This window comes from Euphorbia lathyris, chromosome 9 (assembly GCF_963576675.1).
Source record: "Euphorbia lathyris chromosome 9, ddEupLath1.1, whole genome shotgun sequence".
Taxonomy (NCBI): Eukaryota; Viridiplantae; Streptophyta; class Magnoliopsida; order Malpighiales; family Euphorbiaceae; genus Euphorbia; species Euphorbia lathyris.
In genome coordinates this window covers 24,559,136-24,631,224 of record NC_088918.1, presented here as the reverse complement: position 1 = coordinate 24,631,224, position 72,089 = coordinate 24,559,136, and the positions used below count along the sequence as shown (strand labels likewise).

Below are 72,089 nucleotides of genomic sequence, written 5' to 3'. Positions count from 1 at the left end.
AGCTACTTACCAGCGGATGATGAATAAAATATTCGAAGGAAGAAAATGTGACAACTTCTCAGTCTATGTGGATGACATGATCATTAAAAGCACCACCATAGAGAAATATGCAGAGGACATAAGGGAGGTCTTAGGAGTCCTTCGTCACCATAACATCAAGCTTAATCCTGAGAAGTGTACTTTCGGGGCAACTTATGGAAAATTCCTGGGATACATGATCAGCCAGAAGGGAGTAGGTCCCAATCCAGATAAAATCAAGGCGGTGCTGGACATGAATGCGCCACAAAATGTCAGAGAAGTGCAACGCCTTAACGGGCGGATCATAGCACTTGGTCGATTCATCTCATGTTCTTCTCGTAGATGCCAACCTTTTTATGAAGTAATCAAAAAGCAGAAAGGCTTCGAGTGGAATGAAGATTGCAAGCAGGCCTTCGAGGGGATCAAGCGCTTCCTATCAGAACCGCCTCTAATGAGCATACCTTTGGAAGGTGAGAACCTGTACATGTATGTTTCTGTTACAGATAAAGTGGTTTGCACAGTCATGATAAGGGAAGAAGATGGCCAACAGTATCTGATCTATTATGGAAGCAAAGTCTTAAAAGATGCTGAAACCCGGTATTCAAGATTGGACAAGATGGCCTTAGCAGTGGTAACCACTTCAATCCGCCTAAGACCTTCCAGGACCACACGGTGATCGTTCGCACCAACATACCTATGAGGAAGGTATTACAAAAGCCGGAAACTTCAAGGAGGCTAATGGAGTGGGCGATTCACCTGGGCGAGTTTGATGTCCGTTAAGAAGGCATATCCACCTTGAAGAGCCAAGTCTTGGCAGACTTTGTGAATGAATTCACCGAAGAAGGCATAAACCTTCCCAAGCTGAAAGTGGAAGAATGGACAATGTACACAGATGGTGCCTCTTCGGCAAAAGGTGCAGGAATCGGTGTTGTGATCAAGGGACCTCACTACATCAAGTTGCATTATGCTACGAAGTTAGAATTCCCTATAACGAACAACGCCGCAGAATATGAAGCCTTGATATTGGGACTACGCCTGCTGAAGGAGATCACACCAGAACGAGTTGTGATCGATAGCGATTCGAAGCCGATGGTCAATCAGGTGATAAAAAATTTTGATGTAAAAGATGAAACTCTGGTCAAGTATGTAGAGGAGGCCAAAAAGCTATTGAACCATCTAGAAACTAAAGAAACCAAGTGGGAGCTAATTCACGTGTTGCGAGGATCCAACACAAAAGCGGATCACTTGGCTAAACTGGCTTCGAGCAAGGATCAGTGGGCGGACCTTCAATGTCCATTCGAGGTAAGAGATAGGCCGACATTCGTCCCAAAAGTGGTAGCTCTTCTCTCATCTGCCATAGGGGATTGGAGATCACCGATCCAGCAGTATCTCTCACAGAGTCCTGTCATAATTGTCAGGTCCATGCGAATGAATCTCACACAGCTAAGCACCTGCAAAAGCCTATTTTAGAAGGACGACCTTTTGCTCTCTAGGGAATCGATATCGTCGGTCCATTTCCTCCAACCAAGAGACAAAGGAAATATGTTGTAGTAGCTGTGGACCACTTTACGAAGTGGGTAGAGGCCGAAGCCGTCTCCTCCATAAATGCAGAGCGGATGGTCGAGTTTGTCAGAGATAACATAGTCAGAAGATTCGGGATTCCCCACACAATTATCACCGACAACGGGACGCAGTTCAATTGTGGAGAGTTCAGAACATTCTGCGAAAGCCAAGACATTCAAAATAGGTTCGCCTCTATTTACTACCCCCAATCCAACGGAATGCCCGAGGTAACAAATCGAATGATTGTCAATGGCATAAAAAAGAGACTGGGTGAGCATAATAAAAAGTGGGCGGATCACCTAATGAATGTCCTATGGGCATACAAAACCACTCCTCGAACCGCAACAGGCGAATCACCGTTCGCCCTCACCTATGGCGTAGAAGCTGTGATCCCCATTGAGATCCAGGTCCCTAGTGACAGAGTCTTATTCTACTGTGAAGACAGAAACGACCAAAGGTTAAGGGAAAGTCTTGACCAATTGGAAACAAAAAGAGAGAAGGCGTATGTACGAATGGCTGCCTACAAACAGAGAATCGCAGCCTATCACGACAGACACGCCAAACTTGTGGATCTAAACCTAGGAGATTTAGTGCTCCGAAAGGCGGACAAAATTCAATCCTTGGAAGGAAAAGGAAAGTTGGGAGTCACCTGGACGGGGCCATACAAAATAGTCACCAAAATTGGACCTGCCATTTTCATGATCCAAGATATGGAGGGAAACACATTGCCAAGGACGTGGAATATTCAGAACCTCCGCAAGTATGTCACCAGAGAGTAAAATGTAACTAAGGTCTTGAGTACTCTTTTTCCTTTAGTAAGTTTTTATCCCATGTGGTTTTTCCTTATTAAAGGTTTTAACGAGGCTCATCCATAAGACCAATTCGTTGTAATAAGGCAAATCGCCATTTAATAAAGAGAAATGTTCGTCTTGCAAAATTCTTTCTTTGAGTACTTTTCTTGCAGTAATATAAATATTCCAGATCCAAAAAGGGGGAGGCAACAAACACATTCCTACAGTAGAATAATGCTATCATGGCATAACTACTTTCTCCTCAAAGATAGGAGAATAATCTCAACGGCGGATCAATTCACCTCAAAGACAGGAAATAATTGATCACTGTCAGAGATAGAGTTAAAACATTTCTCAGACATGAGATCTTTACACTCTCAAACACTCTTTCCAAAGAAGAGTTCCAAGTCCTAGTGGCAGATCGATTCACCTCAAAGATAGGAAGCAAATCGATCGCCTAAGGCAGCTTAACTTCCTCTAAAGGAATAAAAGCTTCAAGCCTTCAAAAAGGCTCATACTGTGGGGTATGGCTGGCCACCTACCTCGAACCAACAAAATAAATCCTAAAACCTATAAATTTACTTGCTGAAAGATATAAAGCGTAAAGTAAAGAGAATGGTTGAAAAAAGGATTAAAATAAATTGTACTTGAGTTACATTTAAACATTTAAAGGAGCGTCCTCCTTAGCATCTTTCTCTAAAGATGCGCCCTCTGGAGAAACCTCCTTCTCCGTAACAATAGTTCCTTCTTGAGGAACTGTACAATCAATTATCAGGTCATTGCTCTTGTCGCCCGCCCCCTGGGATGCTTCGCCGAGGTCATCTGATTCAAGATCAACAACAGGCTTGCTCTCCTCGGTTGATCCGCTCAGCTCCTTCCGAATCTGATCGCGGATGAAATCCTTAACGTTCGAAATTTTGCGATACTTAAGGCAATCCTCAACCTCAGGAACCACGTACTCCAGGTCCACAAAATTGATTTCAGGGTAAGAGAGCTTAACGTATGCCATAATCCATTCGATATAGTAATAAGCACGTTCTCCCGCCAGGATCTCCGCGTTCAACAAGGCAGCGTTATGATTTTTGGCATCCTCCTCCATCTCCTCCATCTTCTCCTTCAGGCTGCGGATCTCTGCGTCTTTGCTCTCGTTAAGGGCAATGGCGGAAGCATCATTTGTATTGGCGACGACAACCTCTTTCTCTAGCCTCTTTATAGTCGCTTTATCCGCCACCCCTTGCAGGAGATCCGCCTCCATGGCACGCATGTGCGTATACGCCTATCAAAACAAAGGATGATGTAAGAAACAAGTCCCCTCCTAGAGATCACTCTTTCATCCAAAAATGTGAGATAGAGAAAGCTCACCAAAAGGAGATCCCTCTTTCCCATTTTGGCATGGGCCGATCCGGAGAACTTGTTCTAGTTCTCCTGTACTTCACCAAGTTGACCGAGGGCCTCGTCAAGATCATTGATAACAGACGCATTCCTCAAGGACCCTTTATCACCATACTTGGCGAGCCAATACCCTCCTAAGTTAGGCTTCACCACCTATGTAAAGATTATAAGGCCCAAGTCAAGATCCATGATAAGAGTGAGAAACGTTAAATGAATGTACCTGCTCAAGCTCCGTCCTAGGTTTCTCGGCTCTTATGGCATCCGCCATTAACTTTCCTCCACCAGCAGGGACGGAGCTCTTACGGGGATCCACCACCTGAGTATCTTTTTGGGCCTCCAGCTCCTTCTGTTTTTTACGCATCTCTACAAGGGCGCGACTGGCCTCAGACAAACCCCTGACAAGGGAACAACGAAATAATCAAAGTTCAAGGAAGAAACAAAGTTACCTTCATCAAGTTGTGTAAACTTCACGTAAGTAATCACATCCCCCATACGGTGGACCAGAGGAATGTCATTCATCATGAATTCCAGAGCATCGGCGTACATCCAAGCATCCGTCTTAATGCTCTTTATGAGATCCGCCACCTTCTCATCACTATCAGTCAATATGCACAAATCCCCAGCCATGTGTTGGGGCTTGGCATTCCAATTCAATGGGAATCCGAGGGGCTCGTCCTCTTTCACCTTAACAAAGAAATTTTTTTCGTCCCAGAGATGGACGTTCGACATCTTACCACAGAAGGGCGAATAAGTTCGAAATTTGGCAAAGGTATAAAAGGACTCGGATTTACGCTTTGTAGGTTTGTGAAGAGATCGAAAGACACGAGGATTACAGACAACCCCCAGGTTCGACGCTAAGTAACAGTCGAAAGAAATATCCAACCAGCCATTTAGATGCAGCTGGCAGACGGTGATTCCAAAGAACTCCAGGATATCTGCCATCATCTTAGAAAGAGGAAGACGGAATCCTCTTTCCACATGACAGCTATATACGGATAAGTACCCTACAGGCGGACAGGCGGGTCGCTGATTAGCAGCCGCCAATTCGGTCTCATAGTCTTTAATCCACGGATAGCGATCCGCCAAATTTGCCAGATCCGCGACACCCATACGAGACGGAGTGGTCTCGGCATGAGGCATCTTTTTCCTAATCGGAGTCGAAGAGGAAGCCTCCATCCCAGAAAAACTCCTAGAATATATTGCCGGAGCATTTTGGGTCACAACGACGGAAAGGGTCTGAGCTCTAATTAAACGGGGACGACTCCTACTCTCCCTCACCGTGTTACTTAATTCTGACAAATCGCGACTAGAGGAACTCTCAGACGAACTTAAGTCCTCGGAAGAAGACCAGCTAAAAGAGGGCTCAGAGGGGGAAGTTAAATTAAAAAGTTCGATGGTTGATTCAGAACTCATAAAAAAACCCAGAAACACGAGAAATTTCACTTACATGGAAAATCGGAAGTTTTTGAAGCTTCTTGATGCCAGGAAAAGATCTGGAAAAAACTCGAACGAAATGGAAAGGAAATCGCAAATGAAGAGGAAAGAGAAGGAGAGAGGTTGAAGAAGGCTTCGCCACTGACCTCGAGCAGTGCGCCTGAGACACCTGTCGCACGATGAATGGCCTAGAACAGAGCAACAATAAATGCGATTCATCATGACGGTGTGCAAGAAAGAGCAAAAGCCCTAAAGGACTTTGAAGGAACTTAGGGGGGCTTCTGATAACATCGGGATATTATCCACGGGATCAAAGAGGATATTTACTAAAACGGCCGTGTATTTGGGCGGTCTGAGAAGCAATGGCGTATCGAGCAAGTCATCCGAGTGGCGGATCACCTAGACTCTGCCATATATGATCCGTAGTCAAACCTACGTGAGACCCGGCATCATGCCTTGATCCACCCGCCAGACGGTTGAGCCGATTCCTAATAAAGGCAATTAATGGACCGTTAATGAGCTAACAGCCACACTTAAAGGAGATCTGTAACCGCCATTAAAGAGGCATTAATGGAGACTTTCTGGTTACTGGGAGTTACAATCCCATGACTATAAATAGCTTGGATCACAAGCTATTGAGGTACACATTCACATTCTCACTTTAGACCATTCTCTTGTCAATACAGTTTATTCTTTATTCCTATACTAACTTTGGCATCAGAGCTTCCCCCCGTCGAACCCAATGACGCCCCCCGCAGGGAAGGAATCCGATCAGAAGTTCATCGCCAGTTACCAGATATATATATTATATATATATATATTATATATATATATATTATATATATATAATCAAAGAATTTTCAGAAATTGATATTTTAGGGTTATGCAGGAATTTTGTATTTTTCACAATTTTGCTTTTTATTGTGAAATTATGGTTTAAATGAAGCCATCGACTATGCTTCTATATGAATTTCAGATTTTACTTGATTATGTTGATTGAAGGCTTCATTTGGTTGATTTACATATGTATTTTTAAGGCTTAATTTGGTTGATTTACATATATATATACATATATATTTTTGGTTACAATGTATATATATATTGAATAAAATGAATTTGATGATTTCTTACGAATTGTTTTTGATTGAGAAATCTGTTGCGGTGATTGTTGTTATTATTTTGGATTGAAGTCCAAAGATGATTTTTATGAGTTGTGATATTTTGAAAGATAAAATGGTTTTGTCCATCTAGGATTGCCTGGGGTAGGAGTTGTAAGTTGTAAGACCATACCTAATGGCTGTATGGCCAGAGTGCACGGCTGGTAGTCCTAACGTTAGGCAAGGAACGAGATATGAATGAGATATCTCGATTATTGATATGATTAATGTTATGATAAGCTACACGGGTGGAATTCGAGGATGGATACACATACACAAATTTTATTTTATGAACTTAAGTTTTGAGAATGTTTTATAAGGTTTTGATGATTATATTATAAACTTAAGTTTTGAGTATATTTTATAAGGTTTTGATTAAATCCCTTTATAAATGTATATATGTAGCTATGTTAAGTAAAGTTGGTTTTTATAGTTGATAATTTCTTACTGAGATTTTTGTCTCACGTTTTTAAATGTTTTAATGTTTTTAGGTGAGAAAGTACAGGATATAGAGAAGGTTACCGACAGGAAGAAAAAATGGCGACCTAGGGTTTCTCTTGCGATGACCTAATCTCCACCTGCCAGCATCAGACCCTTGCACCGCCGGCCGACCGCCGACCGCGCGCCGCCGACCGTCGACCGCGCGTCGCCGGCCACCATCCGCCGCCGGCGACCTAGCTCTGCCGTCTTTTTTGTCGCCGTTCTCATCAGATTCACCATGGCTTCTTCTTCCACCGCTGCAACCGAATCAGATGTCGCAATCGCCCATTTATTTGATCGTAGGTCTTACAGCAAACTAAAAACTACAATCAGTAAGGATCCCTCAACTCCCGCACCATCCTTTGCGTCAATTGTAAAGAAATCAGTCACCACAACGGCGATTCCAGCGCCGTCGCAGCCTTTAATTTCAGAGGAAGGGGGTTTCAAGGCCATTAAAATCCCACAAGCCATTTATGAGGAACGAGTTAAAGCGTTTTAGCACTCAGTCATTGGGAGGATATCTCTGAATAAGGGAGATCGCCCTTGGAAACATGCCGAATTGAAGCAGCGTCTGAATCAGCTTTGGAAGAGAAATATGGATTGGAAGCTTATATCATTGGGTAAGGGTTTCTACCAGATTATTATGCCAGATAGGGATGCACTACATACTATTTGGGGCCTCGGTCCTATTTCACTCAAGCCTGGAATCATTCGGTTTTCACCTTGGACACCGGGATTCAATCTGGACTCACACAAATCCACCTCTGCGCAAGTTTGGGTATGTTTCTACAACTTGCCTTGGGAATTTTGGGACACTAGGATCATTGCGAGTATTGCACGTGTAGTAGGGGTGCCTATTCGTTTCGATCATAATACTGTTAATGGAGAGTTTGGCCACTACGCCAAGGTGTTGATAGATGTTGATTTGTCAAGGGATATTCAGTCGAAGCTCAGAGTGGATACAGATAATCAGAAGTTGTGGGTTTATTTAGAGTATGAAAAGCTCCCGGCTCTTTGTGGCACTTGTTCGTCCATTGGGCATACCATGGCTCAGTGTAGGCGTAACAACAGAGAAGTAAAACCTCAAATGCAAAGGCATATGAAGTCAAGTAAGAGTGGAGCGGCACCTACTACACATGAAAATCTGGATGTTCATTCGGAACCAAATGAAGCTCACGCTACTTCTGCCGCGGATGATGCGGAAAAAAACAAAGTAGCAGAAGACACTTTACAAATAATTCTTCATCCCGCCGCCAATCTGGAAACTCAGGGAAGTGAGGAGGGTTCCAAACGTTGGGGAGACTGCAGTGATGAGGAAGACCACCCAGCAGCAGAGACCGATACTCCTCGTACAGCTGAGCGAGTTGCTGAAGGTAACTTGACGGGTTCTTCAGAACGACCTCAGAATAAAGATATTTACATTCCAAATGTGGATACTGACTGGATAACAACTAGAAAGAAGGATAAGGCCAAGATGTCGGGTACTAATACATATTCTCGCTCTAAGGGGCGGAACAGGCCGATTATCAATTACACATGATTGTGTTGTATTGGAATTGCAGGGGAATTAATAACCCTGGGACTCAACGGGCATTGAAGCTCATTTGTCAAGTAAATCATTCCGTCTGATATTAGCTGCAGGGAGTTCCGTGATTTTATTAACAATAATGAGCTTATCGAAGTGGCTAATGCAGGCTTGCAGTACACTTGGTCAAACGGTCGGTTTGGCACTGAGCATGTTGAAAGTAGACTTGATAGGGCTCTTGTGTCTGAGGATTTTGTTGATTCCTGGAGTACTATCAGCTGTACGGCTCTCTCCCGCTACCAATCAGATCATAGTCCTTTGTTATTAGTTTGCAAAAATGGTATAGTAAGGCATTCCCGGTTTCGGTTCTTTTCCATGTGGACTACCCATATCTCGCTGCGGGAGTTGGTTCTTACGCACTGGCAAGGTACTCATGTATCTTTACCTCCATCACAACTTTTCTGCTACAAACTGAAATCTTTAAGGGCTAAGCTCCGGGTCTGGAACAGAGAAATCTTTGGCAGAGTTGAGAATAATATAGCAGCTGCAAATTTGCAGCTCTCGAGTGTACATCAAGTTATTTCTTCTCAGGGTCTGAATGAGGTAAACCGTGTGCATGAAGTGGAAGCAAAACAAGATTTAGATCTTCATCTATTCAGACAGGAGCTTCTCTTTCGGGATAAAAGTAGAGAAAAATGGCTTGAAGCGGGGGATCGTAACTCGAGCTATTTCCATCGCGCAGCTAAGGGTAGGAAAACTCATTCCTCTCTTGATACCCTTTTTATTGATGGTGTCATGGTCAATGATGAGAATGTGATCGCACAGCATGTCGTGGATTATTATTCAAGTCTGTTCACAAGCAGCAGGCCTCTAGTCGACCATGCCCCAATCACTGAGGTAATTCTGGTTTGCGTCACATCGATGGATAATGAGCTTTTAACTCGGCAACCTTCGATTGATGAGATTAGGTCTGCAGTCTTTGATCTGAACCGAGATAGCTCTCCGGGACCTGACGGTTTCGGGGGAGTATTCTATCAACAGTATTGGGACATAATTAGCACGGATCTTTGTAAGATGGTTCAGAGTTTTTTTTGCTTCGGGCTACATGTTGCCAGGGATGAATTCCAGTATTATGACTCTGCTTCCCAAATCTGCTGATGCTATAGAAATTCAATAGTTTAGGCCAATTGCTATGGGTAATTTCAATTATAAAATTATCTCGAAAATTCTCGCAGACAGGCTGGCCCCTATTGCTTCTCGTATTGTGTCTGACAATCAATTCGGATTCATTTCTGGTCGAAGTATTCATCATTGTATTGATGCAGCTTCTGAAGGTATTAACATGTTGAATAAAAACTGTTATGGTGGTAACATGGCCTTGAAGATTGATATTAGAAAGGCTTTTGATACACTTGATTGGAACTTCCTCTTGGCTGTTCTGGAAGCATTTGGTTTCTCATTGCAATTTAGAGACTGGATTTTGGAAGTTCTTCGATCAGCTAGAATCTCTATTGCTCTGGGAGGCAGAATTAAGGGGTTTTTTGGCTGTTCTTGTGGTGTGCGACAGGGCGATCCTCTTTCCCCGATTCTTTTTGGCATTGCTGAAGACTTTTTTAGCCGATGGCTGACTAAGCTGGTCAGGAACAATCAGTTTCAAACTATGACATATAACAGGCAAGCTTCTTTTCCTTCGCACCTCCTCTATGCAGATGATATGTTGTTGTTTGCCAGGGCTACCCTAAAGAACATGAAGTGCATCAAGGATCTTTTTGATTTCTATGCAGCAATTTCGGGTCAGACGGTTAATTGGGAAAAATCTGAGGTGTTTTTTGGGAATCGGATCAACATTCAGCGCCAAAACAGACTTGTCGGCATAATGGGAATTCGGCGTGCGAGCTTACCTTTAATTACCTTGGTGTTCCGCTTTTTCAGGGGGCCCCGAAGGCAAGGTTTTTGCAACCTTTAATGGATCGCTTTATTGCTAAATTCAATCTCTGGAAAGGGCAAGCGCTTTCTCTAGCGGGCAGACTCACTCTAATTAAATCTGCTTTAACGGGAGCTTTGATCCACTCATTCATGGTTTACAGATGGCCTGTCTCGCTTATCACAAAAATTGATAAAGCCCTTCGGAATTTTCTTTGGACGGGAAATAGGGATCAGCGGAAACTTTGCACTGTTGCCTGGCGTATCTGTTGTCAACCTTTAGAGTGTGGTGGATTGGGAATTAAAAACATGGGTATGTTTAATTCAGCACTTCTTGGAAAGTTCAGTTGGGAACTTTTAAAGGGCGACGGCTTCATCCCTAAGCTTCTGATTACTCGCTTTCACATGCATTCGGGCTTACCAAATCCATACATCTCAAACTCGTCGGTCTGGTCTTCCATGAGGAGGGTATATGAACAAGTTAGAGAGGACATTGTGTGGTGGTTCGGAGATAACTCCCGGCTAAATTTCTGGACCGACTCGTGGATATCCCCGTCTGTCGCTGATCAGCTTGGCATTCCGCCTAAAAATCAGCGCACACTTTTTGAGCCAGTGCGAAATTATAGGTTGGATAACTCGTGGAATAACTTGGATCAGCTTCTCGAACAAGTCCAGACTCGTATTTTTCGGGTTCAAGGTAATCGGGATGGAACCGACACCTGCATTTGGAAACATTCCATGTCAGGAGAACTTACGACAAAATCCCTGTACAGCTCGCTCTGCTCTGTTTCGTCAGCGGTTCCCTGGAATCGCTTTATCTGGAATGCATTTGTCCCTCCCCGACGTTCGTTTGCCTGCTAGCTGGTAATTCATGGGAAAATTTCAGTTCAGGTTAATCTTCAGGTACGCGGCTTCTCTCTTGCTTCGAGATGTGCCTTGTGTAATTGCAATATCGAGACTTTGGATCATCTTTTTGTTACGTGTTGGATTGCGAGACGTCTTTGGGCGATGGTCTTTAATAACTTTGCGGTTACTCTCTACTTTGTGACTACTTTTAAGGCTTTATTTAGCGTTATAAGAGCGGTTGGCTTCCGATCGAAGAAACGCCGCTTGTGGAACTTGGCGACGGTTACTACGGTTTGGTATATTTGGCATATCAGGAACCTGGCTGTGTTTGAAAACGAACTCCCTTCAATCCAAGTTCTTCTGAACCGTCTGTTCTTCCTCTTCCATGAGCCTAAATGGACCTCCTCTTCAACGTCTCGGGTCAGGCCACCTCCGGAACCGGACTTCATTACGGTGCGCTGGTGTCCGCCCCCGACAGGCTGGATTAAGGTTAACACCGACGGGGCTGCTGAGGGTGCTCCTGGCATCGCTGGCGCTGGGGGGATTTTCAGAAACGGAAGAGGTTTTGTAATGGGCTGTTTCGCCTTTCCCATTGCCGATTCTTATGCTCATACGGCTGAGCTGATGGCGATCGTCTTTGCTATTGAAGCTGCCTGGGAAAGAGGCTGGCACAATTTGTGGATTGAATCTGACTCAGCATATGCGGTTAAGTTGCTCAGTGAAAAATCTATTGCGGTTCCATGGAGGGTTAAGCAAGAATGGTTAAGCTGCTTATCACGTTGTTCGTCTATGAACTGTAAAATCACTCATATCTTCAGGGAAGGTAATCAAGCTGTGGATCGTCTTGCCTGTTTTGGCAAATTTGCATCAGCGCTCCACTGGTGGCACTCTGCGCCTTATTTTTGCCAATTTCATGTTTTCGATGACCTTTGTAATGTTGCTCATATTCGTTTCCTTTAATTTTCTCCCCCTTTTGTAATTTTCATTTTTTTATTAATAATATTCAGGGTTGGTTAAGTGCGTTAGGGGTGCCAACCTAGTTGGGATGTCTAACCTCTTAATCGCGTCCCAATCTTTCATTAAAAAATAGAGAAGGTTACCGACCGATTAGGTGAGATTTGGAAGTTGGCTGCTTATTGTTAGAATTATGGTTAGAACTTTGGTATTGCAATTGTAATATAATGATATTTGGTTAAATAGGAGACTCCTAAGTATTGATTATGATCTTTCTATTTCACGCCCGATGCCGATTGAGGTCGTTTAGGGTCGGGTGTGACAGTTTAGTACCTCGATATAGAACCTTAATATCAACTTGCCACTGCGTCAAATTCCCGACACACTGCATGATACCGACTGTGCACACATGCTCTTGTTTCCTCTTCCTCACATTCTCAATAGCTCGATCGTTGTTGATGCCCGCTTGAATGCATGACCTCTTTTCAAATTGTACCTCGGGAAATAAACAAAGGTATATTATATTATATGTAAAAGTTTTGTGAATGTTAGTACTCAAATACATTTAATGTACGCATACCAACATCTACAATAAAAGGCAAATCATCAAGAAAATAATATTACGCCCATTACATATAAAACAAAGATAAGAACATTTGCATAGATGTTCAGGTATTTAAATTTTCTAGTTTATCGAAATTTCGAAGTTGATGAAATTCACCAGTTGATTGATCAACATCTTGTTATCGCCCATCACAATTCATTGTCCTTGTTCGCTCTATCATATTGGATCTTTTCGACCTTTTGCCGCAAACGTTGAGGAAGGATCTCACAATAAGCTTGGTCTATTTCGACCGAAGGTCCACCTTTTGCCTCCGACTTTTGCTTCACTTCTCAATGTTAGGTCGCCTATTCCTTCTCCCGAACCTTCATCCAACGCGTTTCAATCAAAGTGGTCTATTCCCTTTAAGCGTTACGTCAATTTGTCCAGAACAGACAATCTGGAGACTGAAGTATCTATTGAAGACATCAGCCTCCCTTTCGTAAGATCGGATACGCGACTCTAAACAATACCCAAACGGTAAAAGAAAGGGTACAAAAGAACTTAATCGAAAAAAATCAAAACCTATTCTCGATTAAGCCCTTGTTTGGGAGGAGGTTAATGGGAGTAAATGGGAGTAATGGAAGGTTAAGTATTGAGTTAACTTTGTTTGGGAGTTATTTTTTGAGAGTAAATGGAGGTTAATGGGGTTAAATGTTTACTTCCTCTAACCTCCAAATTGGGGGTTAATGAGAGTAACGTAAACTTTTTTAAAATTTTTTGTCTCTGCAGAGTAAATTTAACCTTCCTTCCCCTCCATATTTAAACTCCCAAACAAGGTTAAACATTTAACGTAATTTACATCCTATAAACTCCCAAACAAGGTTAATTGTTAACTTTCCGTTCCATCACTTCCCTTCCCTTTCCATTACATCCTTTAACTCTCCCTCCATTAACCTCCAAACTCCCAAACAAATGATTGCATTTTTATCCCCTACTAAATATAGGGCTTTAACAATGGTTTTAAAGTAAATGGCATACTGAATTATAAATGTCACCCTGGACCCATTTAAAATAAACAAATTGATTTCTGCTTACAGTTTAGCTTAAACCATGGCTAGTTTACCTGTTAGTGCTTCTCAGGTAATTCATTCTCAAATTCGGGATGGTGTTTCCCGTTTTATATTGAAGAACAAAAAACGATGAATTGAAAGGAAATGATTCTTATGTGTTTGTGTTTGTAACAATGTTCATAGGTCGTGGGTTGCGGAACAGTACTACTGCGTGCTAAACAGCAGCTAAATCTTGTTCATCAATTCTACATTGATTCCAGTACCATCATTCCTCGTTGACGATGGAGATTGAAACAGGATGCTCGATTAGGGCCAAATTCGAGAAAGCGAACTCAGCATTTCGATTCAGATTACCCCCTCCATTCGTAAACATCTTTTACTTGGTTTGATTATAGAACTGCAGATATTACACAAAATAAAATTTAATTTGATTGCACAAAACGCACAATTATTGCCATAAAACAAGTCATAGTTATTGCGTTCTTTTGTTATGTTAAACTATTTACAGAAAATCATGAGATTAGGATATGGCAAAAAAGTATAATATTGGATACAGAATGAAAGAAAAGGTTCTATTGGATAAAAAATTATTACTGTCATTTTATTGTCGCACGCATCACAACTCTAGAATTGCGTGTTACAGAAGCTCTGCACCTCATTTTTGGGTTTTAGTTGTTTTGATGTCAATACAAGAAGGCATGAAGGATATGAGTAATTCTGTTGCAGTAGTTTAAGGAACACTCTAAGTGTGTTTGATGTACTTAATAGTATTTGAAGTTTCTACTATTGCTTGTTATTTGAAGGGGTTCTAAATGTATAATTGGTAAAGAGTCATAACTTAGAAACAACTGCGTTGTAATTAGAATCTTCCATTCCAAAGTGCTTAAAGCAAAATATCAAGTGGTTCAATGGTGAATCTTGGAATGATATTATAAAAGGTGGAAGTATTCTGCCACTGTCTACACAAACATGGCATTGATTGTTCCTTCTGTGATATTTCCTTGTACTTTGACATATTCAGAAATTAAGCCACAGTTTCGAGTGAGAGTACATCGTGTAGGTGGTAGTGATTCATTGCTTTCATCTAATTCAGTCAGCGTGGATGAAGGAGCTTCTTTCAATGGACAAAAAGAGAAGAATGAAATTCTTATTGGTGAGGACACTGCAGAGAAAGAGGAGAATAAAGGTTCGATCAGTGGAGGAAATGGGAGATTGAAGTCAAGAACAGAGAAAAATTGGGTGAAAGATGCTGTTTCAAAAGATTTGGAACTGTTCTGGGATGATGGTTATGGGACCAAGACAGTGAAGAATTATCTTGAAGAAGCCAGAGAGATAATTGAGCCTGATGGTGGTCCACCTCGGTGGTTTTGCCCTGTTGAGTGCGGCAAACCTTTGAAAAACTCTCCACTTCTTCTTTATTTACCGGGTAATCCTAGTCAATTCTGATGAATTCCAAGTTGCAATTTGATTTTACTTCATGTTTTCAAAGGTTCAAGGCAAACATAAACAGGCGCTTCCTGCAAGTGATTTGCATGTTTATTTGATAGTTATGGTGGATTCAACTTTTAGTATTGTATTCTTAGGAGATTTTAGAACACTGAAGCTTATATTTTGGGATTAATATGCAGGGCTTGATGGTGTTGGCTTAGGACTTACTTTGCACCATAAAGCTCTTGGGAAGTAAGGGCTTAAGTTTCTGTTCTTTCAATTTCATGTAGCTGCGATATGTTGTTAAAAGGAGGTGTTTATCATTATAATTTTGGTAAATGCAGGGTATTTGCAGTTCGGTGCCTTCATATTCCAGTCTATGATAGAACACCATTAGAAGGTCTTGCATTTTTGAAAAGCTACATATTTCTTGTTTCTTGAATTAATATGAATTTCATTATAATATTGACGATTCTACGAGATTACGCTTTTAGATGAGAGTTTTTCAAAACACGAAGCTATAAAGCTTGGATGTTTTAAATTGCCACTCAGTTTTACTAATTCATTCTATAGTAATGAGCATTGCAAAATTTTTCATGTAACGTGTTGGTTAGGCTATGTGACATAGAAATTATAACATTGATGGCTGAGGACCAGAAGTTATTGCTTATTGTCATGGAACCAATTGAACTAAAAGCTTAAGCGGATAGTTAAAGACCCAATTCATATTAATATCTGACATACCCCCGCACACGAATGCCCACCGGGCTTGAAGCGTGCACAACACATGCCCATATTACCATGTCCTGCACTTTAATCAACAAATGAGGTCGCCGGGAATCGAACACTTGATCACTTGGTCAAAGAGGCTCTAATATCATGTTATGGAACCAATTGAACTAAAAGTTTAAGCTCAATTCATATTAACGTCTGACACTTATCATATAGCTGGAAGCAGAAAAATAATTTTTCTTCCTGTCTTCTGCCTCTTTTCTGAACACTGGTGCTGATCTGATAATAATAATTCGAGTTGGCTGGCCTTCCCTGTAAAAAGTTCTAATACTCCGTTTATGAAGTGGAAACCACCATTTTAGGCTTGTATTTTATTCATTGAGATTATTGTCTTTTATGGTGAGCAAGTCTAGTAGTAGAGCCTAAAAAGGTGCTTGTGTGATTCTCCTCATATCTTTCAGGGATTAAGCGTGAAGATTTCTGTTTATCTGTAGCTTAATTGGATTCTATCTCTTGAAGGTTTGGTGAATTTTATTGAAGAAACTGTGAGACATGAGCATGCCTCATCCCCGAAGAAGCCAATTTATCTAGTAGGGGATTCCTTAGGGGGATGTCTAGCACTTGCTGTTGCTGCCCGTAATCCAAAAATTGATCTTGTTCTGATACTATCCAATCCAGGTTATTCCCAGATTAGCAGTAATTTACATATATATACATTATTGATGACACCTTGATTGATACTCTCCAAGTTGATCTGACATTTATTTTTATGTTAGCAACATTTTTTAGCAGGTCGCCGCTGCAACCCTTGATTCCTGTCTTGGAGGCTTTGCCTGAAGGATTATGCAATGCAGTTCCCTATCTTCTTAGCTGCATTATGGGTATGCAATCTGTTGCTTCCAGGTGTTAGTTGCGTTTATAATTTTTCTGTATATACCTGATTCAGTTTACTAGCTACTTTTCAGTTTTAACATGATGATACACTTTAGTAAAACTAAAATTGACTCAACTACCTTCTTGAGTACCATGACTTTTATATGAGAAATAACACATAAAAGATTATTTTTTCCTCTTATACATTACCTATGTGTATGCTTAAAATCCCAAACAAGCATTATTCGTTTGTAGATTGGTTTTTGTTCTTGATCAATATTCAATACTCTTAATGCGCACTACTGTATTTTACTGTCCTGCAACTCTATCAAGTTCATCACAGATGAAATCATTGGTTGATATCAGAAACATAAAGAGCATCCTCAGATAACATAAAGATCTCTTATCTTATTGTGCAACTTTTTGCAGTTTTCAATTGTCTTTAATGTCCATTAAAAAAAGAAAGAGCTTTGTTCTTCCCCTTTCGAGCACCAATTGCTCTAGTGTCGCTAATTTTTCTTTTCGTGAACCAGGTAATCCAGTGGAGATGGCAATGGCTAATATTGAGTTTAGACTTCCTCCGAGATTACAAATCGAACAATTGTCAGCCAATCTTATTGGGTTTCTGCCTCATCTTTCTGTAAGGATGCACCTTCTAGTCTTTGCATCTGTTACGTTGTCATGTTTTATTAGTGTTGGGTCTCTTTGTTTATTTTATTCATCACATTTACAAACTGTAACAGACCATGGAAATAGAGAGAAATCCATGGGATACCATGTAGATTAAGAGTCTACATGAATATATTAAACTTAAGATAAATACACATATTTATACAAGGTTTTCCCTACAATAAAGAAAACATAGTGGCCCTACTAGCAGCCTATAGCTGTCACAGCAGCCTAAGCATGCTATACATTTATTACATTGACTTTCTGTAACACTCCCCCTCAAGCTGAAGCATGGATTTTAATCATGCTCAGCTTGCTACAAATACAGATAACATAGTCCTAAAAACAATACACTCAAGATACTTTAGAATATAAAATATAATCCGGGGCACGCGGCCTAGAAGAACAAATCAGCGGAAGAACATCAAGCTTTGTTCCGAAACAGAGAAGCAAAACTCAGTTGTAGCCACATGCAAGAGGCTGCCAGCAACATCAGTGCACAAAAGGAGATTCACCGGAAAACTAACGGGACAGACAAATCGGAAACAGAGAGTCGACGACGGAGGAAGAAGAACCGAGAAATTCTGCTCACAAGGCAGACAACAATGCTGAAAGAAACAACCCAGAAATGTAAACCCAGAAATTCTGCTCATAAAGCCGAAGACAAATTCTGGAATCTCAATCCAGAAACCCAAAACAGAGACCAAACAAGGCTCTAATCCCATGTAAGGAGGACTTTTCTTACAGCGACGACGATACAGGGTGGCCGGAATGTGAGGAAATGCCGATCAGAGGCGGAGAGGATGAACCAGAGGGGTGGTGAGATAAAATGACGTCCCAACAGTGAGTATTCAAGAGACCCAAGCTCTTGACAGAAATGGAACCCTGGGAAATACTACCCAGACAATATTGAACCCTGGGAAATACTACCCAGAAAATATTGAACCTTGCAGAAACACAACTCTGGAAATACTTCACAACTCTGGAAATACTACGAGAAAAAAGAATTCAGAAACCTTAGACCTTAGGCTCTAATACCATGTAACAGACCATGGAAATAGAGAGAAATCCATGGGATACCATGTAGATTAAGAGTCTACATGAATATATTAAACTTAAGATGAATACACATATTTATACAAGGTTTTCCCTACAATAAAGAAAACATAGTGGCCCTACTAGCAGCCTATAGCTGTCACAGCAGCCTAAGCATGCTATACATTTATTACATTGACTTTCTGTAACACAAACTTATGGACAGAAAACGTTTTAGATACGAGCTTTAGCATAGGAAGAGAGAACTGGGTAGATGCATATAATATTTTTAGTGTTTGTGACTCAAAAAGGAAATTAAGTCACAGAAAAATATTTTACTCGTCAAAGGAAAATCTTGCAAAAATAAGGAAATAACTTCCTATTTTGAAAGGGGAAACTATTCTCCAAAGGAGAAGATACAAATTTAACATGAACTTTTCTTTACCTACCATAATTATCTTCTACATAATGTTCCTACCCTAACAAAATATTTTATTTTCGTAGAGAAGAATTCTTCAATAAAAGTTATTTTCCAGGCAACAAACATAACCTTAGTTTGTTTTCTAATGTTAGAGTATATGCAAAGGGTGGTGCTTGAGCACAAGTCATTGATCCTCCTAATTAGGTTTATCTTACCTGGAATAGATGATTTTATGCAGTCAGATAAGTAACTGTATTCATTTTAACTGCATGTTCTGATTACATATACACGGCAAATAACTGGAAATGCACACTAGATATGCAGGACACATGATTTATCCCTCCTTTATTGTGAAATAAATTGAGCTCACTTCAATTTTATTGTTATTGCCACTAAAAGATTATTAATGTCTATTTTTAGGCTTTAGCCGATATCTTTCCAAAGGAAACTCTTGTTTGGAAGTTGAAATTACTCAATTCAGCAGCTGCTTATGCCAATTCCCATCTTCATGCTGTAAAAGCAGAAGTCCTAGTGCTTGCGAGGTATGTATTCTCCTTTTATTCTGCTTGGTTGTTCAATTCTTTCTGCTTGATGCTGTTGTGTCCTTTATAATGATCTGTTTAGTGATTTTCTGAAAGGAATTGGACAATTTGTTCTTTTTTATTTCATGATTTAATCACTAGCCATGTTGCATTTATAGTCATTATGATATGATGTATTTATAGTCATTATGCCTTGTAGTCGCAAAGATAATATGGTTCCTAGTAAAGATGAAGCTGAGTATCTTCAAAGTTCATTGCAATATTGCACAATTCGTTTCTTCAAAGACAATGGGCATGCACTTTTAATGGTAGGTGAGAAGCAGCATGTTATGCAATTATATAAAATGTAAATTGCACCTTTTTTCCCCTCGTTGATACAATATTCTCTATGATGGCACAGGAAGGACGCTATAGTTTGCTCTCTATTATAAAAGGTGCTGGAAAATACCGTCGTTCAAACAAGCAGGATATTCTATCAGACTTTGTGCCCCCTAGCATGTCAGAATTCAAATATTGTTTTGATGAAATACTTGGGTAATTCAGCTGATTTAAGTTGCATCTGACTACATTAATCTTTCCTTCCTCGTCCCAGCCTAATACTATAATCACAATCGCAATGATGATCAAATACATTTCAGGTTGTTAAGGTTAGCTGGAAGTTATGCTGCGTTCTCAACTCTAGATGATGGAAAGATAGTGAGAGGGCTTGCTGGGGTTCCAGATGAAGGTCCTGTACTACTAGTGGGTAACCATATGTTAATGGGACTTGAAACGGCAGCCATTGTTGAAGCTTTTTTGAGAGAGAAAAATCTTCTGATTCATGGTGTAGCTCATCCAATGCTATTTAATGGGAGGCTTGGACCATTGAATATTACTACACAAGTTGATTGGTTACAACTAATGGGTGCAGTACCTGTCACTGGAAGCAATTTCTTCAAATTGTTTTCATCAAAATCACATGTGCTTCTTTATCCTGGAGGTGGAAGGGAGGCTTTGCATTACAAGGTATGCCAAATTACCAACCTTATTTTATTTATTTCCACCAGTTTTCTAATGAAGCTTAAATTGTAAATAATTTTATGCTCCATTTGTGCTGTTAAAAAATAGGGAAAACTACAAATAAAGTCGCATGGATTTGCAAATAGAGGAATGTGGTTTTCTTTTCTTTTCTTTATTTTTTTGCAAAAGAGGGCATGTGTTTTACACTGTTAGCGAAAAAAAGGAATTTGATTAACGGTGTCGGTCTTTGATGACGTGTCATGTTGACTTTGCTGGCGTGACACATTAAAATGTTGTTTTTTGGTGACATTATGTTGATTTGATGACATGTCACGTTGACGGCTGATGTGACATGTTGACTAGATGACGTGTCAAATGGTGTTTTGTCAAATTTCTTTTTTGCTACCCAAGCCCTCTTTTCCAAAAAGAAAAAAAGAAAAAAAAGAAACATTCTTCTACTTGCAAATCAATGAAACCGCATAGAGTTTATTTGTATTCTTCCCTAAAAAATAACTGAAAAACAGAATTATTAGATCCAAATTTAATTTAAAAGTGATGTATTAAATCTAGATTTTCAATTTCAAAAATTGATTATTATATAGAAATATATTTGTAAAACTATTGAATATAAATGCATGTATATATTTGCTTTTTTAGTTAAAAATTAGAAGTATTTAAGAACTTCAAATTTTATTTAGCTCAATGGTCACTTTTCACTAAATTGGGCTGCCAAGTAGAAGTTGAGGGGTCAAATTGGATTTTCTGTTGCTATACTATTTAAGTGACGGCTTATTTTTGCTAATTTCATGACTGCAGAAGAATGAATATGTTTTCTAAAGTATTTGATTCATGCTCATAGTTTTATTGATAAGGTAAATAATGTTATATGTAGACTTGTGAGATATTAAGATGTCAATTGGATAAGTAAAACTATGATTAAACTTAAGAGATTTCTAGGAAGAAACATGAAACTGAAGCACCTGTCAAATTATGTACTTGAGTAAGTATGGCTATTATTGCAGTAATTGTAATTGAATAAGAGTATACGGTGCCTCGCCTCGCCTCGCCTCGCACACATACATTGTTTCCATAAATAAGTTTGTTGAGTTTACATATTGTTACTAGGTCTTGGTTCCTCCTAATCCTAATTTTAACAACTCTGTGATTTTCAGGGCGAACAATATAAAATAATATGGCCTGAAGAACCAGAATTTGTGAGGATGGCTGCTAGGTTCGGAGCCACCATTGTTCCATTTGCATCTGTCGGAGAAGATGATTTATCACACGTGAGTCTTTCTTCTTCTTTTTAATTTTGTTTAGAGATATCTTCAGTGCTTGATCCTGTATGTTTTGTTTAATTTGGGTGTATAATGTCGTGCATCCTTATTTTGGTTGAATTGCAGTCATATAGAATTTGACATAGTTTATTTAGGACAAACATTGAGTCATGTTCTTGACAAAAAGTCCGAACTATGCTCTTATTGGACGAACTTCTAGCACACGAGACCCGCGTCTTCTACAAAATATATAGATTGGATCCTTCTGAAGTTAAGTTTGCAATGTTCATGATGTAATGATTTTATGGTTGTGGCAGATGGCTCTTGATTATCATGACTTATTGAAAATCCCTATGGTGAATGACTTCATTAGAGATTTTTTGAGCAAAGCAGTAAGAGTCAGGTGATTATTACTTCATTTCTATTCTATCAAAGGAAAATTAACCATTCTGAGCTTCAGATTAATATAGTATGTATTGACGATAAATGTGGTGTCGAATATTACAGAGGCGAGGGTAAAAGAGAGGTATCAGACGGAGAACTATTTTTCCCAGCTCTTATACCTAAGATACCAACCGGACGCATCTATTCTCTGTTTGGAAAGCCGATAAAAACGAAGGGGAAAGAAGAGTTATTGCAACAAAAAGGTGAAGCAAATGAGATATATATGCAGGTGAAATCTCAAGTTAGACGCAATATGGATTACTTATTGAAGAAGAGAAAGAACGACCCTTATAGAGGTATCTTGGATAGAACATTATATCGTGCATTATATTCTCCTTTGTCTGATATTCCTTCATTTGATCCTTGAAAGGTTAGACATGAATGTAATGTACCAGCATTTTGAATAAGAAATCGTAGATGACTCCTCGATATATGGTCGTTCTCGTTATATTCAACTTTGTCTGATATTCCAACAATTTTGATCCTTGGAAAGTTATTAAACAAGATGTAATGTTGTAGTTTACCAGCTTAAAGTCTATGGTGATTTTTATAGACTGATCAATTATTCATGGACTAAATAGTGTAACAAAACCCAAATTGAGGGACCTCATAATTATTTCGAAAAATACAGTGATTGACTAGTGTATTAATTAAAAGCATAAGTGTATTAATTAAAAGCATAAGGACTAAATAATTGCTTACCTCTTTATTTATAAAGTGATATGAATTTTCATTGTCACGCAAATAAAGAGTTAATGTATAGATATAAATGAGATGTCGAGCATAATGTAAAATATTAAGTGAAGGTTGTAGCTTGTGTAAACCGTCTTAAGAATATAAGAAAGCATATTTGACAAATGATGACTCAATAATTCCTTCAACAGTTTTTTAAATGAGATTTTTTTATAAAAAAAACATATATTTCTGTCATATTTCAGCCGAAGAGTGTTCCCCCAACAAATAATAGAGTTGCCTACGGCTTCAGCGGGAGTAAAAAGCATGCAAATAGCTCCCCACATTTTTTACATGAGATATGGAGATCTTATTCGTGGAATTCGGGGAAAACCGCTCTTATCCGCTTCTCTGCCACATGTTTTGAAGCAACGCCGGGATAAATAGAAAGGATTCAACGTGACGGAAGAAAGTCCTGAGATCAACAATTACCACCTATCCTTTGCTTTCTAGAAGCAGGATCTTGAAATTTGATGAAAGAATGAACGGACTTGATGAAGGGTAAGGAAGTAGAGATCATACCACGAGCGCGTTAGGTGTAGACAATGACGATAAGTGGTATAAAGAGAGATCAAGCAAAGAAAAAAGAGATTTCTAATATCATTCCACCCGGTGAATGAGTCCTCTTTCAAGATGACCGCTAGACTACCAGAGAGAACACCCCATCCAAATTTGAACACTTACCGATCGTCAGAAAACTCCATTAAATATGTACGAACCTTTGATTTTTTTAGGGTAATAAACTTATCTAAAAAGTTTCAGTTAACACTAGATATTGGAGCACCCTTTGTCATGAATGGTGAGACTTCTCCAAATAGCCTTATACATGACTGAACCTCTATAGGGGTAACAACGGGGCAGAGTGGGGATATTGATGTTTTTCTCACTCCGCCCCAAACACTTGCATAAGCGTATTTAGAAAATTCACATTAGGGGTTTCAATGATTTTTTTTTCCATGTAAATCCTCACGGGTGATAAGAAAGCCATAAATCACTAATAGAAAAAAGGGATAAGTACAAAATGCCTGTGGTATACACTTTTTGCAAACTCGAACCTGTGGTATTTTTTTTTTGCAAACAGAGGTATGTGTTACAGGCCGTTAGCAAACATAGGCTAAATTGACTAACGGTGTTAAAATTCAAAAAGAAAAGAGTTAATTTGGTCCTTATATTTATTTATTTTATAAATTAACCCCCCTAATTATCTAATTATCACAAATAAACGCCAAAATCAAAAATAAAAATAAAAATACCATCTTTTCCATCCCTTTTTAATTTTTGATTTTCATTCTTCTTTCTCTCTCTTCTCTCTTCTTCTTCTTCTTCTTCTTCTTCTTCTTCTTCTTCTTCTTCTCTGATTTATCCTCCTCCTCTGTCGCACAGCTTCATCATTCTATTTCTATTTGCTTCTTTCTTAACTGTGTTTTCGAATTTTTTCTTCTCTTTAACTGGTAAATGCAGAAGAAAATTGTTCATAGAATTGCAACGTCGACAGTGATTCCGACGATTGTTCCTGGTTTAAGCCCTGAGTCTCCGCTGGAATGAGCGGTTTCCGATGGGACGGAAGCTATGGTTCTCAGAATTGCAGCAATTGCAGGAGGAGAAGTAGGGGAAGATGGAATTGGTCATGGGTTTCTTGATGCTCCGCAGCAGAGATCAGGATTTCCGGTGAAAGAATTCGATTTCTGGTTCAAAAAAATGGTTGAATCTGGAATTTCTCTGGTGAGATTGTTGAATGAGAGATCTATAGTGGCATTAAATGGGATTATCAAGTTTTTCTCTTCCATATTGCATCGGCACAGGTGGGTCGATTGGAAAGCTTCGTACACCGCTGATTTCATCAGTGACATCTGTTCAAGAGCACCCATCGTCACCTCTCCACCGTTTGATTTTAGTACTGATCTTATCTCTTGGGCTAACTGTGTGTGTGAATTAATGGCTCCTCGCCTGATAATTGAGAAATTTGGGGTAAATGGAATTGAGATTGCAAGAAAGCAGAAGGGAGAAAAGATGAAGCCATGTTTGTGTAAATTGAAATTGATAATTGAGAAATTGTGTGTTTGGTTGAAGAGAAAAGAAAGGAAAGTGGGGCTGCAGTGGAGAGTTAAAGGTTTGGTGTGTGAGGAAGAAGAAGAAGAAGAAGAGAGGAGAGAGAGAAGAGAGAGAAAGAAGAATGAAAATCAAAAATTAAAAAGGGATGGAAAAGATGGTATTTTTTATTTTTATTTTTTATTTTGGGGTTTATTTGTGATAATTAGATAATTAGGGGGGTTAATTTATAAAATAAATAAATATAAGGATCAAATTAACTCTTTTCTCTTTGCATTTAACACCGTTAGTCAATTTAACACATACACCGTTAGTCAAGTGTATACCACTGGCATTTTTTTTGTACTTATCCCTAGAAAAAAGACCATTTGCGTTGGCCATTTAGAGCTATTTGTGTCAGGCATATAGAGCTATTTGTGTAGGCAAATAGACAACACAAAAACTCTCAATGCAAATACTCTTTCCAAAGAAGAGTTTCAAGTCCTAGTGGCGGATCGATTCACATCAAAGATAGGAAGCAAATCGATCGCCTAAGGCAGCTTAACTTCCTCGAAAGGAATAAAAGCTTCAAAGCCTTCAAACAAGGCTCAACTCTCAGGGTACGGCTGGCCACCTGCCTTCAACTAGCAAAATAAGTCCTAAAACCTAGAAATTTACTTGCTGAAAGATATAAAGCGTAAAGTAAAGCCAAAGGTTGCAAAAAGGATTAAACAAATTGTACTTAGTTACATTTACAAAACTAAACATTCACAGGGGTATCCTCCTCAACATTCTTCTCCGAAGATGCGCCCATGGGAGGAACCACATTCTCTGCAACAGTAGTTCCCTCCTGAGGAATCGTACAATCGATTATGAGATCATTCTTGTCACCCGCCCCCTGGGATGTTTCGCCGAGTCCATCTGATTCCAGATCAACAATCGGCTTGGTCTCCTCAGCTGATCCGCTCAGCTTCTTTCGGATTTGATCGCAGATGAAATCCTTAACGTTCGGGATCTTGCGATACTTAAAGCAATCCTCAACATCGGGGACCACGTACTCCAGGTCCACAAAATCAATTTTGGGATAGGAAAGCTTAACGTATGCCATGATCCGTTCGCCATAGTATTAAGCACGTTCCCCCGCTAGGATCTCCGCATCCAACAAAGCAGCCTTGAGATTCTTAGCATCCTCCTCCATCTCCCCCATCTTCTCCTTTAGGCTGCGGATCTCTTCATCTTTACTCTCGTTGAGGGCAATGGCGGAAGCAGCGTTTGTGTTGGCGACGACAACCTCTTTCTCCAGCCTTTTTATAGTCGCCTTATCCGCCACCCCTTGGAGTAGATCCGCCTCCATAGCACGCATATGCGTATATGCCTGTTAAAACAAAAGATGACGTAAGACACAAGTCCCCTTCTAGAGATCACTCTTTCATCCAAAATGTGAGATAGAGAAAGCTCACCAAAAGAAGATCACTCTTTCCCATTTTGGCATGGGCTGATCCGGAGAACTTGTTCTGGTTCTCCTGTACTTCGCCAAGTTGACCAAGGGCCTCGTCAAGGTCGTTTATAACAGACTCATTCCTCAAAGACCCCTTATCACCATACTTGGCGAGCCAATACCCTCCTAAGTCGGGCTTCACCACCTATGTAAATATTAGAAGGCCCAAGTTAAGATCCGTGATAAAAAGAAAGGAAAACGATAAAGTAAATATACATGTTCAAGCTCCAGCCTAGGTTTCTCGGCTCTTATGGCATCCCCCAATAACTTTTCTCTGCCAGCAGCGACATACTTCTTTTTCTTAGGAGGGGGATCCGCAGCACCATCAGCAGGACGTTTCCCTGAACTCTTACGAGGATCCGCCACTTGCGTATCTTTTTGGGCCTCTAGCTCCTTCTGTTTTCTACGCATCTCTACAAGGGCGCGACTTGCCTCAGACAAACCCCTGACAAGGGAACAACGAAATAATCAAAGTTCAAGGAAGAAACAAAGTTACCTTCATCTAGTTGAGTAAACTTCACGTAAGTAATTTTGTCCTCTTCGCGGCGGATCAGAGGAATGTTATTCATCATGAAATCCAAAGCATCAGCGTACGTCCAAGCCTCTGACTTGATGCTTTTCATGAGATCAGCCACCTTCTCATCACTGTCTGTCAGTATACGCAAATCTCCAGCCATATGCAGAGGTTTGGCATTCCAAACCGACGGGAACCCCAGGGGTTCGTCCTTTTTTACCTTAACGAAGAAAATTTTTTCGTCCCAAAGATGGACGTTCGACATCTTCCCACAGAAGGGCGAATACATTTTGAATTTGGCGAAAGTATAAAAAGACTCGGATTTACGCTTCGTGGGTTTGTGAAGAGACCGGAAGACCCGAGGATTACAGACTACTCCCAGGTTAGAGGCTAAATAACAATCTAAAGCCATATCCAACCAGCCATTTGGATGTAGCTGGCAGACAATTATCCCAAAATATTCCAAGATATCCGCCATCATCTTAGGAAGAGGAAGACGGAATCCTCTCTCCACATGACAGCTGTATACAGATAGGTATCCTACGGGCGGACATGCGGGTCGCTGATGTGCAGCCGCCAACTCAGTCTCGTAATCCTTGATCCACGGATAACGATTCGCCAAATCTGTTAGATCCGCGGCGCTCATACGAGACGGAGTAGATTCTGCCCGAGGCGCCTTTTTTCTAATCGGAGTCGAGGAAGAAGCCTCCATTCCGGAAAACCTCCTACAATCTATCACCAGAGCAATATGAGACATGGCGGCGGGAAAATTTCGAGTCCTAACTAAACGGGAACAACGACTCCTACTCTCCCTCACTGTGTTACTCAATTCCAACAAATCACAACTAGAAGTACTCTCAGACGAATTGGACTCCTCGGAGGAAGACCAGCTAAAAGAGGGCTCAGAGGGCGTTAAACTAAAAAGTTCAAAGGTAGATTCAGAACTCATAAAAACCCAGAAGCACGACGAGAAATTTCACTTACATGGAAAAATCGGAGGTTTTGAAGAAACTCGAACGAAAGGAGAAGGGAATAGCAAATGAATCGGAAAGAGAAGAAAGAGGTTGAAGAAGGTATCCCCTCTTACCTCGAGCAGCGCGCCTATGACACCGTCGCTCGATGAGTGGCCTGGAACAGAGTGACCATAAATGTGATTCATCACGACGACGTGCAAAGAAGCGCAAAAGCCCTAAAGGACTTTAACGGGACTTTGGGGGGGGGGGGGGGGGCTTCTGATAACATCGGGATATTATCCACGGGATCGAAGAGGATATTTACCAAAACGGCCGCGTATTGGGGTGATCTGAGAAGCAATGGCATATCAAGCAAGTCATCTGAATGGCGTATCATATAGACTCCGCCGCACGAGATCCGTAGTCAAACCTACGTGAGACCCGCCATTATGCTTCGATCCGCCCGCCGAACGGTTGAGCCGATTCCCAATAAAGGCAATTAATGGACCGTTAATGAGCTAACGGCCACACTTAAAGGAGATCCGTAACCGCCATTAATGAGGCATTAATGGAGACTTTCTGGTTACTGGAAGTTACAGTCACATGACTATAAATAGCTTGCATCCCAGGCTATCGAGGTACACACACATTCTCTCTCTGAAACCCTACCTTGTCAATATAGTTTATTCTCCATTTCCATACTGACTTTGGCATCGGAGCTTCCCCCCGTCGAACCCAACGACGCCCCCACAGGGAAGGAAGCTGATCGGAAACTCACCACTAGTTATCAAAATCTATTTAGCATAACTAAAAAAACAGTGAATACATCTTAGGCCTCTAGATTTGGTCCAAAAAACGGATTACGCTTCTGAACTTTAAAGATGTCTCATTAGTCCCTCTAAACTTGCTTAATATAGTATAATTAACCCTCTACTCTTAAATAGTAGTGTAAGAGATCATGTACAAGTTGAATCATTTATCACTTTAATCAAGTTTCAGTGGTCAATAAGTCATTTTAGACAAAGTTTGTAGAGACAATAAGTCACTTTAACAATATTAATGTGTCATATGTCACTTTAATTAAGTTTAAGAGGTTAATAAGAAATCTTCAAAATGGAAAGGGGACAATAGTGTTTTTTTTCCTAATAGGTGTGATGTATTTAGCTTATAAAAAATTAAGAGAATGTATTTATATTTTCTTTTGAAAAAAACAGTATGGGCTTGTTTGGTAAGATGTAATGGGCTTTTTAATGGAATGTCCATTACATTGAAGGGTCATTACTATGTTTGGTTGCACTTTAAAATTTTGTTGTAATGGAATGAGAAATCCATAAATTTTGTTTAACAACTATTGTAATCCTCATTACATAAAAAAAAGGGAAAAAATACAAAAATAAACCTTGTGGTTACACCGTTTTTCGAACAACACCTATGTGGTTTAAAAGTTTGCAAAATGGTACCTTGAGGTTCATTCCGTTAGCAAACACATACCAAATTGACTAACTGTGTTAAAAGTCAAAGGAAAAAGAGTTAATTTGGTCCTTATATTTATTTATTTTATAAATTAATCCCCTTTATTATCTAATTATAACAAACAAACCCTAAAATTAAAAATAAAAATTAAATACACCTTCTTCTCATTTTTTAATTTTTTTCTTCCTTCTCTCTTCTCTCTTCTCTCTCCTCTTTTTAATTTCTCTCTCTAGAAATACAAAACCAAAATCAAAAGCATACAGCTCTGTGAATCGAGGTTCTTGCTTGAGTTCATGGGATTTGTCCGTCGATCCATGTGATAACTTATTCACCGACAAATTCACCTGTGGTTTCAGGTGTGATGCTCTTGTTTCTGGCTTCACCCGAGTCACTGAACTTACTCTTGACCAGGCTGGTTACTCTGCTTCCTTTTCTTCTATTACCCCTTTCAATCTTCCTTATCTGCAAATCCTTGACTTGTCTAATAACAATTTCTATGGTCAAATTGATTCCTCTTCTTTTTTTTAACTTAACTCGGTTGACTCGTCTCGTCTTGCATGGGTTGAAATTCAAATTGACAAGGCTCGTCTTTTTTTAACTCAAATTGATCCCTCCGAGTTTTGATTCTTTAATTAGCTTAAAAAGGCTTGAAATTCAATCTAATAAGCTATTTGGCCAGTTTCCCGAGCAGGGTTCTTTTCAAAATCTATTCTTTTTAGATGCTAGTAACAATGCCTTTTATGGTTCTGTTCCATTTTCTTTACCTTCATCTCTGGTTCAAATTTCAATGAGAAACAACTCATTAACAGGGACAATCCATGAAAATTTCAAAACTTGATTAATTTACAAGTTGTTGATCTCAGTCACAACAAACTCAGTGGGTTAATTCCTTCCCTTCTCTTCACTCACCCGTCTCTTCAACAACTCACTCTCTCTTTCAATTCCTTCAATCCCGTACAATCGCCGTTGCCGGCTTATTTTTCTTCTCCGGCCACTGTTATTCAGAATGAGCTAATAGCCATGGATTTAAGCAACAATCGAATTGAAGGTTTTACACCTTGGTTTCTTGTTGGGAATAAACGCGGAAAAATTATTCCGTAAAAATATTGACGAGCAAAATAATTAATAAAAATGACACCGATAATTTAACGTGGTTCACCGTTGTAGGCTAGTCCACGATCAAGCTCGAGAGTGAATTCTTCCACTATAAAATAGTAGGCGTACAAAGAGGGCGTTCTCTAGAAACTTTCTAGAGTTACAATGAGATAAGACCAAAATAGTAGCACTCAGGTGTTTCCCGAAAATACCCCAAAATAATTATCTTACTATTTTGTCTCTCCCCAACAATAATCAAACTACCCTCACAAATTAAATCACTCAAACAATTAGCCTCACTCTCTCAATTTTTGAGAACTCTTCCAAACATCCGTATGTTTAATGGAACCATCAATATATGGCTTTATATAGCCATATTGATGAATAATTTTTCAACTAATTAAGTTGAAAAATGATAGTATTATTGTGCCATGATTGATGATGGCATAACACAACTTCTTTGACTTTTATGGGTGCACTCACAACTTTCTTTCTTTGTTTTCATTTTTTTTAATAATATAAAACAAAAATGAATTAAATGATGTGTCCCCTCGTTAATTGGGACAACATCTAACAATTCTCCCCCTCCCAATTATATGGGGGCTTTTGTTATCCCTGCAGCCATTCGACAGTATTCGAATTTCTCCCTTGGTAAGACTTTCGTTAACATGTCTGATCCATTTTCATCGGTATGGATCTTCTCTAACTGTAGTAGTTTCATCTCCAACACATCCCTGATCCAATGATATCTCACATCAATATGCTTTGATCTGGAATGGAAAGAGGAATTCTTTCCAAGGTGAATAGCACTCTGACTGTCACAAAATAACTGATATTTTTCTGACGGAAGCCAAGTTCGTTAAAGAACTTCTTCATCCATAATAGCTCTTTACACGCTTCCGTTGCTGTAATAAATTCTGCTTCAGTCGTGGAAAGTGCGACACACTTTTGTAGTCTTGACTGCCATGACACAGCTCCCCCTGCAAATGTAATCAGGTACCCTGATGTAGACTTCCTTGTGTCTGTATCACCAGCCATATCCGCATCTGTGTAGCCAACTAGCACTAGTTCGGTATCTCCAAAACATAAACAGATTTTTGAAGTACCGCGAAGATACCTGAATATCCATTTAACAGCTTCCCAATGTTCCTTTCCTGGATTTGAAAGGAATCTACTCACGACACCAACTGCATGTGCAATATCCGGTCGTGTGCATATCATGGCATACATTAGACTTCCGACTGCTGAAGCATATGGAACTCTGCTCATTTCTTCCTTCTCTTTCTCAGTAGAAGGGCTCTGCTTGGAACTGAGTTTAAAATGATTAGCAAGAGGACAACTAACCATTTTAGCTTTATCCATATTAAACCTTTGAAGTACTTTCTCAATGTACTTCTCCTGCGACAACCATATCTTCTTGGCGCTTCTATCTCGAATGATTCTCATGCCAAGAATTTCTTTTGCTGGCCCTAAGTCTTTCATGGCAAAAGACTTGCTCAACTGTTTCTTCAGATTGTTAATTCTGGAGATGTTCCTGCCAACAATCAACATATCATCCACATAGAGCAATAAAATAATGAAATCATCATCAGAGAATTTTTGAACGAAGACGCAGTGATCTGAAGTAGTCTTCTTGTACCCTTGCTCCCCCATAACTGACTCAAACTTCTTGTACCACTGCCTTGGTGCCTGCTTTAAGCCGTAGAGACTCTTCTTTAGCTTGCAAACATAATCCTCTTTTCCTTTCTTCTTAAAACCCTCTGGCTGCTCCATGTATATTTCTTCTTCCAAATCGCCATGTAGGAAGGCAGTCTTCACATCCATTTGCTCAACCTCCAGGTTCTGACTTGCTGCTAACCCCAGCACAGTACGAATGGATGTCATCTTCACCACCGGTGAGAAAATCTCATCAAAGTCGATGCCTTTTCTTTGACTGTATCCCTTCACAACCAATCTGGCTTTGAATCTTGGCTGTGAGCTAGCTTCTTCATTCTTGAGTCTGAACACCCATCTGTTCTTCAAAGCCTTCTTGCCTTCAGGCAACTTCACCAGCTCAAAAGTTTTATTCTCATGCAAGGATTTCATCTCATCTTGCATGGCCTCGATCCACTTTTCCTTGTGTTCATCATCTATGGCTTCTTCAAAGCTTTTTGGTTCTCCCCCGTCAGTCACTAGGACATAATCATTCGGAGAATATCTGGTAGAACGTTGAATAGCTCTACCGGATCTTGTTCGAACTGGAGAACGTTCTGCAACTGGTGGTTGATGGTGAACTTCTTCATCAGCATCAACTGGTTCATTCTGAATGGGAGCGTCTTGAGCAACTATCTCTGGTTGATCAATTTGAATTTCTTCTCCAACCTGTCTTGGCACCGTAGTTGGAGGCACTAACTGAAGGCTTGGTGAGCTGGTTTCGGGTCCAGAAGCATCTTTTCCAGACTTCTCAATGTCTTCAATCGTCTGGTCTTCCATAAAGACCGCATCACGGCTTCTGATTAACTTCTTCTGGACTGGATCAAAGAACTTATAGCCAAATTCATCTTGGCCATAACCAATAAATATGCACTCTTTGGTTTTAACATCAAGCTTGGATCTTTCATCCCTAGGAATGTGGACAAAAGCTTTACAACCGAACACTCGCAGATGTTTGTAGGAACAGTCTTTTCCAGACCACACCTTTTCTGGAACATCGTAATCCAGCGGGACACATGGTGAAAGATTCAGAATATAAGCTGCTGTGACTAGAGCTTCACCCCAGAACTCCTTTGGCAACTTTGAATGTGAAAGCAAGCATCTGACTCTTTCCATTAAAGTTCTGTTCATTCTTTCAGCCAACCCGTTCAACTGCGGTGTTTTTGGAGGAGTTTGTTGATGTCGAATACCATGCTCCTTGCAGTACACATTAAATGGACCAGTGTACTCTCCATCATTGTCTGTCCGAATGCACTTCAGCTTCTTGCCAGTTTGTCTCTCAACCTGGGCTACAAAATGCTTGAAAACATATAAGACTTGATCTTTTGATTTTAGAGTGTATACCCATGTTTTTCTAGAGTGGTCATCTATGAAAGTCACAAAATAATGAGCACCACCAAGTGACTTTGGAAATGGCCCACATAGATCTGAGTGTACCAGATCCAATACATTTTCCACTCTAGAAGGAGAGGAACTCTTGAAAGCAACTCTATTTTGTTTTCCGGCCAGACAGTTAGCACATTTATTTAAATTAACATGATCCAATCCAGTCAGCATATTTTTCTTGGCCAATTTTTTCATGCCTTTCTCAGGCATGTGTGCGAGGCGTCTATGCCACAATTCAATTGCGTTTTCATTCTCCACTGGTTGATCGCTTCCTGAGAGAGCTTTGTCTGTATAAGATACAGCCTTGAATACTTTCTGCCTCTTGCAATCACCATCGAACCTTTGGTGAGTTCCATTGGCCATTGCGGAAGGTATTACAGAAGCCTTCTTCATCAAGCTTGTCTACGGAGATCAGATTCAGGCGCATATCTGGAACATGCCTGACATCTTTCAATACTAACTTCATGCCATTCTCAGCTTCTAGGTGAACGTCACCTTTTCCCACAACTTTAGAGAAGTTGTCATTTCCCATCCTTACAACACCGATGAGAAAAATTCCCTTCGAGGCGTGGCATGAATCGTAGCACCACTATCAATCACCCAACTAGTCTCATGGGTTATAAGATTGATAATATCAGCATCGTAGACAATATTGAACTCGGCAGCAACGTTTGCTCGTTCGTCGTCGGTACTGTCATCTCTCTTCTCTTCATTGCCTTTGCTTTTCTCTTGCTTGAGCTTCCTGCAGAATCTTCTGATGTGGCCTTTTTTCTTGCAGTGATGGCACTCAACATTGGCATACTTGTTGGATTTTCCCCTGCACTTGCCTCTATCTTTGGATCCTCTAGCTTCGCTCCTTCCTCTGGAATTTACAACCAGAACATCTGATTGTGGTGTAGAGGCTCCTTGCATCCTGCGCCGCATCTCTTCATTTAAAATTCAACTTTTGACAAACTCCATGGAAATTTTGCCATCTGGTACTGAGTTTGAAAGTGAAATTCTTAGAGTCTCCCATGACTCCGGTAAGAAAGCCAGCGTTAGTAAAGCAGTGAGCTCATTTTCAATTTTAAGCCCCATGCTAGAAAGTTGATCCACAATCCCTTGGAACTCGTTCAAGTGATCTGCGAGAGAAGTACCGTCTCGATATTTTAGTTGAATCAACTTGGTCAAATAAAATAATTTGTTGTTGCCGGTCTTTGAGGCGTACAAATCCTCGAGCTTATTCCACAACGTCCGTGCATGAGTTTCGCCAGCAATGTGATTATACACATTATCGTCAACAAACTGTCGGATAAATCCGCAGACTTGCTCATGCTCGAAACCCCAGTCTCCATCCGACTTGCCGTCGGGCTTGTCTGTCCCGAACACCGGAAGATGCATCTTCGTCACATATAGGAGATCCTTCATTTTACTTCTCCATATATGGTAGTTTGAGCCATTTAGACTGACCATTTTGCTTGTCAATTTTGCCTCCATGTTGACTAGGCTCTGATACCAGTTGTTGGGAATAAACGCGGAAAAATTATTCCGTAAAAATATTGACGAGCAAAATAATTAATAAAAATGACACCGATAATTTAACGTGGTTCACCGTTGTAGGCTAGTCCACGATCAAGCTCGAGAGTGAATTCTTCCACTATAAAATAGTAGGCGTACAAAGAGGGCATTCTCTAGAAACTTTCTAGAGTTACAATGAGATAAGACCAAAATAGTAGCATGATAGGCGTAGGATCTAGGTGTGTAGAACTTTTCTAATGATGACTTAAATGTGTATTGCGATGAATGTGCTACTAATATGGATGTGATCTTTCTAATTCTCTAATTCTACTAGACGCAACGACTACTTAGGGGCAAGTGTACCCCGTCGTATCAAGTAATAATCCGGTTAAGACCGGGTATCGAATCCACGGGATTTATAATTACAAGTATTAGACGACTCGATTTCGTATGTTATTTAAGCGGTAATTACGTTGGGGTGAAGTAAGACACAACTACACACTATTCCTCACTATTGGCGACACAGATTCATGTAGCTAACACTCTATGAAGTGGGATGAATATGATAAGTTATAGCTATGATAAACAATGACTCTAAATGTATACGGATAATAGTTTACTCTTGCAAAGACGACCAAGTGTAGTAGAACCGACCCGTGAAGCACTTAGACTACGTGATTCCTAGTCAAGGCGTGTCTAATGCGGGGGAATTAGAAACTAGGGCCCGTAAGTTCCGTGGCTTGTCAATTCTTACGGTTTCCGGTTTGTCACTTCCGGTAAGGCAACACCTATATAACTCCCTAAAGATAGCCCGAATGGCGGCGGTAATTGCATTCTCCTATACAATAATCAATTATCAATATCAAAACAAGCAATAAACATTAACACATGAAGGGAAATAGAGGTTATAAATCATAAATTATAAATATGGAAAGTGATTAGATGAAATACAACCAAACCTAGTACATAGGAAGAGTACAAGCTAATTAGCAAGTAAAAAGGGAGAATCCGCCCTTGGAACTAGCTAACCGGACTCAAAGCCGTCTCCTAGGTCGTGGAGGTGGAACTCTCGAGCTTGGTGACGAATGGTGGAACGGAACTTCGATGGAACGCCGGAACAACCGAACAAGCTCTCGAGGGGGAGAGTTTAACTACAAAATCTGAATCTAAATTACAAGGAAAGAAAAGAGTATAGTGTAGCTCTCTAATATCTAATTGGTGTCAAATGAAGTTCAAGAGCTTCTTATTTATAGACATCAAGCAAGGGCAAGTTTGTAATTTCACAAAGCACAAGTATGGAGCAACATTATTTGGTGCAGAAATCCCATGATACGCCCCACGTAAATTGGTCTACGCCCCGCGTAAATGCCCATTCCGTCAGAAATCTCTTGTATGTGGACCAATTCGTTGTCTTGTTGTCTCAAGCACGCCCCGCGTAAAGGATTGTACGCCCCACGTGTTTGAGTCTCTGAAGTTTTATTGCTTGAATTGGTGCTTTTACGCCGTGCATAGCTGAGGTACGCCCCGCGTAAAAGAGTCTCTGATCTTTTTACGTTGAAGAACTGCCTTTTACGCCCCGCGTATATGGTGATACGCCCCGCGTATGGAGAGTTGACTCTGGGAGACAATGCAGTCTGACTTTCAGGATTAGGCCAATTATTGCCGATATGTGTCATACGCCCCGCGTAGAGTGGCATACGCCCCGCGTATGCTGAGTCAGTTCCACATGGCTTCTGCGAATAAGGCAATCATTACCGACACCATGTTTCACACCCCGCGTAGGGGATTATACGCCCCGCGTATGGAGTGGATTTTTGCTCCTTTCTCGTACCTGAAATACAAATCTTGAGAGCCGAGTTAGCTTGACGTTTTTATTTCCTAAACTAATAAAAAACGAGGAAAATAAACTGAAAGTACGAGATTTATTTTTATTTCTTTATTTTATCAAAAACACTTTATTTTTGTAATTAAACTTATTTATTTTATCCAAAATCAACCCGTAAATCACGCTAAAAGATAGGGGTAAAATACCCCTATCATAGCACTCAGGTGTTTCCCGAAAATACTCCAAAATAATTATCTTACTATTTTGTCTCTCCCCAACAATAATCAAACTACTCTCACAAATTAAATCACTCAAACAATTAGCCTCACTCTCTCAATTTTTGAGAACTCTTCTAAACATCCGTATGTCTAATGGAACCATCAATATATGGCTTTATATAGCCATATTGATGAATAATTTTTCAACTAATTAAGTTGAAAAATGATAGCATTATTGTGCCATGATTGATGATGGTCTAGCACAACTTCTTTGACTTTTATGGCTGCACTCACAACTTTCTTTCTTTCTTTGTTTTCATTTTTTTTAATAATATAAAACAAAAATGAATTAAATGATGTGTCCCCTCATTAATTGGGACAACATCTAACATTTCTTGCATTAATGCCAAAGCTGTCTGCTGCGTTATCGCGGAGAATAATAAATTAACACAGACATACCGATCCAATTGGACGCGGTTGGTTTTAACAAGCCCTAGAAATATTTGATTTTGTAGTGAGAGAAGAGAGAAGAGAGAGAAAGAAGAAAAAAATAAAAAATTAGAAAGAGATGGAGAATAAGGTGTATTTGATTTTTATTTTTAATTTTGAGGTTCGTTTGTGATAATTAGATAATAAAGGGGGTTAATTTATAAAATAAATAAATATAAGGACCAAATTAACTCTTTTTCCTTTAACTTTTAACACCGTTAGTCAATTTTGGTATGTGTTTGCTAACGGAATGAACCTCAATGTACCATTTTGTAAATTTTTAAACCACAAGGCTGTAATCGAAAACACAGGTGTAACCACAAGGATTATTTTTGTACTTTTCCCTAAAAAAAATGGATTGAATTCTCATTACATCCAACAAGTAATTCTAATTTCTATCTTTAAAGTTTCATCTAACCTCTCATTTGTCAAATCTCACTTCTCATTATTCTCAAAAACGCAAAAACTAGAAAACCTAAAAACGAAAAAAAGCAAAAAAAATGAAAAATAAGAAAATGAGAAAATAGAAAAAAACGGTGAAAATGGAAAACGAAAAACGAGAAAAATGTAAAAGAAAATACTATGAAAACACGGAAAATTATATACTAATTTCACGATTTTCATGTTTTTTTTATTGATTTTAATTATGTAAATAAAATTTTGCGATTATATTTAACGGAAGTAAATCTGTTGTCCCCTAATTCATGTCCCCTTCCCTGTCCTCCAACCAATTATTAACATCTGTCAAATGAATCCTAATCGGCTTTAACACATTTTCAACTCTGTTAACCATATTTAACTTTGATTAACCATGATCTTTTAACAACTCTGGTTAAATCTGAACACGTTTCTCCCTACTTTCCAACTACTGTCTGCTTTCTCTTTGTTACCATCCTCATACTTTCAGGATTTCTCTCCCCAGTTTCAGATAGAGAAATAAGAATCCTTTCATCACACACAAAAAAAAAAAAATTAGACAGATCTTTATGTATCACCAACAACTATAAAAGAATTGGTATGTCTATGAATTGAAATCAACCCATTATGTATCTGTTAATAAATAATAACAAATCAAACTTAAAGTTTCATACTCTTAACATTAACTCCATTAATGAACAACTTAATTTCATAAAACAAAAGTGTGATGTTAGTGGAATCCCTGCTTGACTGAAATGGGGAAAGTAAGTTTGCCACAGAGTTTAGGGACTTCGACTAAATCATAATGATATATCTCCAAGTTCGGAAAAAACGACTCAAGCCGCCACGTTTTTTCTCCGAGGCTAGCTATTTTCAGATCCTTCAATTCTAATTATAACCTCTCTCAACAGTTCTCAGCAATGCTTCTCCAACGAGATGTGTCATCTCCTTGCTTGAATTACGCCTGAGCCAACCAGCACCACCTGGTGAGACCTTGCTAGAATCACCTCAACAGTTCTCAGCAATGCTTCTCCAACTTTGGTTTCTGTTTTTTCCAATAAAAACGAAATGGCCTTTTAACTGCACTCTAGTTGAAATTCATAGAAAGGATTAGTCTTTTCAGTTAGAAGAGGGACTCTTGATGTTTGAGAAATAAAAGTTGAAGGTACGATGTGAACAGACAGAAAAAGAGAGTGAGAAGAAGTCTAATCGGAAGGAAGAGAGAGCAAGAGAGGCGTGGTTAGATTAACTAGAGTTGTTAAGAGAGTTGGTTAACCAAAGTTAAATATACTTAACAGATTTAAAGTGTTAAATCGATTAGGATTCATTTGACAGATGTTAATAATTGGTTGGAGGACAGGGAAGGGGACAGGAATTAGGGGACATCAGATTTTTTTCCATATTTAACTAAGCAAACATAAGTAATGTAATGCTAATTACATTTCATCATTTTTTTTAACCAAACATGGTAATGGAATCACCATTCCATTCCATTACATTACAAGTTTGATTATATTACAATGCATTACGTCATACCAAACGCACGTATTTATATTGAACTGTCATTTAACCTAGTTGTATATATTTAGCTTAATACACTACCAGCTCCCTGAACTTGTCCATAATAGTAGATTGGCTCCCTGAACTCTGCAAATATCTCATCAGCTTCCTAAACTTGCTTATTTCGTATCACCAGCTTCCTAAACTTGCCCATAAAAATTGATTAGCTTTCTGAACAAAATTCACCAAATTTATAAATTTGCTCTTGGCTACTAATATTAGGGGTAAAATTGCACCATTTTATACGTTGGGTGTAAAATTACTCCTGACCCAAAATGTTAAGAGTAAGCAAGTTTAGGGAGCTAGTGAGACATTTACAAAGTTCAGGGAACAAATCTACTTTTATGACAAGTTCAGAGAACGTAATAGATTAGACCTATATATTTCCATTTAAACATTTTTAATACATTCAATATTGTTCAACAACACAGAAAACGCGTTTATCAAAAAAACAATAAAAAACACAGAAAACGAAGAGACACGAATGATATATTCAAGGGACTCGAGTCGCACAGATTATATATTCAAGGTACTCCAAGAGTTGGCTTTGGCCTAGGCTTAGATGCATCGTTGGATTGAGTAAATGAAGAGCAAATGGAAGACAGAATCAGTGATTTACCGGATTCCATTATTCACCATATCCTCTCGTTTTTGCCTTCAACCAAACAAGCCATTCAAACTAGTGTTATGTCAAAACGATGGCAGAAACAATGGACTTATGTTCCTGTTCTCATCTTCAATTACTCTGGTACGTACTCCGATGTTAGTGATGAAGGCATCACCAATATATCTAGATCTATTGATAATATCTTAATTCTACACGACTGTTCGAAGATCAAGATATTCCACCTAGATTATCCTTGTAGAAATGAGAAGGATCCTCATTTCAGTGAGAAAATCCGTTTTGCAACAAGAAAAGATGTGGAAGAGTTATATTTGAATACATGGTATGGAGAATACGTGTTACCCAAATTTCTTCTCAACAATGTTTCAGTGGTTAAATTAAACATCATTTGCTGTAAAGTACTTATGAGTAATGAAAAGGTAAATTGGGAATGTCTCACTGAATTGAATATGGAACATTGCAACTTGCCTGATCAAGTGATAGGACATATGCTATCTGGCAGTCCATTACTCTTTTCCTTAGAATTATGCGACTGTGATGGGTTTGATAAGTTTGTTATTGCATCTAAATCAATGAAAAGATTGGTTTTCCGATATAAAGACTTTGACAGATATAGCATATCCCATCTTGAAATTTCATGTCAAAATCTTGAGGTATTGTATCTCGAAGCAATTGTTATATATGATCCGAACTTGTTTGCTCAAGCAATTGAGAATGTTCTATCTGTCAGTTTGTTACTTGAATCATTTGAGTTAATTGATTGTCTTGATATTGATAAGCTGGTTATTGCTTCCAAATCGTTGAAAAGATTGGTTTTAAGAGACATTTATGTCACTCCTAACATTGAGATTTCATGTCCAACTCTTGAGGAACTGAAGCTTTTAGGTAATTTGAATGTTAGAACTGCTAAACTAATGAGTTTGACATCTTCACTCAGTGCTACTATTGATTATTACTGTTACGACTGTCAGTGTTACTACGACGTCGAACTGTGTTATTGTGAAAGTTTGTTCAGGGACATTCTGCTCATTCTGCAGCATGTTGAGGAACTAAGAATTGGGAGAAGGTTTTTCCAGGTAACACACTTCTTAAAAAAGCATTTCATCCTTGTTTTCTTAGAGAGTTATTTCCATTTTTTTTTGTTCTGAATTTCTATTTCCACATTATACTTGTAGTTTTTATCAGCCTTAGAGCTCGTGGAAGTTCTATTTTCTCCCATGTTAAACATAAAATGCTTGATTCTGAATTCTGTTGATTTTCTCAATGAGGGCTCAAGAATTGCATGTACTTCGTAATTCACCGGTGCTTCAGAAATTAGTTATTGATATGCCACTCAATAATCAGGTACCTTTTGGAACCTTTTATTTCCAAATATCATATTTAGTTCAAATGCAACTGTTTGTATAATTTTTATGTCTCTTTGTATGATTATGACTACATCAGTATAAGTATTCTGGGGAGAGCTATGATTGGAGTTCAAATGCAACTGTTTTTGATTGTTTATTGTCGCATCTAAAGACAATTGAGATGGTTGGCGGTTCGTACCAAGATGACCCATGTAAGGCTCTGCTACACTTCCTTCGATTTCTTCTAAGGAATGCAAGAGTTTTGGAAAAGATGAAGGTCGTATTGAAAAATTGTGGAACCGCTTTTGTGTTGAAAGTTTCTCAAGAATTGTTAAGCTTTTCAAAATGTTCTCAACATGCCATTATTGAGTTTCTATCCTATAACTAAGTAGGAAAGTTCCTGAAATTTTTGGACAGTTTGATTATGATTATTGTTTAATGCATTTTCTTAATTTGCAACATTTCATAATTGTTTAATGCATTATTGTATAATTTTCATTACTCAATTCCTCTAGGTTAACTTTTATTAACCAACTCGATTCTCAATAGAGTAAATCAATTAGTTTAAATTTGATATTAGAAAAAAATTACAAAAATAAACATTGTGGTTTGAGTCATTTTCAAACATAGACTATGTGGTTTAAAAGTTGGTCAACGGGTATCATGAGGTGCATTGTGTTATTAAAGGGAAAAGAGTTAATTTGCTTATTATATTTATTTATTTTATACATTAACCCCTCTTATTATATAGTTGTCACAAACAAACCCCAAAATAAAAAATAAAAATCAAATACTCCATCTTCTCCATCTCTCTTTAATTTCTTATTGTTCTTCTTCTTTCTCTCTCTTCTCTCTCCTCTTTGTTAAGTTTTCTCTCTCTAAAATCAATTGAATGAACAAACCACGGCACACTTGCTTCGAGTTTTCTTCAAGTTTAAAATCAATTGAATGAACAATCCATCGTTGGTTTTCCTTTATTTATGTGCAAGCTTTGCACTCCCTTTGATTCTGCATTATCCGAGTCAAAGCTGCAGCCAAAATTTCCCTTCTACTTCTTGTGACTGTCATCGTGAAAGCATTTTCATCGGCTTTTCCGCTCAATCCTCTGCGAGTCTTGCCAGTGCTCGATCACTCTGCCGCTGCTTCTTCTTCCACAAGATTAAAACATTATAGATCTTGAAGGATCAAATTCTTAGAAGTTGAGGGAAATTTTGCATAATTAATTTCGATATTAATTATAAAACATAAGTTATATGCATTTGGAATGGAAGTTCTATAAAACAAAAATCCAGCAAAATCAATTGGGAACTCTAGCTTTTCCATTAACCAAATAATCAAATATAAGAAGAAAAAAATGAAAACCTTGTCACATGGGGTTGCTGAGATTGACATTAGCAAGGGCAGTATTAGAGAGGTTTTTCCGGATAATGCATGTTTGTTATGTACTTGGCATATAAACAAGGATGTGGAAGATAAGGTCTACAGACTCACGGGTAAAGACAAATGATTTGCAACGCAATTCAAGAATGGAAGATGGAAAAAAATAATAGAATGCCCAACAGTAGATGAATTTGAGTTCCATGTGATGAAGATGAAGGTTTCAATGAGAAAGCTAGGTCATACGATAACTTACTGTTTAGTAATATTACTATTTAGTATTTAAATTATTTAGTAATATTACTGTTTAATATTTAAATTGTTTGGTAATATTACTGTTTAGTATTTAAACTGTTTAGTAATATCACTGTTTAGTAACAAAACAACTCAAAATATGAAACCAGTAAGAAAACAACTCAAAATACTGTTTAGTAACAAAACAAATCAAAATACAGTTTAGTAACAAAACAAATCAAAATACAGTTTAGTAACAAAACAACTAAAAATACAGTCCTGAATCATTTGGCCAAATGTCAATTACTCATAACCTGATCCAAATGCTCCGCCCACTCCGCCGCTTTATCCTCATCTAATTGTTTCATATCTTCTAACAGCCAAAGCACATGTTAGAAAAGTGGGTAACCCACTGAAAAACAAAAAAAAAACAAAAAGTTAAGTTCAATTTGTGAATGTTATTAATTAACATTTAATTTAATATTTGTGAACTCATATAATTAAAATCAAAATGACTTACAATCTTACTGTCGGAATGAGTGAGAACCTCTAGTGGGTGTGCATGCATAGCGGTCATGACGTATGGATGTGAATATCGAGTGTACCACGATATGTACGTCTCATCACATGATTCGCAGTCTGAGCGAGAGTGTACAAAATTAACATGAGCGAAGATGCCTCCGGGAAAAATCACCAACTATCGTCGGCAACCACAACTGGATACTTGACTCGATACCGAGAGCTACTCCAAACACATACGACCTTTATGGGTTTGAAAATCGGCATGGGAACGGTTAGGACATACCCCACCTGATGGAGGCATCGACCGGGCATGTACGGCTCCATCACATCTCGGTATCATATCCATCCCGTATATATATTCCTATGAGTGTGGGATACTATATCAAGACCGTATGGCATCCACATCACCTGTACACGTATACAAGTTAATTAATATAAAAGTAAATTAATATATTTTAAATACATTATTGATATAATTAAGTGGAAATCGTACCTCTGCCACAGTCAATCTGTCAAGTCGTAAACGAAATGATCTCAACTGCTCATCTATCCTAGGTTGCTATGTCGGTGTCCAAATCGGAGCTCGTGGATCGTCCGGTCGGGGCACGAGTCCCTCTCGGTGAGATAAAAAACACGGGAAATACTAGTATATCCATGCCTGAAGAAGAGTCAGACATCCCATGATCTGTCCACAATCTCCTCTACTAGCAATACCGTATAGGCATGCTAGCTAATGTATCTGACAAAATAATGCAAAAAAAAAAAGAGATTTAAAGCAAATAATAAGATGCTATATTTTAGCTAGTACTTATCACACTAACAAAATAAAGAACTAGTAAAACTAACTTAGTAAAAAAAAAACAACTTTGAATCACAAAATCTTCTCCTCATTCAAAGTTAACTTTTTTTTCACATATGATGTACTTCCAGTCATTATTTTGTAATCGGAGCACTTCTCATTGCAAATGGCTTATCGGTGCACTTTTCACCCACCTTCAATTATTGAAACACTTCTCACTAACATTAAAATGCTAATTATTCTTCATCAACAACATATATCAAATTGACATTTTCTTTTGTATTATTATTTATGTAATTCCTTCGAACGTGTCCAAACTTTTTGCATTTGAAACTTTTTATTATTTTTTCTTATTTGATCATACTTCTAACAATAACCACACTAAATAATTTTCAATTTCCTTTTGAAATTTTGGAAAAGAAAATTTCATCAACCACTTGTTCATATTCTGGAAGCCATTGTTGAGTTTTCTTTCAAATACTCACAAATCCCTAAAGATCGATGAAGCTCTGATACCAATTGTTGAGATTTTTAAGAAATAATATAAAAGAAATAATAAGAAAAAAAGGGTGCTATAGATTTTATTGAATCTGTCAATGCTTTGCACAATCGAAAAGATACAAATTATATATGGCTTTTGAAAGGCTTATAATGCAACAAAAAAGGAAACAATAAAATTCAATATTTTAGTCACGTCTTATCCCACTAATAAAATAAAGAACAAGTAAAACTAATTTAGTAAAAAAAACGACAACTTTGAATCAGAAAATTAAAATCTCAAAAAACTCCACGGTGATTGTTTAGCTAAATTTGCGGTAAGCATAATTAAGGAGTATTGGTGGACTTCCTACCAAGCTTTTTGTACGGACTGTTTCCATTTTATATTACTTTGGCTTTCGTACCTTATTAGTTATATTTTATGACTATTGTTTTTCAATTTTCCTAGTTCTCGGTGTTCTATATGTTTTTGTACCAACCTATTTGGAATAATTTAAGATTTCCCTTACATAATAAGTTACCCGTTTTTATTAAAAAAATTAATAAAAAGTAAGTAATGATATTGCGGTTTATAATTTTAAATTTTTTTGTTAGAAGTATGATTTTTCATGTTTGAAATAAAAAATTAGTGTTCAATTTTTTTATTTCTTTTACAGAATTGTAAAAAAAAAAAAAAGTCATTCTAACCCAAGATATTGAAATCTTCAAGTTAGTTATACATAAAATCCTTTTTTTTTGTAGACTTCCCACGAAATCCTTTTAGGAAAATTTAATCGAATAAATATTGTGATTCATGTATTTAATCCTTTAACCCTTTAAATATTCAGAGTTTCCTTCTGATCAGAGTGGAGCGGCAACCATGATACAACTCTCCCAAGATTTAATAGTTGAAATTCTACTATGGTTGCCGGTAAAGTCACTTTTGCGTTTCGAATGTCTTTCCAAATCTTTATACTTAGTGATCAGCACTCCTGATTTTGTCAATTGTCATCTCACCAGGTCTTCTCAAAACTTGAATCTTCACAAACTGATTTTCTCGAACCTAGATTTATTTTATGTTTGTGATATGAATCTCGATTTGGAAGAAGAGATTCTTCTTCTCCAGAAACCAGCCTCATTCTTATCGAATAGTGTATGTGGTTACTCTAACGGTTTACTTCTCTTATCTACAAGTTATCCATTCAAATTTGCTCTTTGGAATCCATCCACCCGCCAGTTTCGGGATCTTCCTGATTGTCATTTAGAAGTTCCCGCTGATGTTGAATTAAAGAGAATAACTGGTTGGGGTTTGGGTTATGATGAGTCTATTGATGACTATAAGGTTTTTTATATCCTATATGTTGAGCAAAATTGAACCTAAATTAGAATTTCAAGTTTGGATTTATGGATTAAAATCAAATAATTGGAGAAGAGCTCCTCATGATTTCCCTTACCTCGATTACAACATGTATGTACATGGTTTTGTTCCTGGAAGTAGTCACTTTACACATGGTAGTGTGCACTGGTTATGCATATTAAACCAGATATTGTGGCATTTGATATGAGAAAAGAGACCTTCTCCATTGTGCCTCAATCGATTTGCTTAATCAACTCAATGGATGAAGTTTCAACAAAATTGCATGTTTTAGAAGGATGCCTTTGCATTAGCTATTTCTTCGCAGTATGGCCGTCTGAGGCTGAATTTTATATGAGAAATAAGGATGGAGTTGAAAAGTTTACTTGGACAATGTTATACTCTATTAAAGAACCCAATTTGCCCACTAATTGTAGCATCTTTTGGTTTGAAAATGTGAAGGTTTTAGGATATTCAAGGAGAGGAGATAAGATTCTCCTTCATTTTAATAGAGATTATATTGTTTGGTATAATATTAAAAGGAATGGCTTTGGAGCGGAGTTGAAAGTCTTGGATTACATGAATTGTTATTGGAATAGTCCTATTGTTTGTCTTGAAAATCTTGTATCATTAGGTGGTGGAACATAGTTATTGGAATAGCCTTTCTAGATTATATTTTTTTTTATCTTGTATTAGTAGAACATGGAGAGAATGAAGTCTACAGCTTTGTTCTGTTCATTTCATTAGAACTTTTGACGGATGTACTCGTGGATTACCACACTTGGTGGATTTTGTGGTGCCTAAGATGATATCAAGTGAATTAGGGAATGTTCTGTTTCTCGCATAAGCCTTTCATTCCGTGATGGGGATGTTAATTTGGAGCATAGTTTTTTCTTTTCCGGAAAAATGTGGATGGCTCGTTGTTGATTAGTGAGATTGGATATATTTTATAGGGAAAAGTACAAAAATAAACCTTGTGGTTACACCTGTTTTCGATTACAGACTTGTGGTTTAAAAATTTACAAAATGGTACATTGAGGTTCATTCTGTTAGCAAACACATACCAAATTGACTAACGGTGTTAAAAGTCAAAAGGAAAAGAGTTAATTTGGTCCTTATATTTATTTATTTTATAAATTAAACCCTCCTATCATCTAATTATCACAAAAAAAATCTCAAAATTAAAATTAAAAATCAAATACACCTTCTTCTCCATCTCTCTAGTTTCTTTTTTTTTCTTCTTTCTCTCTCTTCTCTTTCTAAATATACAAAATCAAATACATTTAAATTAATTTACTCCCCTCCTTTCAAACAATTTCATCTCTTTCTTCTTATATTTCACATCAATGGTGGTCTCTTCTCCCGACGCTATTAACTATGTGCACAAAGAAAACAAGAGCTGTCTGAATTTCTACCGTTGATCTTTCTCTCTCTCGACAGTTCAATTGTGTCCGAATTGATAGTTAGAGCATGCGAAGATTATGGTTTTTTAAGGTTAAATCGAAAAAGCCTAAATCTTCACACTTTTTTGCTACTTAATTTCATGGATTTCTTGATCAGCATACAAGATTCACTTCTACTTTCTGCCAGCAGTAATACCACCACCGGTTCTTCCGGCGGAGGAGTTTTCACCTCCAATGAAGATATGCCTTTTGCTGTTAATAGCCCAAAGAAGAAAGCCGGGAGGAAAATATTCAAGGAGACTCGACATGAGGAATAATTAAAAGAAATGGAAATAAATGGGTTTGCGAGCTCAGAGAACCAAATAAGAATTTTGCTAAGCTTGAAATGGCAGCCAGAGCTCATGATGTTCCAGCATTAGCTTTCAGAGGCAAGTCTGCTTGCCTTAATTTTGTTGATTCCGCTTGGAAATTGCCAGCTTACAGCGATGCTTTAGAAATCAGAAGGGTTACCGGCAAGGCAGCAGAGCTTTTCCGACCAGAAGAATTTGGCGGGTGTTATCGGAATGACATTGAGGAATGGTCAAGCGAAGATAAAAGTGAAGAATTAATATATAATTGCCTGAATTTTGAAGAAAGTGTTGTATTTATTGATGAGGACAAGCTACTTGAAATGCCGAGATTGTTTGCAGATATGGCAGAAGGTCTTCTACTTACTCCACCTTATTATGTTGAGTGGAATTGCTCTGGAAATGATTATAATGTTTCCTTATGGAACTAATCACCAGTTTTGTGACTTAAATTGTAATTAATTACTCTCTTCTGTACCAGATTTGTTTTGTATTTTTAGAGAGAGAATAGAGAAAGAAGAAAAAAATGATAGAAACGGAGAAGAAGGTGTATTTGATTTTTATTTTTAATTTTGAGGTTTGTTTGTGATAATTAGATAATAAGAGGGGTCAATTTATAAAATAAATAAATATAAGGACCAAATTAACTCTTTTTCTTTTGACTTTGAACACTGTTAGTCAATTTGGTATGTGTTTGCTAACGGAATGAACCTCAAGGTACCATTTTGTAAATTTTTAAACCACAAGTCTGTAATCGAAAACAGGTGTAACCACAATGTTTATTTTTGTACCTTCCCATATTTTATATAGTAAATGACTATTTAGTTCTGGCAAAAAGCATTCTGAGGCCCCTGATCTTTCATTGTTTGGTGCATTAAGCCATCGATCTTTTATTTAGACACATTAAGCCCCTGATCTTTCATCATTTGGTGCATTAAGCCCTCGATCTTTCATTTAGACACATTGAGCCCTTGATCTTTCATATATGGGTGTATTAGGCCCTTCCGTAAATCAATTAATATATAGGTTTATTAAGGGCATGTTTGGTTAGGTTTATATAACTGCAGCGTTTCACATTTTCTCTGGACACTGCAACATTTTGGAGCTTTTCACGAAAAACTCTTTTCATGAACAGTTGTTTGTAGTTACTTGTTATTGATAAAATTACCCTTCTTATTTCCATAAAATGTGCGTCAATTTTAATATTATTTTTATTTTTAGAACATAATTATCAAAAAACAAGGTTTTATTGTGTTCAATAAATTTTTTTATTTTTTATTTAAATTATTTTTATTAATTTGTATAATATATTTTTTATTTTAGAATTTGTTATTTTTAGAACATCATTTGTTGTCACACCAAACATGCCCTTAATAAACCTATATATTAATTGATTTATGGAAGGACCTAATACACCATATATGAAAGATCAAGAGCTTAATGTGTCTAAATGAAAGATCGAGAGGTTAATGCACCAAATGGTGAAAGATCAGGGGCTCAATGTGTCTAAATAAAAGATCGAGGGCTTAATGCACCAAACAATGAAAGATCAGGGGCCTCAGGATATTTTTTGCCTTTAGTTCTTCATGTTATTGACTAGTTTGTTGATGTTTTCCCTCTCTTAAGGTGAAGTGATCCATAGTTTAGAATCACTTGGATCTTAAACAATGGTGAATTATATATTGCATGCATGTTGCTGAATTTATACTTTTCCTTATCATGGTTTGAGTCCTAACAATCTCATTAATTTGTGGAATTAAAAACATATAATGTGATTGACGACTTTTTATTATTAATTTGTTCAATCTGACACACCTCCAACTTCTAATTTCTCTTTATTTTCTTACATTTTGTTAATTTTCTTACATATATTTTAACTTTTAGAACACGAACTCTGAAGTTTAGAACGTACGATATATTTTTTGGAACATACGTTAGATTATGTATTTTAATTTTTGGAACACAAACTATAAAGTTTAGAGCATATGTTATGTTTTTTAGAACATGCGTTATGTTTTTTCGAATATGAGTTATAAATTATATTATAGAACAAATGCAAAAATGATCCAGATATTTACTGATTTTTTAAAAACATTATACTTAATTTTTAGAACACAAATTATAAAGTTTAGAACATATGTAACATTATTTAGAACATCGTCCTTAACATTTTAAAACATAGATTACAAAAATATAAAGGAATTAAATAAACAAGAAATTAGAGCATGTTCTTGGAATTTTTTTCTATTAATAATTCATTATTATGCACATTTCTTTTTTTTTCTATTAATAATTCATTATTATGCATGTTTCTTTTTTTCTATTAATAATTCATTATTATGCACATTTCTTTTTTTCTATTAATAATTCATTATTATGCACATTTAATCGATATTAATAAGTGCATGCGTCAAATATTAAATAATAAAAGTTACTAGTATAATGGTAAGCAGCGTCCAAGATAAACTAATGTGCACGGTTCGACTCCTTGTACCATCACTTTGGTGTTTTTTCTATTACATTAATTATTAGGCACATTTAGTGTGTCTTGTAGAAGGAAGGGTATAGGTGATTCTGTAGGAGAATCGTCTACGGATCTTTAGTAGCAAAATACAACAACAACAACAAAGCCTTCATATGTGACTAATAATTCATATGAAATATATGTTGGTCCCGTGTAACGTAATAGGATTAGTTCCAACGGGGGGTTAGGAACTAATATAACTTTTTCGCTTAATAATGTTGACTTAATTGAATGTTTAATAGTTTAACTCATTTTTGGGTCAGCAAGGCTAAGTGTGACGTGAGACAGCTTTAATCAGATGCTGACTAGAGCTGTTTCAGTTGTGAGTTGGGAAGTAACACTTAAGTCAGTTTCCAACTCAGCACCCAGATTACTCAGCTTCAGCTTGTACAGATTATTTACTGAGTAATTTTAAGCAAGCAACACATACATATATATATATATATATATCAAGAGAAAGGGTTAGAGTTTACTCAACAGACTTATCCTGGTTCGGCCTCTCCGCCTACGTCCAGTCCCCGGAATCCTTCCAAGCTTTTTCAATCCTCTACTGAGCTCTTTAAAGGTAGATCACAAACCGTTTACAATAGCAACTGAGTATGCAAGAGTACCGTCCTCTATTCGTCTACTCAATCCTATCTACCACTGAATACTATAACCGAGTACTCAGCTTCTCTCTACCACTGAGTACTATGACCGAGTACTCAGCTTCACTCTTCTAACCTTTTACAAATGATAAGAAATTGTTCTTAATACAACAAAGAACACTTTAGATGACTGAATCAATCTAGACTTTTACACAATGATTGGAGTTTGGTGTAAGAGCTTGCTTTTTTTTCAGACAGCTTCTATTTTGGATTATCACTTAGTGAAGATTTTGCTTGTCTGTATGTATCTCTTGTCTGTGTGTTTATCCAAGTGATGATTTGGCCTATTTATAGCAATCTTTGGGGTGCCAATGATTTGAATTCCGAGCCGTTGTGGGAAGAACGGTCTTCTTCGTCATCATGTGTTCAGCTTCCAAAGCTACAGGCCAATCTTGTCTTCTGTTTTCACGAGACGCCAGGTTTGCCAGATTTGTCTTCTTGCGCCAGGTTTGTCTTCTTGCCAGAAGTCAGATGGTCCATGCGTCTCGAAAAGGTCCTTAATACGGATTTCCAAGACTTCTGATTTGTGTCAGACCTTGTCTGCCAAGTTGACGGATTATTGACGCTGACTTGATTATTACTCAGCTTGACTCAGCGGCTTCGCCTTCAAGCTTTTCTGAAGAAGACATTTCTTTCGCAAGGCTGAGTTGCATTCTACTCAGCCTCTGCTGTGTGACTTGCTTGTGCTGACTTTGTTCTGTCTTTCTTTTATGGACTTTCAGTTCCTGTTCTCGTTAGTTAATTTACTCAACATTGAACAAACTCATTAGTACAATTAAATCAAAGCACTTAAATTTAGTTGTTTTAATCATGAGAATAATTTTATCAAATCAAAATCATGTGGAAATGTGTTTCAACAAACTCCCCCATTTTGATGTTGGCAAAAGTATTCAATTAAGGAACTCAGTTTTGAGCTTCCCCATGATAGTTGACCTTTTTAATTCTTCTGAAAATGCTCCCCCATAAGGGTTGGATCTACTAACTTAGTTTAACTCTAATCCTTCTAAGATCTAATCGAGAAGAGTCTAAGGTCAGCTTCAGAAGTAGGTCAATACTTGGAACATTTTGTCATTACTCAGTTTTGATTCTTAGTTAAGTTCAGATATCAGAGTTGAGGTATACTGAGTATATTTTACTTGTTTAATTTTTATGTTCACAAGTTTTAAGTTGTTGTTCAATGAGTAGTTACATGACACAGATCAACACATAACCACAGCAAATAAGCATCGCATATAAAAAGACAGTTTGTACAAAGGATGCTTATATATATAGATAGTCAGCTCAATAAAGATAAAACATGCCAGATACAGATTACAACTCTTAAGCTAAGTCTAGTGCTAGTTCTACTTTTTGATATTGGCTTGAACTTGATTAGCTTTGGCTTTAGGCTTGGTTGTTCTTTGTTGCTGACTTTGGTTGCTCGAGACAGCAGAAGTTGAGCCAGGAGGCTTCTGCTGAGTTTGATGAGTTCCGTCAGCTGGCTGCTTAGCTTTATCTTTCTCCCCCGTTTTGCCAGCATCATTAGACGGAAGGGGAGGAGCATAAAATTTCCCCTGTTGAACAGCACGAGTCAGGATGGTGGAATACTATTGCATGTGACTCGTACTTTCCTTAAGACCCTTAAAGACCTGCATGCCATCGGTCATACTTAAAGAGGGGATTTTAATGTGTGTGCTGAGCATACTGAGTAAAAACTCAAGAGACTTCCCTATCCAAGTAATGGAGTCCATCATCCGTGCATAGGATTGATAGTACATCCTGAGCAGTGAAGAATCATACGAATGACGCTGAGCATTGATGTGCCGAACATGCGCAAGGGTTGACCGGGTGCAGTGAAGTATGTCATTGGTCTTTGCATGGTCAGTGTCCATTTCCTCTTTGCTCAAGTTGAGTAGGCGTATAGCCTCACCAATTTGTTCCATGGAGCATTGAGAAGTGGAGGAGATAAGTTCACGAGCCCCCGTTAATTCAGCGGTCAGCTAGTTGAAATGCTGAGTAACTTCAGCAGAAGTTGCGAATGATGAGTTCACAGTAGATAGGGTAGTGATTTTCCCTTCGATGGAGTCCATGTGATTTACCATCATTATCTGAAGTTCTGCCAGCTTTACTATAAACTCTTGCTTGGGTTGCTGAGCGACCAAGGAAGTCATAACACTCATCAGCTCCTTAAGAACTTTGAGTTCGGTCAGAAGTTGCATGATGGATGTAAGTTGAGTTGGCTCAGCAGGAGTGGACCCAGCAGCATCGGCTTGAGACTGATCGATTGCTTGAAGAAGCATATAAGTTGAGTTGATGATTCTCCGGCCCGACTCAAAGGCATTGAGAAAGTTGTAGGAATCATCTTCAGTCTGGTTTTGCGTAGTCTCAGGGGTCGTTCTCTGGTTAGCAGCTGGTGGAGAATTTTGATGCTGCCCAGAAGTAGAGGTGCCAACTTGATCAAGAGCTACACTCTTATTATTGAGGCCAGTAGCAGGAGCTAACTGGCTTTCTAACTGCTCAGTAGAAGATAGAAGTGGTTGCTCAACAGTGTTGTTAACCTGCTCAGGGTCAGTCTGAAGTTGAGTGGAAATTTGAGGTTGAGGCAACTCAGAACTGTCTTTAACAGGAGGAGTTTCCTTTGCTAACTCTTTGTGTTGAGCAGCAGGAACTTCGAGCACTTGCTCAGTGGAAGGTGGAGCAGAGGTGTCGGCAGAAGCTTGACCCTTAGAGACTTTTGGGTCAGATTGTTCCTCAGCTTGAGAAATAGAGGCTTGCTTTTCCTTAACTTGATCAGGTGTGGGTTCAGTGATGTCGGTGAATAATTGGAATTGGAGCCCTGTTAAGTCAGTGATGGGGCCCCTCAGTGGAGATTCATCCAACAAGTCTATGACGTTGGGCTTCTGAGCTTTTCTTTTAAACCGCTTTTCCATACTGCCCTTTTTGGTTTTGGTTTGAGGAGAAGGGTCAGCAGCAATAGACTCTGATGACTCAGAGGAAGAGGTAAGTCCAAGGTCAACATAAAGGTTCTCCACAACCTTGTCCTTCACTGGTGACTCAACTCTTTGCTCATCAACTTGCTCAACAGCAGCTGTGTTACTTGGCTCAGAAGAACCCATCTTACGAGTTTAAAGCTGTTCGTCAGTGCAGCCTTGCTCTTCTTCTTGAGGAGTCTTTTCCAGGTCAATCTCTTGACTTAGCACGAAGTGTGAATCCTTTGAGATCACAAAGTCAAGTGGGTCAGCTTCTAACGGCGTCATCCCAGAGGTTTTCTTCCTATTTAGAGACTATTCAAGTGTCTCCTCACTTTCTTCCTTAGGCTCAGCTTGCTTTTTCTGTTTTTAAGCTAATTCTGGTTCTTCTTGAGCTGGCTCAGCAGGAGCAGCTTTCTTCTCCCTTGTCACCAGCCTAATCTTTTTCACAGTTCGATTAATGTCTTTGGCTATTGGTGTTACAGAGGGGTCAGCTTTCCTCTTTCTTTCCTTTCTGGTTAGCTCAGCAGGAGCTTCTTCAACCATATCTCTCTTTCCTTTCTGAGACAACTCAGCAGGTGTTTCTTCAACCATATCACCCTCAACAGGTGCTTCTTCAACTATAGCCTCTTTTCCTTTCTTAGGTTTGATAGGCTGACTATGAGCCAAGCCGAGTAGGATTCCCGTAGTGATTTCAGTACCTATCATATTGATTTCCTCCTTTAAGCTGACCTTGTGATCCTGTAGAATTTTGGTGATGAGAGAACCCATCTTTAGGATCCCAGTGCTGCGTTGGAAAGCCCCAATGAGAAAGACAGGCATGTTGAGCGGCTTGTAATTCAGCATGTGCCAGATGAAGCACTGCTCAAAGTTTGAGGCGGAGGAGGAGGCGTTGACCTTAGGAAATAGATAGTTGGTCAGGATGTAGTGTGCTTGTCTTTGAGGCTGATCCATGTTGGTACTGTAGATTTCACCGCTGTGGTTTTTAGGTTTACAGAACTCAGCTACGTACTCAGCCCACTTATAATCATTTGTGCATCGTAGTTCTGCACCTTCTTCCTTCAGATCAAGTAGTATGGCGAGATAGGAAGGGGTGATGGTGATCTCCTTGTTCTCGACCTTAGTAATCATATAGGCATCGTTATCGTCGGCTACCTTTAAGTTCGCGTAAAATTCCTTCACTAGTTGTGGGTAGGTAGTTCCAGGGAGAGAGAAGAGGGTAGTCCATCCATTCTTTGAAATCCAGTCACAGAACGGTTTCTCAGCTTCGACGAAGATTTTAGAGAACCATCGAGAGTGATAAACTTTGAGGTTTTTAACACTGCTGAAAACTGGGAAGAACTTTCTTTCCCTGGGTTTCTTGTTCTTTGTCTCCTTCTTTTTCTTTGAAGGAGTTGATTGGCCAGTTCGAGGGTTTTCGCGAGGGATGCTGACCTTGGGAATAGATTGGTCAAGTTGACCATGGGTTTGTTCTTGAGACTTTGAGGAAGTCTCCTGATATTCCTGCTCAGCAGGAGATGGAGGATTAATGTCAGAGCGGTTGTCATCGTATTGCTCACCGGAGATATTCTGGGAATCGTTCGATATAGTGTTCTTGAGGATTTTTAAGAGAGTTAGAAGATTAGGGAATTTAGAGAGAGAGATCGAGTGTGAAATGTTTCAAGCGTAAAGAGGAGTTAGTGGGAATTCTTCCACTATTTATAGCCGGTGCGTGTTGATCTGATAGGTCAGAATGGCAGTTCGATTTTGAATCAATCAACGACATTTAATTCTGACATTAATGACACATTCGGCGCATGGGTTTCTAATCACTACGCTTACATCATCCTAGGTGGCTACATAAATACGCGTGCAAGTATTCTACTCAACATCTAAGATACTAAACGTTTGGTGTTCTGAGTGCTTAGTTTAGCATAGAAGTGGTTCTTACCATGTGTAGTAACTCAGCATTTAGCAATCACTCAATATTTATAGCAATTCATCAAATAGTGATTTCATAGCATTCATATCTACTCAGCATATGACAGTTACTCAACATGTAATAATTACTCGGCATGATATAATCACTCAACATACTCAGAATTTTATTAAAGAGGATTAGACATACCGATAGCTTCCCTTATTATGCTAAACTGCTCACGAGCCAATGGCTTCGTGAAGATATCTGCAAGCTGTTCATCTGTTGGAACATAGGTCAGCTTGATCTCTCCTTTGAGTACATGATCTCTGATGAAGTGATGCCTTATGCTGACATGCTTCATCCTGCTGTGTTGGATTGGATTCTTTGACAAGTCAATGGCACTTTTGTTGTCACATTTGACTTCTATTGTTTTCGTTTGAACTCCATAATCATCCAGCTGTTGCTTGATCCATAGGACTTGTGCAACACAGCTTCCAGCAACAATGTACTCAACTTCAGTTGTTGATAGGGCAACTGACGACTACTTCTTACTGAACCAAGACACTAGACAGCTTCCAAGGAAATGACATCCTCCTGAAGTGCTTTTCCGACATCTCTAACATTGTTTTATATATATATATATAGAGAAAATTGTTTTATTTCTTTTCTTTAAAATACATTTTCCCGACATCTCTAACATTGTTTTCCGAAAATTTTTATACTATTAGACTCGTCTAAATTAGACGGTCATTTTAAGATCCCTGAAGCTCAAGTAAGAAAAATTCCGGTGAACGGAATCAGGGTGCACGTTTTCTGGCGAGAAAAAAAGTACCCAGAAAATTCTCAAAAAAATCCAGAAAATATAAAACATTATTCTAAGAAACTTTAATTCTTGGGTCGAAGCGTGATTTCTTACGGTTTAGTCCCAATAAAACTTTTTTCTTAATTTTATCCATTTTACACGCTTCAACAATTTGTTGGGTCAAAACTGTAAGAAATCTCGCTTTGAGCCAAGAATTAAAGTTTCTTAAAATAATGTTTTAAATGTTTTGGATTTTTTTGATAATTTTCTGGGCACGTTTTTTGTCCTACTTACATTGTTCTAAATCAGTGTACCATTTGTTCCAACATAATACTTATATTGTTTTATTTCTTTTCTTTAAAATACATTTTTTCCGACATTTCTAACCTCGTTTTTCGAAATTTTTTATACTATTAGAGTCGTCTAAATTAAACGGTCATTTTAAGATCCATGAAGTTCAAGTAAAAAAAATTCCGGTGAACGGAATCTGGGTGGGCGTTTTCTGGTGAGAAAAAAAGTTCTCAGAAAATTCTCAAAAAATGCCAGAAAATGTAAAACATTATTATAAGAAATTTTAATTCTTGGGTCAAAGCGATATTTCTTACGGTTTAATCCCAATAAAATTTGTTCCTTAATTTTATCCATTTTACAAGATTCAACAATTTATTGGGTCAAAACTATAAGGAATCTCGCTTGAGCCAAGAATTAAAGTTTCTTAAAATGATGTTTTACATGTTTTGAAATTTTTTGATAATTTTCTGGATATGTTTTTTGTCCTACTTACATTGTTCCAAATCACTGTACCATTTGTTCCAAATCAGTGTACCATTTGTTCCAACAGAAAAATATTTTATTTCTTTTCTTTAAAATATATTTTTCCGATATTTCTAACCTTGTTTTTCAAAAAAATTTATACTATTAGACTCGTTTAAATTAGACGGTCATTTTAAGATCCCTGAAGCTCAAGTAAAAAAAATTTCGGTGAACGGAATCCGGGTGGGCGTTTTCTGGCGAGATAAAAAGTGTCCAGAAAATTCTCAAAAAATGTAAAACATTATTCTAAGAAACTTTAATTCTTAGGCCGAAGCTGGATTTCTTACGGTTTTGACCCAATAAATTGTTGAAGGATGTAAAATTGATAAAATTAAGGAAAACGTTTTATTGGGACTAAACCGTAAGAAATCCTACTTCGACTCAAGAATTAAAGTTTCTCCAAATAAGGTTTTACATTTTTTGAAATTGTTTGAGAATTTTCTGGGTACTTTTGGGTTTTTGTTATCGGAAAATGTCCATCTAACCGCCGGATTCCGTTGATTTGGGACTAAACCGTAAGGAATCTCATTTTGAATCAAGAATTAAAGTTTCTCAGAATAATGTTTTACATTTTTTGGAATTTTTTAAGAATTTTCTGGATATTGTTTTCTCACAGAAAAACAGATCGCCGGATTCCATTCACCGAAATTTTTTTTACCCGAGCTTCTAGGATCTTAAAATGACTGTCTAATTAAGACGAGTCCAACAGTATAAAATTTTTTGAAAAACAAGGTTGGAAAAGTTGGGAAAATACATTTTAAAGAAAAGAAATAAAACAATTTTCTATTTCCTTTTATTTACAATTTTGCCACATTCCCCTGGTTAATTACAAAATTAGTCATTGTCACACAATAAGGCTTGTCACACCATAAGAGATGTGTCACACCTGATCTCTCATATATATATATATATATATATATATATATATATATATATATATAAGACTTATAACTATAAGATAATATTAAGAATATCCTCCCATACACACCACTATAGATAATTATTAAGATTTATACTATAAAACTAATGACTCTCAACTCATTAACCCAACAGTAAAGGAAAAATGAAATTCTAATTCGTGTCAATCGTAAAATTTGTCAATAATAATTGTTATTGTTCTATGTAATAGCTTACTCATTACTGTTCCACTTTCATTGAATATTTTACTGAATTGATATATTCATCAAATAAATTAGCAAACTTTTATTTATATTCTTATTTAATTATTCAAATCACTACTATTGATTCTAAAATTGATGAATTTTATGTTTGGATTAAACTTCTTTCTTTTTATCTATATTTTATGTTAAAGTATTAAATTATATGTATAAACCGAATAACCGACTGAACCAAACCAAATTTTTCGATTCGGTTCGGTTCGATTCGGTTTATTATTGTTATTCAGTTAGATTCGGTTTTTATTTTTTTAGTTATTCGGTTTTCGGTTATTTTGGTTCGGTTCGATTTTCATATCGAACCGACCGTTGAACACCCATAATTTCAACTAGATTCCAATAAAGTGACTTCAAATGAAAACGTTAGTTCTTTTTGTACTTAGTTGAATTTAAATTGGTAAAGTTGAATTTTAATTATATGAAGAACCAATTAGATATTGTATTATATTTTAGTTAATTGGGTTAATGAGTTGATCCATGTAACTCGTTTCATGTTTTTTTCTATTTTATTTACGCTTTTTACATTTTTCACGTTGTGTCAACCTAATTATTAAATAGATTGGATCAATCTTTTTAGCCATTTTGACACCTCTAAAATGAATAGAACATTTGCGTCGGCCTTTCTTAAGGACCGTTTGCATCAGAATTCTTTTAAGAGCAAACGCAAATGATTCAACCATTTGCGTCGTCCTGCACGCGATACAAAAGTATTTGCATTGAGAGTTTTTGTGTTGTCTATTAGACTACATGATAACTAGTGGTGAGTTTCCGATCAGCTTCCTTCCCTGTGGGGGTGTCGTTGGGTTCGACGGGGGGAAGCTCCGATGCCAAAGTCAGTATGAAAATGGAGAATAAACTATATTGACAAGGTAGGGTTTGAGAGAGAGAATGTGTGTGTACCTCGATAGTCTAGGATGCAAGCTATTTATAGTCATGTGACCGTAACTCCCAGTAACCAGAAAGTCTCCATTAATGCCTCATTAATGGCGGTTACGGATCTCCTTTAAGTGTGATCGTTAGCTCATTAACGGTCCATTAATTGCCTTTATTGGGCTCAACCGTTCGACGGGCGGATCGAAGCATAATGGCGGGTCTCACATAGTTTTGACTACGGATCTCGTGCGGTGGAGTCTAGGTGATACGCTATTCGGATGACTTGCTTGATACGCCATTGCTTCTTAGATCACCCCAATACGCGGCCGTTTTTGTAAATATCCTCTTTGATCCTGTGGATAATATCCCGATGTTATCAGAAGCCCCCCCCCCAAAGTCCCGTTAAAGTCCTTTAGGGCTTTTGCGCTTCTTTGCACGCCGTCATGATGAATCACATTTATGGTCACTCTGTTCCAGGCCACTCATCGAGCAACATGTGTCATAGGTGCGCTGCTCGAGGTAAGAGGTGATACCTTCTTCAACCTCTCTCTTCTCTTTCCGATTCATTTGCTATTCCCTTCTCCTTTCGTTCGAGTTTCTTCAGAGCATTTTTCGGCATCAAGAAGCTTCAAAACCTCTGATTTTTCCATGTAAGTGAAATTTCTCGTCGTGCTTCTGGGTTTTTATGAGTTCTGAATCTACCTTTGAACTTTTTAGTTTAACTTCACCCTCTGAGCCCTCTTTTAGCTGGTCTTCCTCCGAGCAGTCCAGTTCGTCTGAGAGTACTTCTAGTTGTGATTTTGTTGGAATGGAGTAACACAGTGAGGGAGAGTAGGAGTCGTTGTTCCCGTTTAGTTAGGACTCGAAATTTTCCCGCCGTCGTGTCTCATATTGCTCTGGTGATAGATTCTAGGAGGTTTTCTGGAATGGAGGCTTCTTCCTCGACTCCGATTAGAAAAAAGGCGCCTCGGGCAGAATCTACTCCATCTCGTATGAGCGCCACGGATCTAACAGATTTGGCGGATCGTTATCCGTGGATCAAGGATTACGAGACTGAGTTGGCGGCTGCACATCAGCGACCCGCCTGTCCGCCCGTAGGATACCTATCTGTATACAGCTGTCATGTGGAAAGAGGATTCCGTCTTCCTCTTTCTAAGATGATGGCGGATATCCTGGAATATTTTGGGATCACTGTCTGCCAGCTGCATCCAAATGGCTGGTTGGATATGGCTTTAGATTGTTATTTAGCCTTTAACCTGGGAGTAGTCTGTAATCCTCGGGTCTTCCGGTCTCTTCACAAACCCACGAAGCGTAAATCCGAGTCTTTTTATACTTTCGCCAAATTCAAAACGTATTCGCCCTTCTGTGGCAAGATGTCGAACATCCATCTCTGGGACGAAAAAAATTTCTTCGTTAAGGTAAAAAAGGACGAACCCCTGGGGTTCCCGTCGGTTTGGAATGCCAAACCTTTGCATATGGCTGGAGATTTGCGTATACTGACGGACATTGATGAGAAGGTGGCGGATCTCATGAAAAGCATCAAGTTAGAGGCTTGGACGTACGCTGATGCTTTGGATTTCATGATGAATAACATTCCTCTGATCCACCGCGAAGAGGACAGAATTACTTACGTGAAGTTTACTCAACTAGATGAAGGTAACTTTGTTTCTTCCTTGAACTTTGATTATTTCGTTGTTCCCTTGTCAGGGGTTTGTCTGAGGCAAGTCGCGCCCTTGTAGAGATGCGTAGAAAACAGAAGGAGCTAGAGGCCCAAAAAGAGCTAGAGGCCCAAAAAGATACGCAAGTGGCGGATCCTCGTAAGAGTTCAGGGAAACGTCCTGCTAATGGTGCTGCGGATCCCCCTTCTAAGAAAAAGAAGTCCGTCGCTGGTGGCGAAGAAAAGTTATTGGGGGATGCCATAAGAGCCGAGAAACCTAGGCTGGAGCTTGAACATGTATATTTACTTTATCATTTTCCTTTCTTTTTATCACGGGTCTTGACTTGGGCCTTCTAATCTTTACATAGGTGGTGAAGCCCGACTTGGGAGGGTATTGGCTCTCCAAGTATGGTGATAAGGGGTCTTTGAGGAATGAGTTTGTTATAAACGACCTTGACGAGGCCCTTGGTCAACTTGGCGAAGTACAGGAGAACCAGAACAAGTTCTCCGGATCAGCCCATGCCAAAATGGGAAAGAGGGATCTCCTTTTGGTGAGCTTTCTCTATCTCACATTTTGGATGAAAGAGTGATCTCTAGAAGGGGACTTGTGTCTTACGTCATCTTTTATTTTAACAGGCGTATACGCATATGCGTGCTATGGAGGCGGATCTACTCCAAGGGGTGGCGGATAAAGCGACTATAAAAAGGCTGGAGAAAAAGGTTGCCATCGCCAACACAAACATTGCTTCCGCCATTGCCCTCAACGAGAGTAAAGATGAAGAGATCCGCAGCCTAAAGGAGAAGATGGGGGAGATGGAGGAGGATGCTAAGAATCTCAAGGCTGCTTTGTTGGATGCGGAGATCCTAACGGGGGAACGTGCTTACTACTATGGCGAACGGATCATGGCATACGTTAAGCTTTCCTATCCCAAAATTGATTTCGTGGACCCGGAGTACGTGGTCCCCGATGTTGAGGATTGCTTTAAGTATCACAAGATCCCGAACGTTAAGGATTTCATCTGCGATCAAATCCGGAAAGAGCTGAGCGGATCAGCTGAGGAGACCAAGACGATTGTTGATCTGGAATCAGATGGACTCGGCGAAACATCCCACGGGGCGGGTGACACGAATGATCTCATAATCGATTGTACGATTCCTCAGGAGGGAACTACTGTTGCAGAGAATGTGGTTCCTCCCATGGGCGCATCTTCGGAGAAGAATGTTGAGGAGGATACCCCTGTGAATGTTTAGTTTTGTAAATGTAACTAAGTACAATTTGTTTAATCCTTTTTGCAACCTTTGGCTTTACTTTACGCTTTATATCTTTCAGCAAGTAAATTTCTAGGTTTTAGGACTTATTTTGCTAGTTCAAGGCAGGTGGCCAGCCGTACCTTGAGAGTTGAGCCTTGTTTGAAGGCTTTGAAGCTTTTATTCCTTTTGAGGAAGTTAAGCTGCCTTAGGTGATCGATTTGCTTCCTATCTTTGAGGTGAATCGATCCGCCACTAGGACTTGAAACTCTTCTTTAGAAAGAGTATTTGAGAGTGTAAAGATCTTACGTCTAAGAAATGTTTTAACTCTGTCTTTGACGGTGATCAATTGTTTTCCTATCCTTGAGGTAAATTGACCCGCCATTGAGATTGTTCTCCTATCTTTGAGGAGAGAGTAGTTATGCCATGATAGCATTATTCTACTGTGGGAATGCGTTTGTTGCCTCCCCCTTTTTAATCTGGAATATTTATATTGCTACAAGAAAATACTTAAGAGACAATTGACGAGATAAAAATTGCTTTTTATTGAATGGCGATGCGCCTTATTACAGCAAGCGGGTCTTACATGTGAGCCTCATTAAAACCTTTAATAAGAAAAATCACATGGGATAAAAACTTACTAAAGGAAAAAGAGTACTCAAGACCTTGGTTACATTTTATTCTCTGGCGAAATACTTGCAGAGGTTCTGAATATTCCACGTCCATGGCAATATGTTTCCCTCCATATCCTGAATCTTGAAAGTGGCCGGTCCAATTTTGGTGACTATTTTGTACGGCCCCGTTCAGGTGATTCCCAATTTCCCTTTGCCTTCCAAGGATTGAATTTTGTCCGCCTTTCGGAGCACTAGGTCCCCTGGGTTCAGATCTATGAGCTTGGCGTGTTTGTCGTGATATGCTGCAATCCTCTGTTTGTAGGCGGCCATTCGTACATACGCCTTTTCCCTCAACCTCTGGTCATTCCTGTATTCGCAGTAGAATAAAACTCTGTCACTAGGGACCTGGATTTTAATGGGGATCACAACTTCTACGCCATAGGTAAGGGCGAACGGTGATTCGCCAGTTGCAGTTCGAGGAGTGGTTCTGTATGCCCATAGGACATTCATGAGGTGATATGCCCACTTTTTATTATGCTCACCCAGTCTCTTTTTTATGCCCTTGACAATCGTTCGATTTGTTACCTCGGTCATCCCATTGGATTGGGGGTAGTAAACAGAGGCGAAGACTATGTTGTCTCTGACAAACTCGACCATTCGCTATGCACTTATAGAAGAGACAGCTTCGGCATCAACCCACTTCGTAAAGTGGTCCACAGCTACTACAACATATTTCCTTTGTCTCTTGGTAGGAGGAAATGGGCCAACAATGTCAATCCCCCAAATGGCAAAGGGTCGTCCTTCAACAATGGGCTTTTGTAGGTGCTTAGCCATGTGAGATTCGTTTGCATGGACCTGGCAATTATGACAGGACTCCACTAGTTTTTGAGCATCAAGTTCTGCTGTGGGCCAATAAAATCCTGCCAATCTGGACTTTTTCAAGATGGAGGCGGATGCTTCGTGAGCCCCGCAAGTACCTTCATGCAATTCCTTGAGGATCTGTTGTCCCTCTTCTGTCATTACACACTTCAACTAGGGGTGACCAAAAGATTTTCTGTACAGCTGGTCATTCATTATGGAAAAGTATGCGGCCTTTCTCACCGTCCGTTTAGCCTCTTCTTTATCTTGAGGCAAAGACCCAGTGGAGAGATACTGATGGATCGGTGATCTCCAATCTATTTCAACGGATGTAAGAAGAGATATAGTTTCGGAGGTGAATGCTGGCGTCGTCTTGACTTCGAACGAGCATTGTAGGTCCGCCCATTGCTCCTTGCTAGAAGCCAGTTTAGCTAGATGGTCAGCTTCTGTGTTTGATCCCCGAGGCACATGGACTAGCTCCCACTTGGTTTCCTTGATCTCAAGGTAGCTCAGCAGCTTTTTGACCTCTTCTACATATTTGGCCAGGATGTCATCTTTCACTTCAAAGTTTTTGATTACCTGGTTGACCATTAGCTTGGAATCACTATAGACCACGATCCGCTCGGGTGTAATCTCCTTCAACAGGTGTAGCCCCAATATAAGGCCTCATACTCTGCTGCATTGTTTGTTGCGGGAAAGTCTAACTTTGCAGCATAATGCAGTTTTATATAATGCGGCCCCTTGATCACGATGCCTATCCCTGCACCTTCAACTGAAGAAGCCCCATCAGTGTACATCGTCCATTCTTCAACCTTGGATTTAGGGAGATTCACGCCTTCCTCAGTGAATTCATTCACAAAGTCTGCCAAGACTTGGCTTTTCAGGGCGGATCTGCCTTCATAACGGACATCAAATTCACCCAGGCGAATTGCCCATTCCATCAATCTCCCTGAAGTTTTTGGCTTTGTAGTACTTTCCTCATGGGTATGTTAGTGCGAACAATGACTGTATGAGCCTGGAAATAAGGTCTGAGGTGGATCGAAGTGGTGACAACAGCCAGTGCCATCTTATCCAATTTCGAATATCGTGTTTCGGCGTCTTTTAAAACTTTGCTCACATAATAGATCGGATACTGCTGGCCATCCTCTTCCCTTATCATGACAGTACAAACTGCTTTATCTGTAACAGAGACATACATGTAAAGATTCTCACCTTTCAATGGTCTGCTCATCAAAGGTGGTTCCGTGAGGAAGCGTTTGATTCCTTCGAAAGCTTGCTTACAATCTTCATTCCACTCCAATGCTTTCTGTTTTTTGATCACTTCATAGAAGGGTAGGCATCTACGAGCTGAACATGAGATGAACATGCCCAAGGCTATGATACGCCCATTAAGACGATGTACCTCTCTAACATTTTGTGGCGTCTTCATATCCAGAACAGCTTTAATCTTGTCTGGGTTTGGACTCACCCCTTTCTGACTGATCATGAATCCCAGGAATTGTCCATAAGTCGCCCAAAGGTGCACTTCTCTGGATTTAATTTAATGTTGTGCTGACGAAGGACCCCAAGGACTTCCCTTATGTCATCCGCATGCTTCTCCACGGTGGTACTTTTGATGATCATATCATCTACATAGACAAAAAAGTTGTCACCTTTTCTCCCTTCGAATATTTTATTCATCATCCGCTGGTAAGTTGCCCCTGCATTTTTTAGCCCAAAGGGCATGACCTTAAAGCAATAGGTCGTTTGGTGAGTCACGAACGAAGTTTTGATTCTATCAACGGCTCCATCGGGATCTGGTGATAGCTCGACTTCATATCAGTGAAGGAATACATGGCGTGTCCCGCAGTTCCATCTACTAAGATATTAATACATGGTAGAGGGTAGTTGTCTTTGGGACAAGCTTTATTGAGATCTGTGAAATCAATACACATGCGGTATGATCCGCCTGCCTTATTGACTAGTACTACATTCGCCAGCCATTGCGTATAAATTACTTCCTCGATAGCGTCCGCCTTCTTGAGTTTAGAAATCTCTTCCTCAATCACCTTCTGTCTCTCAGGACCGCGATTCCTCCGTTTTTGTGCTATCAGGACCGCGTCCTTGGCGATATTAAGTTTATGAGTAATCACATCCAGACGAATACCTGGGAGGATCTCATCCTTCCATGCAAAGACATCTTCCGACTCAAGGAGAACCTTTGTAATATCTTCCTTAATCTCTTCTTTTAGCCCTCTAGGGATTCGTACCTGCTTTCCATTTGCCATAAGAAACATCTCTGTATCTCCCAGGGCCATTGTGACAAGTTCCTCTTCTTCATCATTCTTAGACTATGGGCGAATCGTCAAGGATGCCGAATATATTTCCTGAGCAACTCTTTGGTTCCCTTTGACCATTACTCCTCCCTTGGCAGTAGGGATGTACATGGTTAAATGGCGAATGGATATGAGAGCCACCGCCTCTGAGATGAAAGGCCGTCCCAAGATGACATTATAAGCCAACTGGCCATCTATAATGGAGAACTCCAGATTTCCCTTCCAGACTTGATCTTCATCTGCCAACTCGCATTCCAACATTACCTGCCTTTTTGTCTGGATTGTGTGTCCTGTTACTCCCAAGATGTCTACAATGGTGATCTCCACCTTGATAGGATCGATCTTGAGCTTGGCGAATGCCCCTCTTGTAATGACGTTGCACGAACTGCCAGTGTCAATCATTACTCTTTTCATTTCCCATCCTTCCACCATCATGATGATGACCAGAGCATCTGCGTGAGGGGGAATCTCTGGGCCTACATCCACGAAAGGGCGGTTGAGTGATGTCCTATCAAGAGCAGTGGTTTTTGTCTTCTTTAGCGCAGGTTGATATCCTGGTCCGCCCGCTATGACATTAATGACCCCCTTCGCCTTCTTTTTTAGATCATCTCTTGGTTTATCACCGTCTCCTTTCTTGTTATCATTTTGGAAGAACCTGTCCAAATTTCCCCTTTCGATAAGCCTTTCTATCTCCCTGGCCAACTCCCAGCACGCATCCATCTCATGACCATTCCTCCTGTGGTACTTACAATAATTTTTGGGATTTTTCCCCATGTTGGTGTACTCCCCCCCTTTTGGTTCGGGGTATGAAATGCTCCGCTTGTGCTGGCTGTTCTCTATCCACATTAGCACTTCACTTTTGGAGGCGTTTAATGGTGTAAACGACGATGTGTATGCTGATTTGTTCCTAGAGCCTCTTCGCCTACCTCGGGATGACGAACCAGGGAGCTTTTCCTTTTCCTTGTCCCGCCTATGAGATTCGCCTTTGTCTCTCTTGGGTGGAGATACAGACTCTCTGCGGATGTCGTCAACCTCCATGAAATCCTTGCATCTTTCTATCAGCTCTGCCATATTTTTCGATTTGTTTCTGATTAGATCTTCCTGTAAGCTTTTACATGTTGTGTTCTTCACTAGTGCTTCCACTGCCATGGAGACATCTACATCAACAATGCAGATACACAACTTGTTGAAATTCTCAACATACTCCCGAAGGGGTTCATTCTCTTTCTGTTTCAACTCAAAGAGTTTTCGCGATTTAACCACTAGAGGAATGCATCCGGCGAATTTCGCACAAAATTCTCGACTTAACTGATCCTAGCTATCTATCGATCCTAGGGGAATAGACTGGAACCAGTCGTAGGCAGGACCTTTTAGCGTAGTGATGAACATCCGACACAGCACTGCCTCACTCGCCCGATTAAGGCTAAGCAACATGCGATACTTCCTTGCATGGGCTTCAGGATTATCATCACCTGAGTATACTTGGATGTTGGGAATCTTAAAGTGCCTCTCAGTTTCCTCAGCCTCGATCCACGCAGTGAAGGGCGAATCACGGTTGGCGAATGGATTATGTCGGGCATTCTCTTCGTTCTGATGGTGTATCTCGGCTCTGATCTGCTCCGCAATAGAACCTTGATTCTCCCTGGGACGCCTCAAACGTGGAGGTCTACTTTGAGAAGACAAAGAGCTGGAGTCGGATGACGGATCTGATGGTGACCTTCTACCGCCTCCGCCACGTCCTCCTGGAGGAGCTCGCCTATTTTCTCCCTGGTTTGGTGGCGGATGTTGCCTAACCTGTCGAGGTGACCCAGTTTGCCACTCACTTCTCCTTCGGTCAGATGATGGAGGAGATCTACCTCGCCGGGGTGATCTACGCCTGGGGTGGGAAGGGGATCGAGATTGCTCCTTTCCATGCGTCTTCTTACGCTGCTTGTGCTTCCGACCCTCCTGTCCGCCGATGGTGATCCCAGGTTTTGCGGTGCCCCTAGGAAGAGTTTGATCATTCCTTTGACTCCCTTCCGGTATATCAGAAAATAGCCTTCGATTCAATGGTTGGCTACTGGCGAGCGCTGGATTAACAACTGTGGAGTCCACAGGTTGAGAAAGAAAAAACGATGAGTCATGAGCATTGGGTCCTATAATAGTATTTTGCCATTGTCATGGCGTAGGAACTGGTGGAGGACGATGGAGGTTGAATGGGGGAACTATTATGTAAGACCTCAGTCGACTCTCCATGGCGGGTCCATGCTCTCTTCCGACGGACCCCGTGCAAGTTTCAATGAAAGAGTCAGGTGACATGCTCCCCTCTCCGTGTACAGTTGGTGCATCAGGATCAACGCGACCAACGTTCGTAGCAGGATTAGTTGATGGTGTTATGGGTGGTATTTCAGTTCCTATTGATGGATTGGACCCTCCACTTGCCATGTTTAAAATGTGAATGAAATCCTTATTAGGTTAGGATTCCACGATCACCGCACCAATTGATAACTAGTGGTGAGTTTCCGATCAGCTTCCTTCCCTGTGGGGGCGTCGTTGGGTTCGATGGGGGAAGCTCCGATGCCAAAGTCAGTATGGAAATGGAGAATAAACTATATTGAGAAGGTAGGGTTTGAGAGAGAGAATGTGTGTGTACCTCGATAGCCTGGGATGCAAGCTATTTATAGTCATGTGACCGTAACTCCCAGTAACCAGAAAGTCTCCATTAATGCCTCATTAATGGCGGTTACGGATCTCCTTTAAGTGTGGCCGTTAGCTCATTAACGATCCATTAATTGCCTTTATTGGGAATCGGCTCAACCGTTCGGCGGGCGGATCGAAGCATAATGGCGGGTCTCACGTAGGTTTGACTACGGATCTCGTGCGGCGGAGTCTAGGTGATACGCCATTCGGATGACTTGCTTGATACGACATTGCTTCTCAGATCACCCTAATACGCTGCTGTTTTGGTAAATATCCTCTTTGATCCCGTGGATAATATCCCGATGTTATCAGATTTGGAACCCCCGAGCTTGGTAAAAAAATTCTATTTGCCTCTTCAAGTTACATAATATCTCGTTAGCTCCATTAACTTGTTGAAAGTTATTTATTGATTACTTGAATTCCTATAAAGTAGCCTATTAACCCCCTTAAACTTGATTATAGTAATATATATTTTAATTTGTCCAAACACTTTATTGCTCTGCTCTGCATATTTAGAATGTCCACCATGTGGATAATACTACTATTGGTGCCATTAGGGGCAAGTTTGCTAGGGTTTGTGTTGGATGTGGATCTTGCGAAACCCTTATTATCTAAGTTCTGTGTTCAGAACAAGGTGTTCTTTATCGAATATGAAGGCTTACATAACATTTGTTATGATTGTGGCATTTATGGTCATTCTCAGGAAGGTTTCCCCAAAAGGGAGAGTGTTTTGAAGGAGACTGTTATGGAGAGTGGGAGTATTTCTGTAGGTAACCAAGGGAATGAAGGAAACTTCGGTCCTTGGATGGTAGCTAAACGGACTACTCGTCGTAGAACTCAGCCTCCTATTATGCAGAATCTTCCTCCTGATATTATCAAGAAGGGGATTTCCGCTCCTTCTAAGCCTATGGCTGCCCCTAGTGTGAAGGAGAAGCCTATCCCCAAGGCTAGGGAGGAGGCTGGTACCAGCTTAGCTCTTAGGTCTGGCTCTAGGTTTGGTGCCCTATCTATTGAAGATGTTCATGAGCCTGTCCAGGGAGATGAGCTTATGGAACACAGTTTGCCGGGTCTGGAGTCTATTGTGTCTTCTGAGCTAGTGGTTGATTATGTTAATTCCCTTTTTGCTTCCAAGAATGAAGCTCAGGGGGGCCCCCTGGTTCAGGCGGCCCGAAAGATGAAGGAAACTAATGAGGGTAGTTCTTCTATTCTTACTGGTGGACCTAGAATTGGGAATCCAATGGGGGTTATTAAACCTGGCTTGAAAAAGCCAAAGGGCAAACAAAAAAGCATCCAGAATTCCTTGGCTTTTTCAGAGAAGAGGGGACCTGCGGGTACCTCGGTGAGGCTCTCAGGAGCCCCTAGTAAATACCTGGCTTAGGTAGGTTGGTGCGGTCAGTCTCCTCCTTTCTATGGACTTGTTGTGCTGGAATGTTAGGGGTGCGGCTAGCAAGGCTACCCGTATCCATATTAATGACCTAATTAAACAGTTTAACCCCTCGTGTTTTGCTTTACTGGAAACTAATATCAGTGGAGAGAAAGCAGATGAGGTGGTTAATAAGTTTAAGAACTGGAGGTGTGTTAGATCGGAGGCTACTGGCCGAGCTGGTGGGATCTGGATTTTCTGGAGGCCAGATCGGATTCATTTTGATGTTATTAGTATCGATAAGCATTTCATTCACTGTAAAGTGAGCATTTCTGGTATTACTCCCTTCTTGACTACCCTTGTGTATGCTGATCCGATCTTAGTTAATCGCAAACGGCTGTGGGAGATCCTCTTTTCGATGAATGGAAGCATCTCTGAGCCCTGGTTTATTGCGGGAGACTTTAATGATAATGGCCTTATGAGTGACCAGAGAGGAGGTTCCAATCATTATGTTAATCGCTGTCTTCACCACAAAAATAATATGGATTTATGTGGGCTTTCCGACTTGGGGGCTTCGGGTCATAGATTCACTTGGAAACACAATAGTACCTTTGTTCATTTGGACAAGGTCTATGCTAATGTGGCTGCCCTGACTTCTTTCCCTGAGTGTTCTGTTTTAAATCTTCCGTTCCGTCATTCGGACCATTGCCCTATTTTGTTTAGACTTTTGAGAGGCAACCGGCCTAGGGGGAAGAGACCGTTCCGGTACCAGCTGGCGTGGGAGTCCCATCCTAAGTTTAAGGAGTTCTTACAAGATAATTGGAAACCTCATTCGAATGTCCTGCAAGCTTCTGAAGGGTTCAGGAAGAAGGTGCTTGGTTGGAATAAGAATGTCTTTGGGCACATTATTAGAAGAAAGAATAAGTTGTTAAAAAGGATGGAGGGCATTCAGCGTATGTTGGATGTGAGGTTTGATCACAGTTTAGATGGCCCCCTTAGAACCCTTCAGAAGGAGCTGGAAGCTGTGCTTAGGCAGGAGGAGCTTCTCTGGTTCCAGAAGTCTAGGAAATCCTGGATTAGGGATGGGGATCGTAATACCAGGTACTTCCATCTGTCTACTATGATCAGGCGGCAGAGGAATAGAATTGAGGCTATCAAAGATTCTGATGGGGAGTGGGTGTATGAAGATGAGGTGATTCGGAATTTGGCTCTGGAGTTCTATAAGGAGCTTTTCAAAGAGGATCCTGTTCAGCTGGAGAGGGCTCACTCTATTGCTACCTTTCCTTTGATCAGTGAGGATATCAGTCAAAGTGCCTTTCTTCCTATTTCCCGAAAAGAGATTGACCATGCCATCTTCAGCATTGGGGCGTCTAAAGCGCCTGGTATTGATGGTCTTCCAGCTGGCTTCTACCACAAGCACTGGGGTGTTGTGAAGGAGGGTATCTATGAGTTTATCATAGGTGTGTTCAATGGATCTAAGGATATTGAGCTGGTTAATAGAACTCTCCTGGTCCTTATTCCTAAAATTGATAAGCCTTCTTCCTTTTTGCATATGAGACCCATCAGTCTTTGTAATGTTCTTTAAAAGACGATTACAAAAATTGTGGCTAATAGAATCCGTGGCATTCTTCCGGAGATCATTTGTCAGAATCAGGGTAGTTTTGTACCCGGTAGACAAATGATGGAAAATGTGGT

The 72,089-nt window shown here is 39.3% G+C and overlaps 2 protein-coding genes and 1 pseudogene across 2 annotated transcripts; all 3 read left to right on the top strand.

The window, feature by feature from the left end:
* Positions 1-14,327: 14,327 nt before the first annotated feature.
* Positions 14,328-22,710, top strand: LOC136205366 (phytyl ester synthase 1, chloroplastic-like). Its single transcript, XM_065995919.1, has 13 exons — positions 14,328-15,123; positions 15,326-15,377; positions 15,470-15,525; positions 16,377-16,535; positions 16,634-16,738; positions 17,264-17,370; positions 19,276-19,397; positions 19,597-19,705; positions 19,798-19,931; positions 20,036-20,402; positions 21,569-21,682; positions 21,991-22,076; positions 22,181-22,710. Exons 1-13 carry the CDS (start codon positions 14,667-14,669, stop codon positions 22,482-22,484), a joined length of 2,172 nt encoding a protein of 723 aa, XP_065851991.1. The 5' UTR covers positions 14,328-14,666; the 3' UTR covers positions 22,485-22,710.
* Positions 22,711-27,644: 4,934 nt separating this feature from the next.
* LOC136207299 (receptor-like protein 53) lies at positions 27,645-30,758 on the top strand (annotated as a pseudogene).
* Positions 30,759-39,931: 9,173 nt separating this feature from the next.
* On the top strand, positions 39,932-41,916 carry LOC136206708 (F-box/LRR-repeat protein 25-like). The gene is made up of 3 exons (XM_065997852.1): positions 39,932-41,195; positions 41,295-41,463; positions 41,563-41,916. The coding sequence occupies exons 1-2, from the start codon at positions 40,089-40,091 to the stop codon at positions 41,412-41,414; spliced, it is 1,227 nt and encodes a 408-aa protein (XP_065853924.1). The 5' UTR covers positions 39,932-40,088; the 3' UTR covers positions 41,415-41,463; positions 41,563-41,916.
* Positions 41,917-72,089: the final 30,173 nt, after the last annotated feature.

Coding starts and splice junctions, on each gene's coding strand:
- LOC136206708 (XM_065997852.1), top strand. CDS start 40,089: ATGGAAGACAGAATCAGTGATTTACCGGATTCCATTATTCACCATATC. Junction 41,196..41,294: donor TTGGGAGAAGGTTTTTCCAG/GTAACACACTTC, acceptor TTATACTTGTAG/TTTTTATCAGCCTTAGAGCT.
- LOC136205366 (XM_065995919.1), top strand. CDS start 14,667: ATGGCATTGATTGTTCCTTCTGTGATATTTCCTTGTACTTTGACATAT. Junction 16,536..16,633: donor TCTGATACTATCCAATCCAG/GTTATTCCCAGA, acceptor TTTTTATGTTAG/CAACATTTTTTAGCAGGTCG. Junction 19,932..20,035: donor TGTTTTGATGAAATACTTGG/GTAATTCAGCTG, acceptor AATACATTTCAG/GTTGTTAAGGTTAGCTGGAA.